The sequence below is a fragment of the Lotus japonicus genome, chromosome 2 (genome assembly GCF_012489685.1).
Source record: "Lotus japonicus ecotype B-129 chromosome 2, LjGifu_v1.2".
Taxonomy (NCBI): Eukaryota; Viridiplantae; Streptophyta; class Magnoliopsida; order Fabales; family Fabaceae; genus Lotus; species Lotus japonicus.
The window spans coordinates 24,397,238-24,469,326 of record NC_080042.1 but is presented as its reverse complement, the minus strand read 5'-3'; the positions used below and the strand labels follow the sequence as shown (position 1 = coordinate 24,469,326).

The window sequence follows — 72,089 nt, the reverse complement described above, 5'->3', positions numbered from 1 at the left end:
TGTTTATTGATGATATACTGATATACTCGAAGGATGCAACGGAACATGAAGGACATTTGCGCCAAGTTCTACAAGTGTTGAGAGAGAAGAAGCTGTATGCGAACCCTTCTAAGTGTGAATTTTGGCTGGAGAAAGTTAATTTCTTAGGCCACGTTATCTCAAAGGAAGGCATAGCTGTGGATCCGGCGAAAGTGGAGACTGTTTTGGCTTGGGAGCAACCGAAGACAGTGACAGAAATCAGAAGTTTTGTGGGTTTGGCTGGATACTATAGACGCTTCATTGAGGGATTTGCCAAGATCGTTGGACCTTTGACTCAACTAACGAGGAAGGATCAACCTTTTGCATGGACTGAGGCGTGTGAATCAAGTTTTCAGACTCTGAAGGAACGTTTGACGACGTCACCTGTGCTTATTTTGCCGCAACCAGAAGAACCTTATGAAGTTTATTGTGATGCTTCGTATCAAGGCTTGGGATGTGTGCTGATGCAACATCGAAAAGTGGTGGCGTATGCTTCGAGACAGTTGAAGACGCATGAGAGGAACTATCCGACTCATGATTTGGAGTTAGCTGCCATTGTGTTTGCGCTGAAGATCTGGAGACATTACCTCTATGGTTGTACTTTCACGATATTTAGCGATCACAAGAGTCTTAAATACTTGTTTGATCAGAAGGAGTTGAACATGAGGCAACGAAGATGGATGGAGTTCATCAAAGACTATGAGTTTACGTTGCAATATCACCCTGGGAAGGCGAATGTAGTTGCTGATGCTTTGAGCAGAAAGATGCATGTCTCGTCAATGATGGTTAAAGAGTTGGAGTTACTGGAACAATTTCGAGATATGAGTTTAGGTGTGACACCGTCTGAGGGAAAGTTGAAGTTCGGTATGATCAGAATTGCCAGTGGACTGATGGAAGAGATTAGAGAGCAACAACTACAAGATGAGTTTCTGCTGGAGAAGAGGAACTTAGTGATTCAAGGGAAAGACCCGGAATTCAAGATCGGAACTGACGATATCTTAAGGTGCAAGGACAGAGTGTGTGTACCCAATAATCCAGAATTGAGAAGGCTGATCATGGATGAAGGGCACAAGAGCAAATGGAGTATTCATCCGGGAATGACCAAGATGTATCAAGATTTGAAGCTGAATTTCTGGTGGCCAGGAATGAAGAAACAAGTGGCCGAGTATGTAGCTGCATGTTTGACTTGTCAGAAGGCAAAGGTAGAGCATCAAAGACCTGCTGGTATGCTACAGAGTTTAGACGTGCCAGAATGGAAATGGGATAGTATATCCATGGATTTTGTGGTGGCTTTGCCAAGAACACAGAAGAGACACGATTCGATTTGGGTGATTGTGGATCGTTTGACCAAGTCAGCGCATTTTCTACCAGTGAGAACTACCTACAATGTGGAGAAGTTGGCTGAGATCTATGTGGCGGAGATTGTGAGACTACATGGAGTTCCGACAAGTATTGTGTCTGATCGGGATCCAAAGTTTACTTCGCACTTTTGGGGAGCTCTTCATGATGCGTTAGGAACCAAGCTGAGGTTGAGTTCGGCGTATCATCCACCAACGGACGGGCAAACAGAGAGAACTATTCAGTCGCTAGAGGATCTACTACGAGCTTGTGTGCTAGATAACAGAGGAAGCTGGGATGATCTTCTGCCATTGGTTGAATTCACCTACAACAATAGTTTCCATGCGAGCATTGGGATGGCACCGTATGAAGCTTTGTATGGTCGGAAGTGTAGGACACCTTTGTGTTGGTATCAAGATGGGGAGAGTTTGTTGATTGGGCCAGAAATGCTGCAACAGACGACTGAGAAGGTTAAGCAGATCAGAGAACAGATGAGAGCTTCACAGAGCAGACAGAAGAGCTATGCTGATCAGAGACGTAGAACCCTAGAGTTTGAGGAAGGTGACCATGTGTTTCTACGAGTTACTCAGACTACGGGGGTTGGACGAGCTATTAAGTCAAGGAAGCTTGCGCCAAAGTTTATTGGGCCTTATCAAATCACTCGACGTGTTGGACCAGTTGCATATCAGATTGCACTACCACCATTTCTTTCCAACATTCATGATGTATTTCATGTGTCGCAGTTGAGGAAGTACATTCCAGACCCGACTCATGTGATCGTGCCAGACAACGTTGAACTGAAGGATGATTTGACCTTTGAGGCACCGCCAGTGAGTATTGGGGATAGGAGAGTGAAACAGCTGAGGGGAAAGCAGATTTCGTTGGTAAAAGTGATATGGAACAAGGATACGGGAGATGCTACATGGGAATTGGAAGATAAGATTAAGGAATTGTACCCCGGACTTTTTGCTGAACTCTGAGTTTCGAGGACGAAACTTTCTTTTTGGAGGGGAGTATTGTAAGACCTGGATTTTCAGAACAAGCTAGTTTCCGACTCACGCGTAGAATCAGTGTAAGCGTGACAGGAGGTTGATATTTGAGGAAGATTAATGAAGAAGAAAGTTCAGGTATTGCTTGAGGAATGTTGCGTAGTTGTTTTCGGAGTTAGTGCGAGTCGTCTGCACACCTGCCTTATGGCGAGCGTGTCCAGAATAGGCTATTTCGCTCTTAAAGCAACGTTTTGAGTGAGATTTCGAACTCTCGGAAAATTTAAAGATTCTCTTTATTTTTCCATCGATCAGCGTTTCATTTCGGAACTCTGGACTGTACGCACGATAGGTTTCACTTTTCGGATGTCCGCCGACGCTAATTTCTTTGCTTCGAAACCCTATTTTCGAGCAATGGATGAAGACTTTTTCTATTCGGGACTTCTAACGAAGATTCCGTCCGCGTTGCCAGACTTGTTTCGACATTTCCAATCTTTCTTCTGTTGGAAGTTTTGTCGTTTGAGCATCACAGCAAAAAGTAGTTTTTCGGGGCAGATTAACCGACACCGCTTTTGAGTTTTTCGATATCGTTTTTCCCAAATCCTAGATATTTGTTTTGAGTTCTGGATTTATGACGCCAGAATCTCTCTTAGAATTCCTTGGTGATCGTGCTGCAAAAATCGGAATCGCGAAATTTTCATTTTCCCGCGATTTCGCCCGCCTATAAATAGGCGAAAAAGCTAATATCCTCTTCATTTTCACCATTTTGGCCGAGATTGTGGAGAGCTTGGGGGGAGAAGGAGATTTCGCGAAACCTTGACCAATCTTCGTGCAGTTCGTCCCTACTTATAGGTATCGAGGTAACTATCATGAATCCTGCCTCTGATTGTTGTTTCTGTTGCGTTTCTGAAGCCGTTTCTGTGCTCTAAGTTTTGAGCTTTTTCTAAAATTGTCCGATTTCTCTGATTTCTCGCTTGGGTTATGTTCCTTATGTTTCCCTGAGTCTAAAACCTCTGTCAGTAAACTCTGATTTCGATTCATTTGTCCAGGATCTGAAAAATTGACTCAAAACTCTTTTTGTCTCACATTTCGAAACTTTATTGTCGTAAAGACTTAATCTGACTTCGTGCCTTTAGGATTTGTTGTCACGGATGTCATGAGGATCGTTGCTGTCAAATTTGTTTTCAGAACTGATGACTTTGAAGTTTTGAGCCTTTATTTTGGACCAAAATGCCCCTGCGTAGTCGTATTTCGGCCCGATTGTCCGAAAATTGTTCTGACAGTTTCTTTGCCTTAGTTTTACCCTAAAACTACCTTGTAAACTGATTTGATCGAAGAAAAAGAGCCGAAGCCCTTTTCTCCTTATGGCCGTGGGTTTTCCTAAGGGGAGGGGAGTTTTTCGTTTTCGAAAACTTGTCCTTTCGTACCCGTTTGTCGTATTCTGAAGCTTTGATGCTTTGTCTATCGTTTATGTATTGTTTTACGATCGAACTAATCGATTTTGTTTGAATTCTGCTTTGTTTTTCTCCGAGGTTCAGTTGAAGGAACTTTGGAATATTCAGAGCAACTGTTTGAGGACAACCTTGATTTCGAAGCTGGAACAGCTCGAGGTTAGGGCAACTTACATATATATTAGCTATGAATGCATGATAGGCGTCGATCAATTCGACTTATGCTTTACTTTGATGTTGATTATGTTGATGAACTGATGTTGTGATGTTGTGCTTTGTTGGATTGTGCGTTTTGACGCGACTTCGGAGTGGAGATTCATTGATCTGGTGATCTTTGATATTTCGGGTTGGATGAACAACCCTAGGCAAGTCCAAATGTGGGGTTTGAGACTTAGCCATATGTTGGAATTCTTAGACTTTCCCCGGGAAATGTATTTTGGGTGGTTGATCTTTGAAAACTTAGAATGATAGAGCTTTGAAAAACTAAAGACTTGGGAAACCTAGATTTTGAGAAATAAACTCATAACCTGACTAATCTGAACTGAAATCATTTTTTTATTAACGTTTAAGTATAGGAAAATTGAAGGGGAAAATATTTACGAAAGACGGGGAAAAGTCGACCTTTGTTGTGAGTTATTGGAATTGGGGAAAGCCACCAAGGTGAGCTATGGTGATGACTGAAAGTCACCGAGTACTTTACGTACTCTTGTTGATGGGGTTGTGTTGTATTGACCGACATTAATCCCTTGGGTTCTCTTGTTGTTGGAGCGGTGTTGTATTGACCGACACTTACTCCGAGTTGTGTTGTATTGACCGACACTAACTCATTGGGTTTGGTTGAGATTGGGTTGTGAGCTAGACACTTTCGTGGTAAGGGCGATTCGTTGTTTGGCTAACCACGTTGCATTCAATCGGGTGAATAACGGGAATGGTTCACCTGTGCATATCATGGTGAATAACGGGAATGGTTCACCTTGCATTAATGATGAATAACGGGAATGGTTCATCATTCGGTGAATAACGGGAATGGTTCACCAAGGATGAATAACGGGAATGGTTCATCCAGGATGGATTTCATCCAGGATGGATAACGGGAATGGTCCATCCATAGTGAAAATGCTTCACTTGTGGCGAACGGGAACGCGTCACAAATCCGGATTCATATTGTGCATTTCACGCATACATTCATGCTGACTGAGACTGTGTGCTGTTTGTTTATTGAAGTAATGTTAGAGCCATAACATGCTAGGATTATTTATATGCTTATATAACAACTTATATATATACCCTGTCACATGTTGTGTGTATATGTACTTATTGCTGTGAGTTGACCCTAGCGCCTTGGCTTTGTTTGTATGTTTGTCTTTGGGCGGTCGGCCTGCTGCCAGATGTCGATGGCCGACTGGTTCTCGACGGTCTCTCCCTCGGGGGGGATCAGATATGAGTTGCTGGATAGGGATGCCCCCACCGCTTGGGTGATCGATGTGGCTGGTCACCGGGCGACGTATAGGGGAAGGGTCATGGAGGACCGGACGGATGAGCGAGGACGCCTGACGAGCGGAGTGCTACGGCGTATGGAGCTGAGTTTTGACTTGCCGCCCTCAGTTCATTGTGGACCAGGCACTGGACATGCACCACCTGCACCACCTCCGACTTCACCTACTGTTGAGGAGGACCCAGAGGAGATCGAGCCTGCTGCTGCTTCTACACCTGTTGTGCCACCTCCGGCTACTGCCATCGCTTCTACCGACGTGGCGTCGTCCTCTAGGCTCGTACAGCCGAGGAGGGAGTCTGTTGTCCCATCTGTCTCACGTCTCTTATCTTTCTCTTCACCGCACGGCTACCGTGTGGACCCCTTGATGAGGGTGGAGGAGGAGGATGTTCTCACAGGAGAGGTGGATGTGGAGACCGGCTCGACTAGGGCGGTGCGCAGGACAGTGAGGAGGGAGGTTATGGACTTGGACACCGAGATGATTACGGTGGATTCCGACTCTGACTCCGAGAGCAGTGGGGAGAGCTACTCGCCGAGCAGCGATGAGGAGGAGGATGATTGGTGAGCTGAGCTGGGAGGGTAGGTTAGGATTAGCGACATTTTTGTGTAGAGCTCTGATCGTCAGTTTCTTGTTGGGACAGGGTAGGTTCCGATGTGTGGCTTTTTATGTGGTTCTTTTGAGGAGGATCACAGAGAGTCTGTCGGAGTATAGGGGTCTTCCTTTCAGGCCATTTTTGAGTGCCGACTTTCTCTTGGATAACTGTATTTTGATACTTTTACTCACAGTTCTGGTTTGTATATTTGCCTGCGGGCGTACTACTTTGGAGTCACTGCGGCTTCGCGTGACATGGAGTGCAGCCGAGGCTGTACAGATGTATATATATTTGTATATCGGTTAGTTTAGTTGTTGGGTGTTGTCTCTACTTCTTTATCGCTTTGATTTAAAGGAAAGAAACGAAAAAAATTTACCTGTTTTCCGCGTAAAGTTTATTTTTGGTTACTAAAGTGACACCTGGAAGTCGGGGTGTTACAGTGTAGACTCTCGCCTTTGCAGCAGGACGCTTTCCTTGAGCAGTGTTGACGGTTGGCTCCGCCTTTGGTGCCCTGCACTGAGCAGCAGTATGCCCCAACTTGTTGCAATTGAAGCATTGAGGCCTCGTGTCGGGACAAGCACGAGCAAAGTGCCCCGGCTTCCCACACTTGAAGCACGTCAGTTCTCTGTTCTGAGTCTGACCCCCAGAACCACCAGCAGCACCCACCATGGGCTTGTAAGATCCTGATGCAAACCCTCTACCAGCAGGACGCTGATATGGCCTCCTGTTTTGAAACCTTCCCCTGTTCTGAATATTCTGAGAGCCCGACCTCATCGGCCCTCCAGTTCCAGCCCGGTTCAACCTCCGGTTCTTCATCAGCTCCACTTCCGTGGCTTTCTCCACCAATGATTGGAATCGCATGATTCCCAGCGGCCTCACTGAGTCCTCAATATCGGGTCTCAGTCCATTCACGAAGCGCTTGCACATGTAGCGCTCGTCAACATGATCATTAAAGAATTGGAAATGCTTTGCCAAAGACTCCAGCTTCGAAGCAAATTCCGGTACAGACATACCTCCCTAACGGAGTGTCAAAAACTGCGCCTCCCTCTCATCCCGGGCACTTGTCGGAAAATACTTTTCCAAGAACGCGGTCCGGAACGAGTTCCAGTTGATCTCTTCATGGTTGGCTTCCATGATTCCCCTGGTGCCCTTCCACCAGTATTCAGCATCTCCTAGCAGAAGATAAGTCGCCATGCCCACCTTGGCACCCTCAACAGTTTGCAGAACACCGAAAATCTTCTCGATTTCCTGGATCCAGAGATCCGCTGCGTCTGGATCAGTACCACCAGAGAACTTTGGTGGGTTTTGCCTCCTGAAGTCATTGAGGCCTTTGTTCTGGTCCAGAGTTATTTCCCTCTGGCGCTGATGTTGTTCACGTGCTTCTTCAGCAGCACGCCTCATGGCGTTATCATTCGCCTGTGCGGTAACGGCTTGGGCCATAGTGGCCATCATCTCAGCTAGCTGGTTGGTATTCTGTTAAAGGAAGCAAACAGTCAGTACTCATCATAAGATAACATCTAGCATCACTATACAATATGAGTAAGCAATAACTTCAATCAATTTTTAAGCGAAAAATCGCTTGCAGACAATCAATTCTCACTCTTTGCAGAGTCACACAACCTAGCACAGAAGACCTATTCCCCAACAACTCCCGAAAGACTCGACCGTGCTCTGATACCACAATGTAACACCCCGATTTCGGTGGCGTCACTTTAGTAACCAAAAGTAAACTTAATGCGGAAAAACGTGAATATATTTTTTTTTTTTCGATTATAACTAAGACAAGACTGAAATAAATAAAACCCAAGTGCGAAAAGTAATAAAACTAATATACAATATATAAACAGCCCCCGCTGTAAGTAGCAACCTCGTCACGAGTGAACCTCCAGTGACGGGTAATAAAAGAGTAGCGCCCGTAGGCAAAAGTACAAACCAAAAGAAAAGGTTAAGTGTCCGCAACACTATCCCTCAAAATGAGAATAAGCTGGCCCATCGGCCTGAAACAAGACTTCCTAAGTCCAACCAACTCTCTGTGATTCCCGTAACGAAACCACACAAAAAGCTATAGGTGGGAAACTACCCTGTCCCGAATGAAACAAATGATGTTCAGAGCTAAGACTCTACTCCTACACTAATCCCATCTCGAGGAGCTCACACTAACACTCAATCCTACATGCTAGCGTGATCGTCGTCCGAATCTGAATCCAGAACGACTAAGTCTAGGTACATCCTCCGTCCTCCGCTCGCTATCGCGATGCGCTCCTGTTCCAGCATCCCAACTCTAGTTTCCCCCGAAGGGTGAACCGTCGTGAACTAGTCCGCCAAAGACATCTGACAAAGGGCGTTTGTTCGCCAAAGCACACACAGAAGACGCGAGGGTCAACTCCAAAGAATTATGTAAATAATAGCAAGGATAGATACAGATAATAGGATAGCCACTTAGGCTTTTAGCTAGGGATAACATCCTAGGGTTGCATATCTCATGATGAATATAAACGATGATAAATCACAGTTAACATGCCTCAAATAGAATTAACAAGTATCAAACACACTCATCACTAAGTCAGTATGCATGTTGCAAGAAATGATATGCAGGTTAACCCAGTTAACCACATGCATTCCGGAAAGGGATGGACATCAAACGGATCAGTCCTAACACCAGCCACGGTGGAACCATTTCGGCCCGCGTGCCTCTTACACCACACAAAGGTAGCCAGATCAGTAGTAAACCCGTAGGTCTGCCATTTCGGTCTGCTACAAGAGACGTCTATAAACGCTCTTTCACGGCATTCCGGGTCTTATGACCATTTTGGAAACCGACGAGGTCCAGAGTACGTCCTGTGTTAATACCCCATTAATGTTGCATGTATGCAAAATGATTAGTCAAACAACGTCTCCGTCCTCACTCGACACGTCGCCACGTGTTCTAGGGAAGTTAAAGTCTCTAAAAGCTTACCCTAAGGTAAAGTCGATTCTGCGACCAAAAGACACACTTCATAACGACACATAGCTGCTCCAACAGCACCACAACAAACGCTGCTCCAACAGCACAATAACAAACGCTGCTCCAACAGCACAACAATAAACGCTGCTCCAACAGCACAACAACAAACGCTGCTCCAACAGCACAACAAACAAACGCTGCTCCAACAGCACAACAACAAACGCTGCTCCAACAGCACGACAACAAACGCTACACTTGGATCCGACGACACTCCTCGTTTTTCCAAAACTATGATTTGACTTCCAATGCCTTCCTTCGAGGTTGTTATCATTACTTAAAGATTTTGAGGTTATTTAAGGTCTTATGAATTTTCTTTATAAAATAGATTCCATTTTGTCTTATCGCAAGTCTTATACATTTTCAGGATCTCCCAATCCCAAGTCGCTTCCAGAGGATGTCTCGATCCACTAAACAAAATTAAGGCCCGAACCTCGTTCGTCCTATCAAACTTTCTCAAAACTCTCAAAATAAAATCGGCATGACTTGCCCGCTATTCTCACCATTCAGAATCTCAGATTCCAGTACAGAGCATATTTAAATCATCACAATCAACAACATGTCATATATCAATAAATCGCATCATAAACACTTAGCACTTAGCATATAAAGCATGCACCACACATCCTAGATTACCCACATAGCACATAGCATGTAAGACAATCTCAAAAACATTCAGTAGATGAATCATCTACATTGTCAGCCGAAGCCTCAGAAAACATTTTCCAATCACACACAATTCAAGTGCATAAACAGTAAACAATGTCGAAACATCGACCCTAAGCATTAACTAGAGATTCAGTGAGAAGCCCTCACCTGTAGATTCTCCAGGACGATCTCCTAACACTTGTTCACAATCAAAGGCTTGCTCCTCTGGGAATTCCTCAAAATCACCTTTAGAGCAAAACCACAGAAATACTATCAGAATCTATCGAAAACTAAGCTATCGATACTTACTAAGGTTACTCGAAGTAATCTATACTCTAAGGTACGATAATCTAGCGCGAAAAGACAAGTTTTCGGAAAAGGAAATTTCCTCCTCCCCCTTTAATAGGTTCGGCCACTTTAGGTAATTAGGAGACTCGATTTTTCTTCGATCAAACTTGGTTCCTATGCTTTCATAAGCCGTAACTAAGGGTATTCTGAACTCGGAAAAATTATCGGATCAAAAACTGTCGCAGGGGTATTTTGGTCATGATTTTTAACTTGTGATTTTTCAAAACTGAAATCCCAAAAATAAAATTTTGCAGGGACGTCACCAACGACGTTTATGACAACTAATCCTACTATCACTAAGCTAAGGCGATAGTTTTCAGCCTAAAGGTTGAAGCTTTACTCCAAAAACTCCAAAAATGGGTATTTTAGACTCAAATTGATTCCGACGGAATTCCGGCGACATAACGGAAAATCTAATCCGGCAGAAGTGATCTTGGGCGCATAAGGAAGAGGTTTAGAATCAGAAATGAAAGATTCAGGATAGTTTGGCAAAAACCCATAAACTATCCACTCAGAAAACTCTACAGAAAAGCTATGGAAAAAGCGATCGGAGGTAAGGATTAGCGACTATACCTCGAAGCCTTGAAGTAGCCACTGATTGATCGACGATCAAGCAAACGATGAAGAAAATTCTTCTTCCTTCTTCCTTGTTCTTGGCCGCGGGTTTGAAGAGAGAAAATGGAGGAGAATTTGAGTTTTTCTTCCTTTCTTTGCTATATATAAAGGTTGGAAATTCACGGGAAAATGAAAGTTTCGCGAATCTGATTTTTCCGGCGTCATTCTTCGTGAATTAATAGATATGTTTTGGCAAAAGAATTCCAAAACTATAAAGAGGTCTCCTTGTATTTTTGGCAACTAATGCATAGTCGGTATAAAACTATTTTACCCGATAAGTTGCTTTTTGCATCGAATGTCGGAATAGGAAACTTCCTTCGGAAGAAAGATTGAAATCATCAAGAGAAATGGGTGTACGCGTGTAGAATATTCATTTGAAGCTCTGAATAGATAAAGTCTTCATTGTCGAGAAATTCTAGGGTTTTGAAATACCAGGGATTCGGTTTCGGCAAACTTCCGATGATTGGAATCGGACGTTCGTAGATCCTAGAGTTTCGCCTCGAAACGATTGTGATATATGGAAAAAGAGAAGTTCTAACATTTCTCTGAAGATTTTTGGAATTAACTTCCAGCGTGCCTAAAAGTGAAAATTAGCTATATACCAGGGTTTCTGACATAGGTTTAAGCGTAACACGTTCGTGCTATAACTTTTATCGATCATAATGCAATCCTTGAACTTTTCCTGAACTTTCTCCTTCATAAATATATTTCATTTAATAAACTTTCGTTCAGGTTTCCCTTCACATTACATCAACCCTAATCGTGAATAAGAAGTTTATTCACTTAGCATAAACTTAAAAACTCGGGCCTTACACAATTCTTCAACAACCATGTGAACGAGCGCTACATGTGCAAGAGGTTCGTTAATGCGCTGCGAGCAGATATTGAGGATTCTGTTAGACCGTTGGGGATTTTTCAGTTTCAAGCACAGATAGAGAAGGCAACAGAGGTGGAGCTTATGCAGAACAAAAGGATAAACCGAGCAAGAACTGGCGGGTCGGTGAGGTGGAGCCCCCAAGGCAACCAAGGAAAGGGAAAATTCCGGCAGAGGAAGTTGTACAGCCTCCGGAGGGGAGAGGTTTTACCCCAAGATCTTACAAGCCTTTGATTGCTGCCACTCCAGGCACAAGAAGCCAATCAGCAAACCCAAAGGTGACCTGTTTCAGGTGTGGAACGACTAGACAATATGCTAACGCATGTCTGAACCAAGGGCCCCGATGTTTCAATTGCAACCAGCCGGGACATGTGACCATCGATTGTAGGGCACCTAAGGCGGAGCCAACTGTTAATACTTTGAAAGCAAAACGTACTATGAGGGGAAGAGTTTATGTCATTAAAGGCGAGGAAGCAGATGGAGACGATGGACTGATCGGGGAAGAGTGCGAGATTGGCGGTAACCTTATCCTTGTCATGATCTTAAGGATACTACACCTATTAAGACTTTTTGTTGTTGTTGACTGCGGCACTAATTGCTTACCTTTTGACTTGGTAGTTACTAGACCTACCAAGGCCTTTGTTTCTATTACTGTTTGCCTTTATTGCCTTGTTTTGATAGTAAGAGGGTTATGCATGAGGCACATGTAAGATCAAGTTTTGATCGAGAAGTACAACTCTATGTTTTGATGATTACAAGTTAACATTTTAGTATGAACAATTGTGGTACTCTAACGTGTTTTCTGAGTGTGCTCTTAATAGGTTCTGACCTTAACACAATCTCACACGAATCAGAAGCACTGTGTTCAAAGAGTGACCCAAGCAACGCTTTCGCAAACTCTATGTTCAGTCTGAACAGTAGAAAAGCTTCAGAAGGTCTGAAGTTAATCAAGCTCTGACGTGGACTTAACTCACTTGAAGTTCTGAAGATCCAGACGTTCTGGCAACCCAGACACTCTGAAGGTTCAGATGTTCTGATGGTGTAGAAGACTCTGAAGATCCAGAAGCTGAAAAGTGGAGACTCTGAAGTCTAGAAGTGTAAGACCTGGATTTGCAGAACAAGTTAATTTCCAACTCACGCGTAGAATCAGTGCACGCGTGACAGGAGTTTGAGGTTTGAGAAAGATTAATGAAGAAGAAAGTTCATGAATTGCTTGAGGAATGTTGCGTAGTAGCTATAGGAATTAGTGTGAGTCGTCTGCACACCTGCCTTATGGCGAGCGTGTCCAGAATAGGCAATTTCGCTTTTAGAGCAACGTATTAAGTGAGATTTCAAACCCTTGGAAAATTTAAAGGTTCTCTTTATTTTTCCTTCGACCAGCGTTTCATTTCGGAACCCTGGACTGTATGCACGATAGTATTCACTTTTCGGAAGTCCGACGACGCTAATTTCTTTTCTTCGAAACCCTAGATTCAAGCGCTGGATGAAAACTTTTTCTATTCAGGACTTCTAACAAAGTTTCCGTCCGCGTAGCCAGATTTGTTTCGACATTTCCAATCTTTCTTCAGAAGGAAGTTTTGTCGTCTGACCATCACAGCAAAAAGTAGTTTTTCGGGACAGATTAACTTACACCGCTTTTGGGATTTTAGATATCGTTTTTCCCAAAAGTTAGAGATTTGTTTTGAGTTCTGGAATTCTGACGCCAGAATCTCTCTTAGAATTCATCGGTGAACGTGCTGCAAAAATCGGAATCGCGAAATTTTCATTTTCCCGCGATTTCACCTGCATATAAATAGTCGAAAAAGCAAAATATCTTCCATTTCTTCCCATTGTTGGCCGTGGATTGAGGAGAGAGAGGGAGAGGAGATTTTTTGCCGAAACTCGACCGATCTTCGCGCAGTTCGTTCCTACTTCAAGGTATCGAGGTAACTAGCTTGATTCTTACCTCTGATTACTGTTTCTACTGCGTTTCTGTAGTCGTTTCTGTGCTCAAAGTTTTGAGCTTTTTGTAAAACTGTCTGTTTTTCCTGATTTCTCGCTTGGGTTATCTTCCCTACGTGCTCAAGAGTCTAAAACCTCCGTCAGTATTCGCCGATTGTGATCGAGTTGTCCAAGATCTGAAAAACTGATTCAAAAGTCTTTTGTCGCACATTTCGAAACTTTATTGTCGAAAAGTCGTAATCTGACTTCGTGCCTTTAGGATTAGTTGTCACGGATGTCGTTAGGATCATTGCTGTCAAATTTGTTATCCGAACTGATAAATTTTGAGGTTTTGAGCTTTTATTTTGGACCAAAACACCCCTGAATAGCCGTATTTCGATCCGATGGTCCGAAAATTGTTCCGACAGTTTCTTTGCCTTAGTTTTACCCTAAAACTACCTTGTAAACAGATTTGATCGAAGAAAAAGAGCCGGAGCCCTTTTTCTCTTAGGGCCGTGAGCTATGTAGTGAAGGGGGAGTTTTCGTTTTCGAAAACTTGTCTTTTCGTACCCGAATGTCGTATTCTGAAGCTTTAATGCTTTGTCTATTGTTTATGTGTTGTATTGCGATCGAACTAATCGATTTTGTTTGGATTCTGCTTTGTTTTTCTCCGAGGTTCAGTTGAAGGAACTTTGGGAGGTTCAAAGCATTCCTGTGAAGGAGATTTTGATTGCGAGGCTGGAGCAGCTCGAGGTTAGGGCAACTTACTAATAGCTATGATTGCATGATAGGCGTTGATAAACTCGACTTATGCTTTGCTTTGATGTTGATTATGTTGATGAACTGATGTCATGATGTTTTACATAACTTGTGATGTTGAGATGATTGTTGGATTGTGCGTTTTGACGCGACTTCGGAGTGGGGATTCATTGATCTGGTGATCTTTGATATTTCGGGTTGGATGTACAACCCTAGGCAAGTTCAAACTTGAGTTTTGAGACTTAGCCCTTTGTTCGTATTCTTAGACTTTCCCCGGGAAACTTCTTTTGGAGGGTTTTTGGAAAAAAAATTAGAACGATTAGAATTTCGAAAGCTAGAGACTTTGGGAGACTTAGACTTTGAAAATAAACTCATAACTTGACTAATTCAATTCGAAACATTTTTATTAACGAATAAGCATAGGAGCACGAAAGGGGGGAAACATTGCGAAAGACGGGGAAAAGTCGACTTTTGTTGTGGGTTTTGGAATTGGGGAAAGCCACTGAGGTGAGCTACGGTGATGATTGAAAGTCACCGAGTACTCTAGTACTCTTGTTATTCGAGTTGTGTTGTATTGACCGACACTAACTCTGGGTTTTGACTTTGGGTTTTGTTGTTGGAGTTGTGTTGTATTGACCGACACTAAACTCCCGAGTACTTTAGTACTCTTGATGTTGGGGTTGTGTTGTATTGACAGACACTACCTCTGGGTTTTATTGTTCGAGTTGTGTTGTATTGACCGACACTAACTCTGGGTTTTGGGTGTTCGGGTTGTGTTGTATTGACCGACACTAACTCCGAGTTGTGTTGTATTGACCGACACTAACTCTTGGGTTTTTGATATTGTGTTTGAGCTAAACACTTAAGTGGTGAGGACGATTCGATGTTTGGCTAACCATATTGCATCAATCGGGTGAATAACGGGAATGGTTCACCTGTGCATCTTTTGGTGAATAACGGGAATGGTTCACCAATGCATTAATGATGAATAACGGGAATGGTTCATCATACAGTGAATAACGGGAATGGTTCACCAAGGATGAATAACGAGAATGGTTCATCCATAGTGAAGAACGTGAATGCTTCACTTGTGGCGAATGGGAACGCGTCACTATCCGGATCACATTCATTGCATTTCACGCATACATTCATTCTGACTGGAATTGTGTGCTGTTTGATTTATTGAAGCATTGTTAGAGCCAATAACATGCTAGGATTGCTTATATAACAACATATATATCTATACCCCTTGTCACATGTTGAGTGTATATCTACTTATTTCCGTGAGTTGACCCTAGCGCCTTGGCTTTGGTTTCATGTTTGTGTTTGGGCGTTCGGCCTGCTGTCAGATGTCGGCGGTGGACTGGGTTTCGATGGTCTCTCCCTCGGGGGGGATCAGGTTTGAGCTGGTTGCCTGACATGCCCCCACCGCTTGGGTGATCGATCTTGTGGGTCATCGAGCGATGTACCGGGGAAGGGTCATGGAGGACCGGACTGACGAGCGTGGACGTCTGACGAAGGGAGTTTTACGACGCATGGAGCTGAGCTTCAACTTGCCAACTTCAGTTCGCTGTGGACTCGGTACTGGAAGGGTAGGTTTAGGCAGGCGTCATATTTTGTGTAGAGCTCTGATTCGTTTTGCTTTTGGGACAGGGTAGGTTCCCGACGCATGACTTTTTGTGTGGTTCTCTTACTGAGGAATCACAGTGAGTCAGTCGGACCATAGGGGTCTTTGCTTAGGCCATTTTGAGGCCGACTTTCTCCTAGTGGGTTGTAATTATAAACTTTCTCACTCACACTTATGGATCTGTAAATATTTGCCTACGGGCACACTACTTTGGAGTCACTGCGAGTGCGCGTGACAGGAGAGTGCAGCTGAGGCTGTACTTGTGTATATATTTGTATATTGGTTAGTTAGTGTTGGGTTATGTCTTTACTTTCTATCGCTTTATTTAAAAGGATTCAAACGAGAAAAAAAAAATTACCTGTTTTTCCACGTAAAGTTTATTTTTGGTTACTAAAGTGACACCTGGAAATCGGGGTGTTACAAGAAGCAAAATGGCTCTGAAGACCAAGTACTTCGCTCTGAGTTCAGAATCAGAAGACACAACGGTCAGAGGATCCATGCTTCCCTCTGACTCTGATCAACGAGCTTCACAAGTTCCAACACGAAGCTTTCCTCTGATCAGAAGTCTACTAGGTTAAAGGTCAAGTCACTATCCAAAGTACAAAAGCAGATGTACTATCCTGACAACCTAACCTAATATTCTCAGCCACAGCAGAAGCTGGAAATTTCAAATCTGCCCTCCAACGGTAGCATTCCCTTTCAGCGTTCAAACCCTAATCCTTGGAGTATATATAGAGGCTGAAGATTGAAAGATGCGGTTGGAAGAATCTCACACGCGCAAGCTATATTCAAACCTTCTAAGCATTCTTTCATCTTTGAATTCATTGTGTTTACTATAAGCTTTTTAGAAGCCATCTCTTTGTAAACAATCTTTCTTAAACAGTTGTTTAGTTTACCTTTAGGAGATCAAGGTTGATCGGATCCTAGGGAAGACTAAGAGAGTGAATCTTAGTGTGAGCTAAGTCAGTGTATTGTTAGTCACTTGTAGATTTCAAGTGCAGTTGTAACAATTACCTGATTAGTGGATTGCCTTCATTCTAAGAAGGAAGAAATCCCCTAACGGGGACTGGACTAGCTTGAGTGATTCATCAAGTGAACCAGGCTAAAATCCTTGTGTGCTTTTCTATCTCTTATCTTAAGCACTTTATTTGTTCTCGAAAGATTTGCTAAAATCTTTAAGGTGGAAGTTTTACTCTGAAAACGTTATTCAACCTCCCCCCCCCTTTCTACCGTTTTTCATACCTTCAACACAACCCCTTGACTCTTGCTTGTGTTTTAACTATAGTTGTTAGATGTAGTTTAGGGAAGGTTACTATGCCTATAATTTTATTTAATACGGATGTGTTGGTAAGGCAAGCTAGGTTAAGGAATGAATTCTAGTGGGATGTATTATGAGGTTAGAAGTGAGATGTTAAGGTTATGTAATTTTTGAGGTGGAATTGATTAGAGAGCGAATAGATTGGATTTAATTTCAGATTATATGTTTGGTGATAGCAAGATTGAGAAGAATCAGCTTTGATCTAGATTGTTGTTAGTCAAGTTTGAGGAATGAGTTTGCTAAGCGCTTGATTTTCTTGTGAAGAAGTTGTTAAGAGATGGTTTTTTTTAACTTGAAAAGTGTTGAAGAGTTAAAGGATATTATAGGTCCAAACTTGGTAAAGTTTAGATTTTAAGCCTATGAATTTTGTCATGAATATGTAAGACTTGAAGTCTAGTCAGGTTTTAATCGAGAGACTAAGTATTGGACTGATTGGAGGATGATCTAGTTACAGAAATAAAGTGTTAGTATTAAGATGAATACTTGTTATATGAGGACAAGTTGCTTAGAGTCTAAGAGTGAATGAACTTTGGATATGGATTCCAGTGAAGCGTACTAAGGTTAGCAAGTGAAATTTACTAAGTTGAATTGGAATCTTAAGGTTAAGATTAACCTGGTGAGTTGAGAATCATGTACAAGTAAGAGATCTTCTGACTATAACTATGACAATAGAAGTTGAATCTTTGAAGATTGAAGATCTGAAGATGAGATTTTGGTTAAGTCCCTTTAGGTATAGTATATGGTTTGATTTTGAAGGAAATACTTCTGAGTTGTATAGAGCGTTCAGACTTGAGGTAAGTGTGATTTGAGTTGTGACTAAGAGGAAAGGTTGGTTTTATGGTTAGGATGAAGATAGTTTCGAAAAAGAAGATGACGTTAATGAGATTGTTGGCGGAAGAATCCATGTGATGAGATTTAATTAGTTTTAGCATGACTATTTATGGATGTGTTTACTATGGTTGAGTTATTAGTGTGAGAGCATGAGGACACATGTGAGGTTGTAAGACCCGTGAAAGTTTAAGAGAAATAAACTCGGTTTAGTTCTTTAATGCTCGGTTAATGTGAACTTTATGGGTGTGACCTTGTGTGATGAATTTTATCAAATGAAAGTAATATATTGATTATTAATATCCAAGTGTTTCATTCTTCGTTCGTCGTATAATTCGGCTACACATCGGAAAACGGCCACACCGATGCGTTTTCTCCTAGAGCACCTTTTTGTCATCGAATTATTATGCAAGTATGAAGTAAATATTTTCCTTATCGTTACGATGATCTACGCGTAATTTCGAGAATTAAGACTGTAATATTGATATAGGGTGGAGAAACTCACCAGGTAGTGTTTTCGGCTCGAAAACGAGTCGAGTTCGACTCGTAAACGAGCCAGTAACGAAATTGGCCAGCTAATATCTGATTGTGGGGTTGCGTGTTCAGACTTGGAGTGTTGGAGGAAAAGGCTAGTAGGATACGCTCATGAACCAAGGCTAAAAAGGCTAGTATCATGATGATTTTGCCAAAAGTAGTGTGCTTGGGAAAACGGACCAAGACCACAAGTACAACCCATCCTTTCACCATGGGAGCCGTCTATCACCTTGTCATAAGAGCTTTCACTCATATTTCAGAATCATAAGAGAAGAAAGGTGAGGGTTATAGAGAGAAGAGTAGGAGAGAAGTTAGAGGGAGAGAGAGAGTGAACATCATCTTCATCTTTTCTTACCAAAAACTGAACTTGATCTTCATCATCTCGAAACACCACCAAGAAATCATCTTTTGTATTTCATTCCTTCACAACAGAGTTAGCATTCAAGGTAAGCTTCATGGTGATGGTTTCTTTTTCCTAAAATGAGTAATCTTTCCCTTCTTAGTTGTTCAAAAGGTTATGTTGGTTTTTTTAATGTTGTTGAGCTTCATCTTGACTATATGAAAATGAAAATAGTTTTGGAAAATGTTGAGATTTTGATGTTAGTACATTTTGAATTGAGCTTTGAAGATAGTGCTTTTGTATAAGTTGTAGCCCATGAAAAGAGCTTTCAAACCATGTATTTAGTTTTCAAAAATGTTAAGTCTTGATTTTGAAGAGTTAACAAAGTTTGGGTTTTGATGTTAAGCTTTGATAATGTTGTTGTTGGGCTAATGAACTCTCTTAAAGTGTGTTTAATGTTAAGAAAAAGCTAAGTTTGAAATGAGGTTTAAAGAGTAGAAGAGATGGTAGAAGAGTTTTATGAAAAGTTATTTCCACTAAAAGAACTTAAGGAAAATGGAAGAGGTTTAAAGTGAGGGTTTTACTCCATTAAGAGTTTTAAAGATTTGGTTTTGGGTTAGTGTTTTCAAAAAAGTTGTTGTCTTGAGTTTAGACTTTCTAATCTTGAAGTTTGCCATTCTTAGAATTAAGAACTTGAGACCAACCATCGACCTAAGGTCTTATTGTTGCTAGAAATCTTGTGTAGTTTACTAAGTATGGCTAAAAATATGGTGGTCGTCCAAGGGAAGAAGGGGGCATGGTGTTGGTGGCCTCTTGGTGATGGTTCACGTGGTGGGAAGTGGCTGAGCACGTTGGTCATCAGAGAACAAGTAGCGGTGGTGCTGGATCATTAATGGTCGCGGTGATTATGGCTTGACCAGCGGTGGTGGCTTGCGTTGCATTTGAGAGCAAGGACGGTGGTGCGTTTCTTCTTGGAGGGAGGAGTGGTGGCGACTTTGTCATGGAAAGAAGGAGAAGCTTTGTGGTGAGTAAATGGTGGTGTGGGTGCTGCAACGTTGAAGTAGATGTGCAGCAGCAAGGAAAGAAAGGAGAAAGAAAAAGAAAGAATTGGTTGCTGCCCAGAGGAGGTCGTGGTGGTGAGATGACCAGCGGTGGTGGTGGTCGTCCTCTTGGTTGTAGGAGACAGAGGACGGTGATGTTGGTCATGAGGAAAGAAAATGATGGTGAGATTTTGTGCTGCTCAGGGTGATGAAGAGAACGAAGGCTACGTAAAGTAGGAATGGAATTGAGAATTGAGTGTTTTTTTTTTGGGTTAATGGTCAAATTAGTCCCTGTCTTTGTAGCGAGTTTTGAATTTAGTCCCTCCCTGAAAAATATTAAGCGATATCTCCCTATGATTGCATGCATTTTGACATTAGTCCTCGCCGGAGGGCGGAGCTCTGGCGAGATTGTCCAGTTGCAGATCAACGCTTATGATGCATAATCCACATTATTTTTAATTAAATTTAATTTCCATATATTCAATTAATAATTTAATTTAATTTAATATTAAAGTCACAAAAATAAAATTACAAAAACAACCACTAAATTAAATCACCTAATAACCTATTCACTAAATTAAATTAAACCGTTCATCATCCATGTTCATCCACCTGAAACCCAAAATCTAATCAGACACATCTTTACCCAAATAGAACCACGTTTCCCCTTTCACTCTCCATAAATCAATCAATCAGCTTCTAAGAAGATATTGGCTGCATTGTCACAAAACATTTATTCCCAGATGAATTACATAAGAAAAAGATCTATTCCCATTTATTCCTCTGAGATAGTTTTCTCCTCTAACATTTTCAATTAATTTCAAAGTCGTGTTCTATCAAAATTCATCTTCTTTTCTTCTACCATGAACAAAACCCACCAAATCTTCTCTCAAACAAAACCCACTAGTCTCCGTCTCTCAAAACCACCAAAATCTCTTCCCTCAAACCCCAATAACAAAACCCAGTTTCTGAAACTCACCCTATTCCACTCCTTTTTCTTCACATCACTCAAAACCCAATAACAAAATCCCTCCAGATCTGCGAAAGGTAGAGATCGACCCAACCTTCACACAACCTGGTAACCGCGCAACTGAAGTGGCTCCGACCCAGCCCCAAATCGTAGAGCAAAGCCACACTTAAGTTTCAGATCTGGGTTGGAAAGGGGCTAGGGTTTGGAGATAAATAAGATGGAGTGAGAGGATGTGGGTGAGGGTTGCTGTTGTTGCTGTTTTGTTGTTTGATTATTTCTGGTTTTTTTTTTTTTGAATTGTTGGTTGAAGGCTGAGTGATGAGGGTGATTAGTTTTTTGGGTTTGAGTTGTTGTTTGAGTATATGAGTTTATTTATGAGAAGCACTTTTCTATATTTTTCGCCTTTAAATTTTTGTGATTATTTCACGATGAAGGAAAAGAATTGGATGATATATGCGTGAATTGGATTATCATGGTGAATTTTTTTGGTCAATGTATAAATTTTGGATTGATTCAAGGAGGAAGAGAAGAGAAGAGGAAGAAGATGAAGAAGGTTTCACTTCTTAATTTTAATGATTTAAAGCCTTTCTTTTTTATTATTAATTACACACGTGGAATTAGAATTTTTATTAAAAATTACTCATGGCAGGTCACATAAGCATTGACCTGCCCCACTAGGCAATTGCAGGAAGATATCACTTATTTTTCGAAAAGGGACTAAAATTAAAACTCGTTACAAAATAGGGACTGATTTAACCATTAATCTTTTTTTCTGCGCCTTCTCTGATGGTGCAATGAAGAACAATGCGTGATTAATTTTTTTGTAAATATGTGGTGGAGAAGGATTGGAGTGACGTGGATGTGAATCCGGATAATGGATATGTGGTGAGGCTTGGATGGATCCATAGACATCAGACGTGGAGCAAGCATAGCCATGGAAAATAAATATTTGTGGGTATGAGTTGGTTTAGGTAGTGTAGGATTTAAAACATAAAGTTAAGAGAAAAATATAAAGTTGATATATTACTAGACTAAAAATTATGTGGAAGTTCATGAAATAGTAAAATATAAAGTAGGATCACTTTAAGCAAATTAAAATGATTTATGGACCCCGCCCCCTCTTAATAAAAAAAAATGATTTATGGACAAAGAAATGAATATGAATAAGCTAAAGAATAATTGTGAGACAATTATAACAAATAAGACGTTGTCATATTATGCGTCTAAGCTAGAATAAATTATAAGAAAATGACAATAATTATTATTACCATTTGAGAGAAAAGACAAACGTTAGATAGATAGCTCACGAAGCGTTGAATTGAGCTTATCCAATAAAACAAAGCGTGTTATGACTTATTAAAAATAAAAATAAGAACTGTAATATTTATATTTTCAAAGAAGCTCTAGAAAATAAAGTATCTTGAATTTAATTATCTTTTGAATAAATTTCCATGAGTCACAATTAAATTCGAGTCAGAAAAAATAATATAAAAATAGTAAAATAGTAAAATATCAAAAACTCAATTAATTAATATAAGGAAAATATTCCTTTAAGTAATTCTCGTCATCGTGACGCGAATAATATATCAATCACAAATAATTAATAAAATAGAACACGTTACTATAATTAATGGAAATTAAATAAATAAATAAATAGTCTATTTAATTATGGGTCTTACAATACTACCCCTCTAAAAGGGAGTTTCGCCCTCGAAACTCGGAGTCAAAGAAAGTTCGGGAATGTCATTCCCTATTATTTCCTTTTAACTCACAAGTAGCGCCAGCCCGCATCCCAAAACCTGGGAGACATCACAAGAAATTCACCTTTAAATTAACATACAAGACAAAAGCATACTTAGATATCTAACATTGTCGGATTGTACTTCTCTTTTGATTTTGAATAAATCATTTTTGCTCTAAAAAAAAATTGTCGGAATCAAGCGTTAGGGTCAAGTCCCACATTAGACATGTAAAGGTAAGAGGGCGAGTTTATAAGGAGATGGACCCATAAACCTAATGTCTTAAGGTTTTGGGTTAAGATGTGATGTCAAAGATCTCCTTAGTGTTTCCCCTCGACCTTGCCCCATGGGTCCTCACCGTGACTCTCCCTAACAAGTGGTATCAGAGCCGATGGTTCGTGAGACCATGACGGCTCCTTGTGTCGAAAGTCTTCCTAGAAGTGTGGCTGGGTGGCGGGTTCCGTTGGCAGCGAACGACGGTTCAAGGTGGATAGCTTCCGTAGACGCGAGGACCATGCGTGATGTGGTTGAGAGACTCACACTTGAGAGAGATTGTTGAAATCAAGTGTTAGAGTCAAGTTTCACATTGAAGTCAAGGTAAGAGGGAGAGTTTATAAGGAGATGGACCCATAAACCTAATGCCTTAAGGTTTTGGGTTAAGATGTGGTGTCTAAGATATCTTTAGTGTTTCCCCTCGATCTTTCCCCATGGGTACTTGTTGTGTTTCTCCCCAACAAAAATTGATTGCTATATTCCTTGAGCATATTTAATTATTTATAAATGTAACCAATACCTGAAGAATATCATTATCTAAAGCCACATAGGGACAAGGATCCTCACCTGGTGTGCATCTCTTTTCCTATAAAATCAAAACGCTCCATTTTTTTAATGGCTCATATTATTTTAATTTTTAAGACAAATAGTTAAAACTTAAAAGCATGAAGATGTAAAGAAAACAAAAAATTTTAAAACATGTAATTCATGCGATATCTCATTTCTTTGAAATAAGTGGTTAAAAGTTTGATTTTCAACTTCAATGAGGAAATTGAAAACTTTGATTACCCAATTATTTAAGGATTAACCAGTCACGAGTATCAATGTGGATTATAATACTCACTCCGTTTCAATATAAGTGTCAACTTAAAGAAGATGTACACATATATATATTAAGAAATGCAATTAATTTTGTTAACTTTTTAAAATATATCATTTATTTCCCTATTTTACCATTTACAATGTACTTTTATCTCCTCATTTATTATTTTCATAAGGACATTATATGTAAAAACATCAATTAATACTCCATTGGAATTCTAAGTGGACAGTTATTGTAAAACAAACTTTTTCTCTCTAAGTGGACAATTATTATGAAACGGAAAGAGTATTACTTTAAGATTAAAAAAACACGGGGACTTGATTTGGAACCTCATCTATTAAATTTGTCACCCCACTTTAAAGTGGGGAAATGCAGAAATTTTCCTACGCGTTTAACTTCGAAAAATGAATTTCTAAAGATCTCTAAAAGTTAAAGTTCTGAAGCAAACTAGTATTAAACAGTACACAGAGATTTAAACCTTTCGAAGTACTTTAAAACTTAAAGTTCTTAAAGGTAATTATGAGATTTAAAAAAAAAACTCTGGGGGTGCTAGAATCTAGTACCTGAGATGTCAAATCCAACTCAAAAACAGCTGCAACCATAAACTATAAAGCTGGCTTCTGCTGTACTGATCGTTTATGATTTGTGGGCATTGTTAGTATAGATTCCTCGTATTCTCTTTCTTGTTTCTGCTGTATTAATAAGACTTCGGTCTTTCTTATATGAATAAAATTTTGCTTGGTAAAATAAAAAAATTAAACCTGGCTCGGATCTCAGGAACCTTTGCAGATGAAGGCATTTTTTTTGAAAAAACGACTTAAACGAGACTACCTATGTTAATTTTAACTCTAAGATCCGTAACCCATGCCATCAATGTTCATATGGTTATCAGCTTTCTAATCTTTTTTTTTTTACATATTACATACTTTCTAATTTAGTAGGAGTTATTTTTACTTTTGTTTTTAAAAAAATACTTTTGAGTTTTGATTTTTGAATGATTAAGGATATTCACCTATTTAATAACTAGTAATTATTATGTTTAAAAAAAATTAAGAGTTTAATTATTGTGCACCGTCCGTGAAAAATATTTTTACACAGACGTATGAGCAATAAGTCCAGCACACAAAGACGTATGAGCAATAAGTTCAGTAGGTACAATTCTAGGTTTCCATTCACTCTTGACTTTAACCTGCCCCTTGATTTCCTCAGTCTAGGTTTGATCATTTGCCTTAGGATATCCATATAGCTTGAAGCAATAAGGCTTAATATGACCAAATCTACCACAGTGATGACACCTCCAGGTTGAGTTTTGATAGTTCCTGACTTGTGGATACTGATGTCGCACCCATTGTTGAGAATTCTGGTTAGACACCTGGTAGCCAGATTGTTTGCTCACAGCTTCATGTTCATTTGACATATTCTTGCTTCCTTTATTCAATGAAGCATAATTGAATCCTATGCCTGTTTTATCCGCATCACTCCTTCAAGCAAAAAGAATCTCATCAAGAACATCTGAACTTGTGTTCATCTCTCGAATGGACTTTGTCATGTTTTCCATCTTAGAAGTTAAAACTCCAACTTCACCAGCTAGCTTATTTCTTTCAGATTGGAGTTCAGACACAAGCCTCTTTTGCTGCTGATCATAGATGCAAGCCTCTTTCCATTTGATGTGTAATAATTTGTACGCTTTAGCCAACTCCTCATCTGTGATCTCTTCATCACTGACACCATCATCCGATTCACATTTCCCTAGGAATGACATCACAACATTATAGGTTTCATTCTCATTCTCACTTTTAGAATCTTCATCTGACCATGCGGTGATCATTCCCTTCTTCTGCTTCTTCAGAAAGGTAGGATATTCAGTCTTGATATGCCCAAAACCTTCACACTCATGACACTGTATCCCTTTGCTTTTGACACCTCTATCTTCTTCCTTTCCCTTACGCTGAAATCCAGTGTTTTTGACATTGTCGGACCGGGTGTCCTGGACATTGAATTTAGGTCGCCTATCCTGTCTTCTCTGAACCTTGTTGAATTTTCAGGCAAGAAGACCTATGGCTTCTAAATAGTTTCACCATTTTCACCTTCATCCTGATCATCTTCTTCTTCAGCGCTGGAAACAAAACCAATGCTCTTGTTCTTCTTTTCAGGTCTGTCATTCAACGTCATCTCATAAGCCATAAGTGATCCAAGGAGTTCATCAACTTTGACAATGCTTCTATCTTGAGCATCTTCAATTGATGTGACTTTCATGTTAAACTTCTCAGGGAGAGATACGAGTATCTTTCTTACACGCTTTTCTTCTGACATTTGCTCACCCAACGCAAAAGAATTATTAGATAAATCACGAAACCTCATATGAAACTTATTAATGGTCTCATCCTCCTTCATCCTCAGATTTTCAAACGGAGTGGTTAAGATTTGAAGCCTTGACATGTGTACTCATGAGGGGAATGGGGGGTTTTCTTTGGTTTTTATTTCCTTTAATTAGTGATTGGACTGGGCAAGATCCCAGGGTCCCTCGCCCAAGAGACCTGACCTTGGGCGTAGGACACGCCATGACCTTGGGCCTCCCTTCCCGAAGCCCAACTGACCCATTTAGACAGACTAAAGGTGCCAAAGCCCAACTCTACCTCTATAAATAGGAGGGGAATACCAATTGCAAGGGACTCTTAGCTCATTTGAGAAATAATAGCATTGAAATTCAGTTATAATTTCTCTCTCTAAGCGGTTAGAGTTTCTCTCTCTAAGCATTCACATCACTTTCCTCACACTTTGGGTACTACCTTTCCTCTTTATGTTCTAGCACAGAACATTTGGCGCCGTCTGTGGGGATCGGTAGATTTCTATTCCCAGACTATGTGGATTGTGATTCAGTGGAGTGAAGCTTGCTTTTCTATACGATTTTCCTCATCCGGACTTGGTTCTCGGTTTATTGCGATTTGATTTTGAAAAGTTCGATCCTCTAAGAGATTCTCCGTAATTCGAAGGTTTTTGGCGGGATTTTCGTTTTCATTAGCGAAGTTTGATCAAGACGCCTTGCCAACGACGTGGCAACGATGTCTCTTCCCCGCGCAAATTGAAATCGAAATCGCTGTGCAGAAGCACGTCGAGCGCTAAGTGGCGACTTGAAGATGCAAAATGAGTGTTTACAGGAGCAGTTGAGGTACTATCACCTCCGACGGTTGAATCAAGAGGAGGAGGAAGCTGCGGCTACGGCCGGAGCCAAGCCTTTCTCGGCGGCAGTACGAGAGGTGACTGCACCGGACGGCATGACGAACCTCGTGTTGGAGGCGTACGACGGACAAACCAGTCCAAAGGATCATCTGTCTCGTTTTGATGCGAAGATGGCGAAGTACGCGATTTCCGATGCTGTGAAATGCAGGATGCTTCCATCAACGTTTCGAGGCGCGACAAAGGAATGGTTCACGAATCTGCCTCCAGGATCCATAGCTAAGTTCCGCGATTTCTCATCAAAATTCCTTGACCATTTCTCTGCGAGGACGATCGAGGATCTGTTTGATATTCGGCATGAGGAACGTGAAACCTTGAAACAATATGTGAAACGATACAATGCCATATCCGCGAGGTTCGAGGAATTGCAGCCACGCGCGTGCGTGTGCGGTTTCAAAGGCGGTCTGTCCCGGGGAGAATTTTATTGCGAGCTGAGTAGGCATGCTCAATGGGCGAGCGCAGGACTACAACTTAAAAGAGGAAATTGAAGCGCACAAGAGGAAGGGCGAGCGAGCGGCAAAGGTGTCGCTGGCAAGGAAAAGGATACCAGACAAGGGAGCAAGTCGCGAGCAGAGGTTTGGGGAAGCTGGCCGGTTCATAAAGAAGAATAAAGGACAGCTACTCCGCCCGAAAAGGAGGGATAGAAAGCAGTGGTGCCCTCGCCGAGAAGCACAAGTAAGCCAGCGAATGAGATCGCAGGGATGCTCAAACAAGGAGTTAGCAAAGTTACTTCTCGAGGCGGAAATTGAGAACATGAACAGAGTCGGCGAGCGCAGAAAGGACATTAGAAGCGAGGCGAGGAATCCGCTGAGGTGGTGTGAGTACCACAACTTAGAGGGCCATAACACCACCGATTGTTTCATGCTGAAGCGTTGAATCAAGCAACTGAGCAGGGCGAAACGGTCGCAAGAGGCGTAGGGGAAGGAATTTGAAGAAGCTGATAGCGGCGAGGGCGGAGGAACGGTTGAAGCAACGAACACAATCGCTGGAGGTTTCGAAGTTTGCAACGACGTATCGGCGGCGGGCTGGGAGACAGTGGGGGCGACAGCATCGGTACAGGTGTATCCAGGACCATTTGGGTGCCCACATCCAGACATAGTGATGTCGATCGCGGATTTCAAGGGAATTAAGGTCCATACGGATGATCCGTAAGTAGTAATGGTAAGAATAGAAGGTTTCAATGTACAGAGGGTGCTTTTAGACCAAGGAAGCTCGGCGGATATAATCTATGAGGGCGCATTCAGACAGATGGGGCTGACGGAAAAGGATTTAAAGCCATACACGGGAAGTTTGGTAGGTTTCTCCAGGAAGCAAGTTCAGGTACGTGGCTACGTAGAGTTGGATACAGTTTTCGGAGTGGGCGAGGACGCCGAGCTCTTAAGGATAAAATATCTTGTCCTACAAGTCGCGGCAGCTTATAACGTCATCATAGAGCGAGGTACCTTAAATCGCCTCCATGCAGTGATATCTACAGCCCACCTTGCGGTAAAGTATCCCCTACTTTGCGGAGGGATAGGGAAACTGGCAGTAGACCACAAAGGGGGCGAGGAAGTGCCATAGCCATTGCCTCAACCTGTATGGCAGAAAAGGAGCTGGCGACGGGCACAAATGCCACGAGATTGGGACGTCTGAAGGCGGTGAAGGTGAACAAGAGCGTTTGGGAGCACAGAGCTAGAGCGACGGCGACGAAAGGAAGAGGAGGAATCAGGGCGAAGAATCCCGTAGGTTAGGGGAAGGCAAGCCCTACGCTAAAAAAGATAATGAGTGGTATGACGAGAACTGGGACATGAACGCTACCAGTAGAGGAATACAGGCAATCGAGCCCAGACTCACCAAGGAACAAGAACAACGATTGAGTGAACTAGTAGAAGATAACGTTGACCTCTTCAATTGGGGGAAAAGAGGAACTGTTTGTGGGGAGCCGCCTGCATTTGCTTGGCCCCCTCGGAAGGTAGGAAAGGGAGATACTCATCGTCAGACCGAGAATGAAGGAAAGAAAAGAGCAGAAGGAAGGGGTAACAAGAGGGAGGGCGAGCAACAAAGGGATGGGGACATAGGACCAACGAAGTCAGCTAGGCCCGCCAATCGCGAGGAAGGACAGGGACAGATCCCTCGCCACGACAGAGAAGGCAAAGAAGGCGAGGAAGACAGGATGCTGGGAGTAATACTCTGATTGAAAAGGAGACCAAAAAGTAAGGACCAAAATAAAGATGCACTCTTTTTCTCCGACACAGAAGCTTTTTAACGAGGCATCCCTCGATGTAAAAATTTAAACAAATCAATTACAAAAGGATATTCTTAGCAATACTCCTAACTATCGAACTGAGACGGCAGCCTGGTGGGAAAAATTCCCTGAAGGTGGCGATCCCAGCACGACCTTGATGTTTGGGGATCGCTCCAGAAAGTCCGGCGCTGACCGTAGCCCCTGCAGGCGACGTGTGCGGATGAGCTTCCCGTCGCCACCCGTTGGCCGCGTGCGCGAATAAAGCTTCTTATCCAAAGAACCACCCCGAAATTTGGGCGAGTCAAGTCTTCCTGAAACGCGGGAAGCATTTTTTAACTAGGCCAAAAGTCACGGGTAAACTCATATGGCCATTGGGCCCCGAGCAACTGTAAGTCCCCACCTAATAAGGCTGGAGGGGCCGCACCTGCTCTTACGGGAAATATTGGTGCGAACAAAAGCCTCGGTAAAATACCGAGCGAAAGTCCTAGTTATACGTAGCACACTCTCGAAAATTACTCACGCAAAACTGGGAGACTAGCACTGAAAACATTGTCTAAGCGACGATCAACGAAAGGCGAAGATAAGTAGCGGGCCAGCCGCCTCCCCCGCTTAACTATCCTTCGCTCATTTAATTATTCATTTATTCCTTCATTTATCTGTTTGTGTCGTGACGATTTACTAACTCGGTTATTTGTTTGCTCGTATGATTCATAATGATGCACGTCAAAACAATTCAGGAAACAAAACTTTTATTCAAATATTTGACTTTATACATTCAAAAGGGAGGATCTCTTCTCATTTTCCTACATTCTTTGCGTTGCTCTGTCCTCTCATGCTCCAAACGGTATTGCTTGTACTCTAGGTTGCACAGTCTTCGGCTCAGCTCCAGCTTCTCAGGACCTTCTTCCGCCGTCTCCAGAGCTGTTTTCAATGCTCCTATCTCCTCCAGCAGATCCAGCTCCCGCCGACAGAGCTCTTGAACCTCTTCCACGAAGCAGAGGAAATTTCTGAGGATAGCGTCCATCTTTGGACTCAAATCCATTCCCAGCAGCTTGTTGGTCAGGTCGTAAACGTTGGGATCCTCCGGATGCCTAACGTTGATGAAGAGATCTTCATCAAAAGCTTTCTTTCTGAGCTCTTCCAAACAGGCAATGTAGAATGCCATTTGCTTGAAGTTTTAGAAAGCAGATGAGATGTGAAGTTTGTTGCGTTTTGGTTCTTATTTATAAGCCCGGTTCAGTCTCCGGAAGTTATTGCTGGAGCTGTTTCTCGAGGAGTTTTTCTTAGAAAAGGAGCGACTTGCAATAAAGGCTTGAGCGTTCGTGGCCGGTGGTCAACAGTAAACCGTTGGAACGTGGAAAAGAAGCATTTGGGCAGACGTTTGAAATTCCGTAAGAGGAACGTCCCGAATAGTTTATCTCCCAGCGGGGGCGTACAATTAAGACTCATAGCAAAAGCAGTAAAAACTTGGGGTTCTCATTAAAAAGAAGAAAAAAAAAGGAGACCCTTGGTACAAAGATAACAAAGATAATCTAAGGACTCCTAACATTTTGAGTTTGCTCTACGTGTTCTTCCGTCAGGAAACGCTCGGCGACGAAGCCTGGAGGATCGTCGGGCCCGACCAATCCTGTGGGTGTAACCCTCTTAAATGCCCCCATCTGGATAAGATCAATTAGAGGATGGAGATGTTTGACTTGGGCTTTGGCGAAGAAGAAGCCTCAGCCGCGTTCAGAAACGGCAGCAACAGTAGCATTTGACCTCAATCTTTCTTCTAAGGCCTTCGCGTCAAGATGGGCTTGTGTCTTCGCTGAGGATAGAAGATCATCTTTCTTCGCCAGGTCAGATCGAAGGTTTTCAAGGTCGGCCTCCGTCAAAGCTATTTGGTCTGCTTTCGCGCTCGATTCTAGCTGCGCCTCCTGCCGCAGCTCTGCAAGCGTTTTCTCCAATTCAGAAATTCTCCTATCTCGAAACTCTAAGCTAACTTCAGCACGAGCGGAATGCTCGGCTAGCTCTTTGGAAAAGGAGTTTTCCTTGGCGATCTGTTGAGCGACGAGCACTTCGCGATCCTCAGCAAGTTGAGAATTGAGAGCGCGAAGGCGCGCCACTTCGGATCATAATTCGTCAGCATCCTGGGTGGAACACCTATAGTAGTGGAACGCGTGGAGAACTCCCGCCACAGCCCCTTCAGAGACATTATCCAAACCACGCTGCTTAACAACTTCATCCATTCGCGCCATTTGGGCTGATGTCAAAGTTAAAGAATACAGTAATCCCCGACTCACAGACCCTGAGGAGGGGGTGGAAGTATGAGCAGGTGGAGGAGGGGCGTTGGCGGAAGACGTCAGGTTTGGACCAAGTGGCGACGAGATAGCTGTTGGACGGGAAAGTGAGTCGTCGACAAGACCGTGTTGGGCTGGAATCGTCCCTAAAGGCTTGCTGGAATTCAACCTTTTCGGGGAAGGGAGAAGATCCTCCTCGCCAAGGGGTCGTTTTCCGCTCTCCTGGATTCTCAACAGAGACACCTTGTAACCTTTCAAATTTATTCGAGGGGGAAAGGAGACGTTATTTTTCTTCTCAAAGGCCGCCAGAAGCTCCTCATCGGCACGGTGAGTTTGTCCTAAAAATAAAAAAAAGGAAAAGGTAAGCTGGTAGAAAATAGAAAGAACGAGAGGGGTAGAAGAGGAAGATTTACCAATCACGCGAGAGCAGTCTGAAACGGCGAGACGGGCTAGAAAGTCGATGACAGCCTTGTGTTCAGGAGTGAGGGAGTCCTCAGACGGGTCAATTATTTGGCGCGCGCCCTGAGTCCAGTAGAAAGGAAATCGAGCGGTGCCATCTCTGTGTGTGAAAACCTCAGGATATTCGTGGGACACCACAACTCTGAAGAATTTCCGGGCTAAATCGACCGTGATGCTAGGCCAGATAGGGTTGGAACGCTGACGACCAGGCCTAGCTTCCAGGGAAACCCAGCTGCGCTGCGGGGAGGGCTGGACAAATACGCGATAGAAATAAAAGAAGGTCGAAGGTTCAGGTTCCTGGTGAATCGCGTCGCAGAGAATTTCGAAACACCGGAGGAAGGCCCAACTGTTGGGATGAAGTTGACTAGGAGCCACATTGATATTGTGAAGAACGGAGTAGATAAAAAGGGAAAAAAGAAATTTAATCTTCAAATTTGTGAACATATACCCATACACGTAAAAGAAGTGAGGAGCACCCACGAAGTCGTCTTTCGGACGAAGCCAAGGGCGTTCAAGGGGTGAGCAGGCACTGACATACGTAAGCTTGCCAAGAGGTTTCTCATGACAAAATCCGCCGGATTCTATGGAAATCTCCCAAATGGACGATTCTTTTTTCAAACTTGACCGTTGGTTAGGAATTTTCCCGGCGAGCAAAGCCCTTGCGGCAGGAGCACTTAAAGATTTCCAAGTCCTCGTTCGGAAGGCAATGACGTCTTTTTCTTCAAGAGGAACGCCTCCTGGAGGGGGCGGGAGAACAGGAGGAACGTACCGGAGAGGGGTGGCAGCGACGACATTACGTTTGGAAATTTTGGTCTGGCGCTTTGGAGTCATTGCAGAGGGATTGCAAGGAATAAAGGTAATTTTGACATTGGACAAGTTCGCGTAAGGGTGAAGAAGCAAAGGTTCATAATCGTAAAGGAACGAAAGGGGTTAGTGAGATAATGCTGTTATAAGCGGGGAGTGACGTGCAGAAGGGAACGTGTAGGAAGAAGTTGTGGACGGTTACCGAGAGATGTGGAGAAACAAGAGAGGTTGTGCCCCATGACGTCAGGAAATGACATGATTGCAGTTGCGAAATTTTGGAGAGTGAGAAAGACGCATTAAATGATAAGCTGCAGCGATTGCTGCCGATTGGTTAAAACTCAAATTGTCAAAGTTGTGACATGACTGGAAGGGACATGTCAAAGGTAGCGGTTGAGATTCTGTGGATTTACTGACCCTGGCGTCACTTCAAGGCTCGACGCGTGGGATGGACACAACACGCGACAGAGTGTCACGATTCAAGGCACATGCATAACTATGTTGAGGCGGGTGGACTAAAAGTCGCCGCCACAAGCCTGCTTGTGGACTGGGGTTGCCAGGAAGAAGAGGGCGCAGTTGAAGGTCGCTAAAGTGTCGATTGCAAAAGGCTTTATTTATCAGGCCATGTTGGCCATCGTTTTTCACTTCTAGATTTTATGTTTTTAAGTTTTGGTCGGCATCCTTAGGGCTATCGCCTTGTTTCTTGCTTAAAGACACACTTAGCTCTCATGCTTCGAGCTCGATGTCTTGTGGACTTGTGGACTGGGCGAGACCCCAGGGTCCCTCGCCCAGGAGACCTGACCTTGGGCGTAGGAAACGCCATGACCTTGGGCCTCCCTTCCCGAAGCCCAACTGACCCATTTAGACATACTAAAGGCGCCAAAGCCTAACTCCACCTCTATAAATAGAAGGGGAATACCAATTGTAAGGTACTCTTAGCTCATTTGAGAAATAATAGCATTGAAATTCAGTTATATTTTCTCTCTCTAAGCGGTTAGAGTTTCTCTCTCTAAGCATTCACATCACTTTCCTCACACTTTGGGTACTACCTTTCCTCTCTATGTTCTAGCACGGAACAGTGATTAAGAGTAATAATTGATTGGGTTTGGGCTTGGGTAAGAAATAGAGAGAAAGAAGAAAAAAAAACCCTAATCTTAGACTAAGGGAGCCGCCGGTTTTTGGTTAAGGTGTTGAGGGGGGATTTTCTTTTCTGTTTATCACAAAAACTTAGTGCAAAGGAAAACCTACTACTGTTCACGTGAGAAACACTCCAGCACAGAGAGAAGAGAGAAATTCTTTGAGAAAGAGAGTGATACGCCCCAAGTTGATGCAAGGGCTGCAATGGATCGTCTAGGATTGATCTTGGATGATGAGAACTCTGAAATGTGAGAAAGAAGAAGAAGAATTTCGTGATGGAAGGGAAATGGACAGAAAAGAGGGGAAGTTTTAGTGAAATGGAAGATGAAGACTTCACACAAAGGTGGTGACAAACCCTTGATAAGCCTAATTCTTGAATCACTCAAGAACTATGAGAATCACTCTCACAAATCTGAATCACTCAGAAAAGAAAATACTAATTCATTCATAATCTGTCTATTACATTGAAGGAGTGGTCCTTATAAAGAAGAAGGAAATTCAGCCTAGTTACAAAAAAATGATGAGGTGTAATTTCTCTAGAAGAATCCTAGGCTAGGAGTTACAAATTAAAAGAGGAAGATAGTGATATGCTTCAGCCCTGAACGTGTTTTTAGTGGCTGATTGCTTCATGTAACTCCCTTTCTTGATTGTTATTCTGACCAGGGAATATAGCATTCAATGCTCTTTATGAACTTAATTTCCCTTTCTTTGTAACTCCATTCTTGGCTTTGAAAGCTCTTCAATCCTTTGACTTTGCTGATGTAACTCCTCCATTCAGAACTTATTGAAATTCAAACACATTCAAAGAGTTTTAAGAAAGGAATGGATCCCTCCCTTTAAGCCCTTCATGCGCCACATGCAAACACACACCACTTGAAGTGGATTAAACACACTAAAATAAAATTCAGCAACATAATGCATTTGGATCCAACTTATTCAATTGGTCCTTTGCATTTTTATTGAAATAAAATAAAACAGAACATCACATGGCAGCCCCTATGCGTGGGCTGGCTCTTCTTCTTGGGCCTGAATGATCATCATGATTTTTGGTTCCATCTCTTCTACCACTTTGTCTTCAAGAATGGTTGCCACTACTTGCTGAAGAGTCTCTTTGGCCTTTTTAGCTCTAGCCCTTGTCATTGGTCCTCCAAGTCCTTTTAGGGCTCCATGACCCTTGTCCTTGTCCTTGTCCTCATCAGAGAGCAAGGGGAAGAAGAGAAAGTTTGTGAAGGAGATCAAGAGGAGGAAGGTGGACTCGAGCAAGGAGGAAGCAAGGACCAACCTCTTCATCTTTTCATGTTCTTTTCATATTCCTAAGGCTAAGGTGAGGGCTGATCTAGTAAGGGTAGAGTCTAGGAGAAAACATGTTGAAATTGCATGATTTTATGTGAAAATTTTATGAGAAAAGTTATGTCTATGGGTGATTCTTAACATGAGGGGTTTGTATGTATGATTGAGTATTCTTTCAAGCATGCTTATTATGTGAAGGGTCTGTTTTGCCATGCCTTGTTGCTTGATGCTTTGATCCATGATGATTACATGACAAAACCTTGCTATTTTCACTATTTTCGCATAGATCTAAATTGTGATGAATAACATGTACTAGATCTGATTATTTGATGATGTTTAATGATGGAAACCTTGCTGGATTTGGCCCATGAGACTTGAGCAAGCATGATCAAATTTTTTGAAAAACCCTAGGCTCAAAGAGGCCACGGCCGAACCCTATTTTGGGGTTTCCGACGACTTTTCTCGTTTTCTTTCAACTACAAGTTGAGTTGATGATTTGTTGCTGATTTTATTATTGAAGTTATGAAAAGCATGGACTTATTGTTATGTTATGTGGTGTGACCGAACCCTAATACCCTCTAGGGTTTGGTCAATGATTGGTTTACATGCGAGAATTGTGTAGAACTAATGTTTAGGGGAAATGGGGTAAAACCCTAATTGACATGATGATTATATTATATATGGAGACTTGTGATGTGATATTAACTTATGATATTTGTAACGCCCCGATTTCTCGAGTGTTACACAGTAACTAATTAACCAATTTTCGTAAAGAGTTTTCGTCGATTCACTTATTAATCTTCAATTAATGACAAACCTTTCATTTTACAAAAACTCTTGAAACATAACCTTTCCAAAAAAAACACGCGGAAGTAACCAACTTCGTAAAACTTTTTAAATAACCAACTGTAAAGAGTACGAAACAAAGGCCTGAATGAAAATAAAGATTACATCAAAACTTGTTCATTCGAATTTAAGCAATAAAATTGTTCGATACCAACACTTCGGAAACTCTCAACCCCAACAGAAAACAAAAGACTCTCAACCCAAACCCTATTCCTTAGCCTCTTCCTCTTCCTCTAAAGTGTAGTCGTCCTCCAGTATTGGCACGTCACGTAGCATCAACTCCCAAGAATGAGTCATCGCCATTATCTTCACGACCATCTACCCCCCCCCAAACAAACACATAGCAAACAAGCAGGGTCAGGTCCAACAAAAGAATGATAATGACAAAATCAACAACAACATATATAATATAAGTACATTATATGTCTTTTATGGGAAAGGGTCAGTTACTAACGGAATCTCACTTCACACAACCCACCAAAACTTCCATGGCCATAATCACGATCATCCGCAGATGAACAAATCTCGGAGGGGACTCACCGTACAACCCTCAATCATGTGGGGGGACTCACCGTCCGCCAGACTCACCGTCCGTCCACAGAATCACAAGGCGACCGCAGTCAGCCAATCACGTGGGGACTCACCGTACAACCCACAAAACACCCTCGCGTGCAAGGTACCATCGTTCTCATGGTCTATAGTCCTCACCAGACCTATGTCCAATTATTCACATTTACTTGCAAGCGAGTTTATTACACTTTTCTCTTTGTTAAGTCTCTAAAATCAATCCTAGAGTCTTATCATACTCTTTATACAACAACCTTCACAACACAACATTCACGGGTTACAAGGGAATTGCGGCTAGGTGAGCGACCCTTGAACCATTAACTCAGAAAATAAATATAATCCACGTAAAGGAACGCAAGAACATTCACTCATGCATAATATATCATCGCAACTTCAACATATTGACAGCAGAAACAACTTTCACAAAAATAGAGCCACAGAATGCATCTTTCAACCAAAAATCACGTATGATATCTTTCTAGAAAGCTATTTTAAATATCTACAACTCTCTAGTTACACACTTGTTCATTTGAGTCCCAGAATTAGGTGATATTAGGCCTTAAAGCTAACTGTCCGGAACAGGAAGACAGCAGGTGTGACAGTTACTAAACACGACCCCCAGATCACATTACTAAACCAAAAATTATGTTTTTTATATGTCTGGGAAGATATTTCGAAAATCTACAACTTTCATTTTAATCACTTTTTCATTTGATGACCATAAACAGGTAAAAAGGGGCTCTGAAGTCCGCTGTCCAGTACAGGAAACTGGCAGCGAAACTCCCACCTCTAGTTTAAGCTATAAACCATCTCAGCCCAAGGCTTTAAGCTATGTTCCAGCAATAAAATCAAATCACATAGGTCTCATATGATAATAGTACAGCAAGCAAACCTTCAACCCAAACCCTCATGCAAACCCTCAACAATCAAGATTCTTCACAAACAAACATAGCAACAAGTCCCTAATAAACTACCCAAGTCCTAGGACCAGCCCTTACCTTGATTCTTGATCTGAAAAGAGAAGAGAATAAGTTTGGAAGAACAATCTCTTGCTGTCCAAGTCTCCTTCACCTTCCTTCTCCTTCGCGAAACTCTCTCTATTCGCGCTCTCTCCCTTGCTCGCGCGCGTGACCGGCGACAATGGTGGTGGCTTGGGCGGCGGCTCCCTTCTCTTCTCTCACACGTTCTCTCTTTGTTTTTCACGTGAAGGTGCTGTAGTGTATCTCTGTTTTCTGATTGTGGAAGAATAGGGTTTCCCCCCTTGGCTAAAATCACATGCAACCCACAAGTGGGCTAGGGTTTTGTTTTTCCACAAGCCCGACCCAAGTCCAACCTTAACCCACCAGTCTAATTACCTAATCAGACCTGAAACTTACTAAAACCTAAGCCCTCAAAGGTAAATTCATAATTAAATTCGGACTTAGAAGAAAAACAATGTAATAATCCCGCTGGCACTGTACAGCCGGAACTACGTTCACTAAAACGGGGATATCTGGAGCTACAGATATCGGATCGACACGAAACCACTTGGAGAATTTTCTAGACTTGAAGGTCTACAGCTCTCATGAAGGAAGTTTTCCCAAATGAAGTCTTTAAGACCCTCTAAAAATTCACACAAGTTGACAGTTCTAATCTGCCAGTTATCAAACATTAGCTAAAACTTCAATTTTATTCAAACTTCCATAAAATTGTTCCAAATTGAACTTAGGGCCTTACAATACCACCCCCCTTAAAATAGTTTCGCCCTCGAAACTTAAGGGTTTACAAATAAATCGGGATGTGACTTCCGCATCTTATCCTCTAACTCCCAGGTCGCATCACCAGTCTCTTGGTTCCACACGACCTTCACTAAAGGCACCTCCTTGCTTCTTAAGCGCTTTATGCTTCGGTCGACGATCTTGATGGGTGGCACCTCCATTGTCAGATCATCTCTCAGTTGTAAATCTTCTGGCGTAATCACATGCGAATCATCTGCCATGTACTTCCGCAACTGCGACACATGAAGAACGTCATGGATGTTGGATAGGAACGGTGGTAGGGCGATCCTGTACGCCACCGGTCCAACTCGCTCCGTGATCTGGTATAACCCAATAAACTTCGGAGTAAGCTTCTTGGACTTGATTGCCCTTCCGACACCTGTCATCGGGGTAACCCGCAAGAAGACATGGTCTCCGGCCTGAAATTCCAACTCCTTTCGTCGGTTGTCGGCGTAACTCTTTTGGCGACTCTGCGCGGTCCTCATCTTTTCCTGAATTCTCCTGACTTCCTCGGTGGTCTGTTGCACCGATTCCGGGCCAATCACCAAATTTTCTCCATCTTGATGCCAGCATAAGGGCGTACGACACCTCCGACCGTACAAAGCTTCGTAAGGTGCCATGCCGATGCTCGCATGGAAACTATTGTTGTAAGTGAATTCGATCAATGGCAGCATCTCATCCCAACTGCCCTTGTGATCCAACACACATGCCCGTAGCAAATCTTCCAGCGACTGGATTGTCCTCTCTGTCTGCCCATCGGTTTGCGGATGATAGGCAGAGCTCAATCTCAACGTAGTTCTGAGGGCCTGCTGCAAGGCTCCCCAAAAGTGAGAGGTAAACCTCGGATCTCTGTCTGACACGATGCTGGTCGGTACACCATGTAGACGCACAACCTCAGCCACATAAATCTCCGCCAATTTCTCCACCTTGTACTTCAGGTTGATAGGGATAAAATGAGCGGTCTTTGTCAAACGATCAACAACAACCCAAATTGCATCGAACTTCCTCCGAGTTAAAGGTAACGCCGTCGCGAAGTCCATAGAAATACTGTCCCACTTCCACTCTGGGACATCTACTGGTTGCAGCTTCCCTGCGGGCTTCTGATGCTCTACCTTCGCTTTCTGACATGTCAAGCAAGTAGAAACATACTCTGCAACCTGCTTCTTCATCCCAGGCCACCAGAAGTGAAGTTTCAAGTCCTGATACATCTTGTTCATTACGGGATGGATACTCAGTCTACTCTTGTGTCCTTCATCCAGGATCAATCTTCTCATCTCTACATCGTCAGGCACACATATCCGTCCCTTGCGTCGCAGAATATTGTCATTCCCAATAGAGAACTCTGGTGCCTTTCCCTGAGTCACACGGTCTCGCCACTCAGCTATCCCTTCATCAGTCTCTTGTCTAGACTTGATCTCTTCCAAAAGTCCACTTGACACCGTCACCATTCCGAAACTCAGTCTTCCTGGTGCGAGCTTAACGTTCAAGCTCAGATCTCGGAAAGCCTCCAACAGTTCTAACTCCTTGACCATCATTGAGGACACATGTATAGCCTTCCGGCTGAGAGCGTCGGCTACGACATTGCTTTTCCCCGGATGGTACTGTAGAGTGAACTAATAGTCCTGCAGGAATTCCATCCACCTCCGCTGCCTCATGTTCAGATCCTTCTGATCAAATAAGTACTTTAAACTCTTATGATCGCTGTAGATCGTGAACGTACTGCCATAGAGGTAGTGTCTCCAAATCTTGAGAGCATAAACTATAGCAGCCAACTCCAAGTCATGCGTAGGATAATTCTTCTCATGAATCTTCAGCTGTCGCGAGGCATAAGCAATCACTTTCTTCTCCTGCATCATTACACAACCCAACCCATTGTGTGAAGCGTCACAATAAACGTCATATGGTTCTCCTTCCTTAGGTAAAGCTAGTATGGGTGCGGTGGTCATCTGCTTCTTCAAATCCTGGAAACTAGCCTCACACTTCTCCGTCCACGCAAACGGTTGATTCTTCTTTGTCAACTGGGTCAACGGCGAAGTCAACTTTGCATAATCTTTGACGAATCGTCTATAATAGCCAGCAAGCCCAACAAAGCTTCTGATGTCGCTTGCTGTCTTTGGTTGCTCCCATGACAGAATCGTCTCGATCTTGCTAGGATCCACTGCCACACCCTGACTTGATATGACATGACCCAAAAATTTCACCTCCTCCATCCAAAACTCACACTTTGAGCCGTTCGCATATAGCTCCTTCTCCCGCAATACTCCTAGCACTTGACGCAAATGCTCTTCGGGTTCTTCCTTACTCTTCGAGTAAATCAAAATATCATCAATAAACACCACCATGAACTTGTCCAGGAATGGCCTGAACACTCTGTTCATGTAGTCCATAAACACTGCGGGTGCATTAGTAACCCCAAACGGCATCACAAGATATTCATAATGCCCATATCGGGTCCTGAATGCGGTCTTCTAGATGTCCGATTCCTTGACTCGGATCTGATGGTATCCTGACTTAAGATCTATCTTCGAGAAGATCACCGCTCCTCTAAGTTGATCCATTAGGTCGTCTATCCGAGGCATCGGATAACGGTTCTTCACTGTCACCTTATTCAGCTGTCGGTAATCCACACACAATCTGGACCTCCCGTCCTTCTTCTTCACCAATAGCACAGGTGCACATAAACGCACACAGGCGTACACCTTGGGGCGCAAAAGGGATTCCAAAGCTCACTCTTCCTTCGATTGACATTCCATCAAACGATCTCATAGTTCAAACATCTTAATATAATCAAACAGTTAGTCTCAAGTATCAAGGCAATGATACTAATCAGACAATCTCACAGTCAAGCAAACATCTTAGCACACAAGTCTACCCAATCTCACCGCGAAGTTTTGAAAACACCTTTATCAAAAACAAAACACCACAAGTTCGGAAACTCGTAAGCCCAAAACCCTTAGTGCTCTGGTTTCTCAACCGGGGCTCTGATACCACAATGTAACGCCCCGATTTCTCGAGTGTTACACAGTAACTAATTAACCAATTTTCGTAAAGAGTTTTCGTCGATTCACTTATTAATCTTCAATTAATGACAAACCTTTCATTTTACAAAAACTCTTGAAACATAACCTTTCCAAAAAAAACACGCGGAAGTAACCAACTTCGTAAAACTTTTTAAATAACCAACTGTAAAGAGTACGAAACAAAGGCCTGAATGAAAATAAAGATTACATCAAAACTTGTTCATTCGAATTTAAGCAATAAAATTTTTCGATACCAACACTTCGGAAACTCTCAACCCCAACAGAAAACAAAAGACTCTCAACCCAAACCCTATTCCTTAGCCTCTTCCTCTTCCTCTAAAGTGTAGTCGTCCTCCAGTATTGGCACGTCACGTAGCATCAACTCCCAAGAATGAGTCATCGCCATTATCTTCACGACCATCTACCCCCCCCAAACAAACACATAGCAAACAAGCAGGGTCAGGTCCAACAAAAGAATGATAATGACAAAATCAACAACAACATATATAATATAAGTACATTATATGTCTTTTATGGGAAAGGGTCAGTTACTAACGGAATCTCACTTCACACAACCCACCAAAACTTCCATGGCCATAATCACGATCATCCGCAGATGAACAAATCTCGGAGGGGACTCACCGAACAACCCTCAATCATGTGGGGGGACTCACCGTCCGCCAGACTCACCGTCCGTCCACAGAATCACAAGGCGACCGCAGTCAGCCAATCACGTGGGGACTCACCGTACAACCCACAAAACACCCTCGCGTGCAAGGTACCATCGTTCTCATGGTCCATAGTCCTCACCAGACCTATGTCCAATTATTCACATTTACTTGCAAGCGAGTTTATTACACTTTTCTCTTTGTTAAGTCTCTAAAATCAATCCTAGAGTCTTATCATACTCTTTATACAACAACCTTCACAACACAACATTCACGGGTTACAAGGGAATTACGGCTAGGTGAGCGACCCTTGAACCATTAACTCAGAAAATAAATATAATCCACGTAAAGGAACGCAAGAACATTCACTCATGCATAATATATCATCGCACCTTCAACATATTGACAGCAGAAACAACTTTCACAAAAATAGAGCCACAGAATGCATCTTTCAACCAAAAATCACGTATGATACCTTTCTAGAAAGCTATTTTAAATATCTACAACTCTCTAGTTACACACTTGTTCATTTGAGTCCCAGAATTAGGTGATATTAGGCCTTAAAGCTAACTGTCCGGAACAGGAAGACAGCAGGTGTGACAGTTACTAAACACGACCCCCAGATCACATTACTAAACCAAAAATTATGATTTTTATATGTCTGGGAAGATATTTCGAAAATCTACAACTTTCATTTTAATCACTTTTTCATTTGATGACCATAAACAGGTAAAAAGGGGCTCTGAAGTCCGCTGTCCAGTACCGGAAACTGGCAGCGAAACTCCCACCTCTAGTTTAAGCTATAAACCATCTCAGCCCAAGGCTTTAAGCTATGTTCCAGCAATAAAATCAAATCACATAGGTCTCATATGATAATAGTACAGCAAGCAAACCTTCAACCCAAACCCTCATGCAAACCCTCAACAATCAAGATTCTTCACAAACAAACATAGCAACAAGTCCCTAATAAACTACCCAAGTCCTAGGACCAGCCCTTACCTTGATTCTTGATCTGAAAAGAGAAGAGAATGAAGTTTGGAAGAACAATCTCTTGCTGTCCAAGTCTCCTTCACCTTCCTTCTCCTTCGCGAAACTCTCTCTATTCGCGCTCTCTCCCTTGCTCGCGCGCGTGACCAGCGACAATGGTGGTGGCTTGGGCGGCGGCTCCCTTCTCTTCTCTCACACGTTCTCTCTTTGTTTTTCACGTGAAGGTGCTGTAGTGTATCTCTGTTTTCTGATTGTGGAAGAATAGGGTTTCCCCCCTTGGCTAAAATCACATGCAACCCACAAGTGGGCTAGGGTTTTGTTTTTCCACAAGCCCGACCCAAGTCCAACCTTAACCCACCAGTCTAATTACCTAATCAGACCTGAAACTTACTAAAACCTAAGCCCTCAAAGGTAAATTCATAATTAAATTCGGACTTAGAAGAAAAACAATGTAATAATCCCGCTGGCACTGTACAGCCGGAACTACGTTCACTAAAACGGGGATATCTGGAGCTACAGATATCGGATCGACACGAAACCACTTGGAGAATTTTCTAGACTTGAAGGTCTACAACTCTCATGAAGGAAGTTTTCCCAAATGAAGTCTTTAAGACCCTCTAAAAATTCACACAAGTTGACAGTTCTAATCTGCCAGTTATCAAACATTAGCTAAAACTTCAATTTTATTCAAACTTCCATAAAATTGTTCCAAATTGAACTTAGGGCCTTACAATATTGGTATTGTACCTTGAGAAAGAGAATTGGCTTGTAAGTAGTAATTGCATGGCTATAGTGCTAGTCATAGGCTATGGACCATGATAACGATGGTGCCGTTAGAGACAAACAGTTACTTGCACGCGAGGGAGAACTGTATTGATTGACTGTGTGGTGTCCATGTGGTAACCATGAATGAGTTATGGGATAGGGATTAATTGTGTGGTCTCCCTGAGAATTGTGGGTTGACTGTGTGGTCTCCTCGTGATTGTTCGTCTGCGGATGATTAAGATTGGCCAAGGTGTTGTGGTGGTTTTGTGAATGGTGAGGTCGTTAGTCTAACCAAAACTGTAGGTTGCTAACTGAGATGTGAAACTATTTTACTATATTAATCGTATGATTTATGTGAACTATGACTACTTGTGCATTTTGCATGAGATCTGACCCTCTCTATGTGTTTTACTTGTTATTTAGGGGGGGGGGGGCAGATGGTGGTGTTGACCACGAGCACGATTCATTCATGGACACTAACACTCCATGATGAAGAGAATGACGAGGCTTGGGTGCCCGACTCACATCAGGCACGTCGCATCTATGTCGGCGGCGCCACATTTTCGGGTCGCTACAAGGAGGGAGAGGTCCTCGAGGTCCAACAGCTTGAGAACGGGAGGGTGAAATTGCCTTTTGCACCTCCTCGTTTCTATTTCCCTATGGACTTAGAGTCTAGGACGTCATCTGTACGAGAGTCTGAGGGGGGCTGGATCCTTCCGAAGATATGACGGTTGATCAGGAGAAGCTACCAGTGGAGCCTGAAGCACCACCGATGCCAGACTTGGAGATCGACCTTGACGAGCAGGTGGCTATGGATCAGAGTGATCATGCTGAGGATCCCGAGCAGATGCCACAAAAGCCTGTAGCGGAAGAAGAAGAGAATCTGAAGTTTGAAGGCGAAGAATGCAAGATTGAGCGGATGATTCAGCGGTTCTTCTGTTTGTAGGGACATGGGTTGAGTGACTTCCATTTTTCTTTGGGTTGAGAGTCCGAGTGGCACCGAACTATCTGTTTTACTTTTCAGTTGGATATTTTCTTTCAGTTGATGTAATTTACATTGAGATTTCTCACGGATGATTACTTATTACTTACCGTCGATTATTTAGTTTTGAGGTTACTGTTGGTATTTATTTCCGCAAGTTAAAATGGTTCATTTTCAAGATTTTTGTAAAATTGAACCTTTGTAATTAATTCAAGAGTAATCAATTAAACGACGAAAATTCTTTACGAAAATTGTATTATTTGGTTACTGTGTGACACTCGAGAAATCGGGCGTTACATTGTGGTATCAGAGCTCCGGTTGAGGAACTAGAGCACTAAGGGTTTTGGGCACACGAGTTTATGAACTCGTTGATGTTTTGTTTTGGGTAGAAGTGATCTCTAGGTTTCTGCGGTGAGATTTGGGTAGACTTGTTTGCTAAGATGGTTGTTTGGCTGTGAGATTGTCTGCAATTAGTATCATTGCCGTGATACTTGAGATAAATTGTTTATTTATACATTAAGATATTTACTTTATTTGGGGCACTGACATTGAGTTGTGGTTCTATTTCTAAGCAGGATTACATCATGCCTTCGAGACAGGACCCAACCAATGCTCAGCTCGTTTAAGCCATGGCTCAGCTGGCCTAGGTGAAGGCCTAGCAGGTTACCACGGCTGCTGCTCAGACCGCTGCACAGGCGCAGCGGGAAGCTGAAGAAAATGCTAGGAGAGCACAGAGAGCTGAACAGGATCATGCACAAGACCAGATCCGAATGAGAACTGATTTTAACCGCCATGGTCCACCCAAGTTCCAAGTTGAGGTGGAGCCAGAGAAAGCAGATTTGTGGGTCCAGGAGAGGGAAAAGATTTTCGAGGCTCTCCATACTCCGGATGGGGAAAAAATGAATATGTCTACCTTCATGCTGAAGGGCGATGTCGAGTACTGGTGGAGTGCCAAACAATTGATGACTGCTAGCCATGTGGCTATCACTTGGGACTCTTTCAAAGGAGCTTTCATGGAGAAGTACTTCCCTGAGACTGCTAGGGAAGATATGGAATACCAATTCCTTGGTTTGAGACAGGGAGCGATGACAGTGGGAGAATATACTGCTAGATTGGAGACGATGTCAATGCACTTTCGCTTCTTCCAAGCGCAAGTGGATGAACTGTACCTGTGCAATCGGTTCATGAGAGGACTGAGGAACGACATAGAAGAGTCTGTGAGACTGTTGGGGATCAGATTTTTCCAACAGCTGGTTGAGAAAGCTCGTGAAGTGGAGACAACGAAGAATCGCCAGAGGGGCCGACCTCAAAGTGGAGGACCTATCCATTCTGGGCAGGGACAAGCAGGAAAGTTTGATAAGGGCAAAGCACCACAGAGAAAGCCTTACCAACGCCCTGCTGACAAAGTGCCTTTCGCTGGAAAAGGTGGGACAGCTATACCTAAGGAGGAGGTTGCCTGTTTCAAGCGCAATCAGAAGGGGCACTGCCCAAAAGAGTGTGGGAAAGAAATCATGTGCTAGAAATGCCAAAAGCTAGGGCTTATTGAGAGAAACTGTCCTAATGCCGCCAAGGTTGAGCCAGTGCTGAATACTGCTAGAGGAATGCGACCTTCTGCTCCTGGACGTGTGTTCGCAATATCTGGGGAACAGGCTGCAGTTACTGATGATCTTATCAAGAGTACATACACTATCGCTGGAAACTCCTTAGTGGTTTTGTTTGATTCTGGTGCTACGCACTCGTTTATTTCTGAGGAGTGCACGAAGAGATTAGGGTTATTAACTGTAGCGTTACCCTTCGATTTGGTGGTGACGACCCCTGTCGTCGATCGTCTAGGCGCACGACATGCTTACAATGCCCGTTGATCTACGAGGATCAGAAGTTTCTTGCGAACCTCGTCTGCTCAGGGCTTAAAGAATTCGATGTGATTCTAGTAATGGATTGGTTGGCACAATATCATGTCCTCTTGGATTGTGCAAACAAGGTCGTAGTGTTTCCAGATTCAGGCGTTAGAGATTACTTGAATTCGTACATCTTGAGGAAGGGTTCACCAACATTTGTGAACTCCATTGTAGTTGAGGCGAAGAATGACGGTGACGTGCGCAACATTTTGATAGTACATGATTATGTGGACGTGTTTCAGTAAGATGTGCCTAGATTACCACCAGTGAGGGAGACGGAGTTTACCATTGATGTGATGCCCGACACGGGGCAAATATCAATGACGCCTTATCGGATGGCACCAGCGGAGATGGCGGAGTTAGCCAAGCAGTTGGAGGATCTCTCTTCGAAGGGATTTATCCGACCAAGTGTGTCGCCTTGGGGTGCACCAGTGTTGTTGGTGATGAAGAAAGATGGAAGATCCAGACTATGTGTGGATTACCGATAACTTAACAAGGTGACGATGAAGAATCGTTATCCGATGCCACAGATAGAGGACTTGATGGATCAACTTCGAGGAGCTGTTGTTTTCTCGAAGATAGATCTGAAGTCAGGATAGCACCAGATCTGTGTCAAGGAGGCTGATATTAAGAAGACTGCATTCAGAACTCGTTATGGGCATTATGAATATCTTGTGATGCCGTTTGGAGTTACAAATGCACCCACAGTGTTTATGGACTACATGAACCGAGTGTTCAGGCCATTCCTGGACAAGTTCGTGGCGGTGTTCACCGACGATATTCTGATTTACTAGAAGAGTAAAGAGGAACACGAAGAGCATTATCAAGTGCTGGAAGTTCTGCAGGAGAAGGAACTCTATGCCAATGGGTCGAAGTGTGAGTTCTGGATGGAAGAAGTGAAGTTCCTAGGTCATGTCATATCGAGCAAGGGTGTGGCAGTGGACCCTAGCAAGATTGAATCAATTTTTTCGTGGGAACAACCTAAAACGGCAAGCGACATTAGAAGTTTTGTGGGACTTGCTGGATACTATCGATGTTTTGTAAAGGATTATGCAAAGTTGACCTCTCCGTTAACGCAGTTGACGAAGAAGAATCAACCTTTGCATGGACAGAAAAGTGTCAGGCTAGCTTTCATGAGATGAAAAAGCGACTGACTACTGCACCCATACTAGCCTTACCCATAGAGGGAGAACCCTAAGACGTATACTATGACGCTTCGCATAATGGTTTGGGTTGCGTGATGATGCAGGAGAAAAGGGTGATCGCTTATGCTTCGAGGCAGCTGAAGATCCACGAGAAGAATTACCCTATGCATGATTTGGAGTTGGCTGCTATAGTTTATGCTCTCAAGATTTGGAGGCATTATCTATACGGCAGTACGTTCACGATCTATAGTGATCACAAGAGTCTGAAGTACTTGTTTGATCAGAAGGATCTGAACATGAGGAAGCGAAGCTGGATGGAGTTCTTGAAAGATTACGAGTTCACCTTACAGTATCATCCGGGGAAGGCCAATGTTGTAGCCGACGCTCTCAGTCGAAAGACAATACATATATCCTCGTTGATGATTAAGGAGTTAGAATTATTGGAAGCGTTCCGAGATTTAAGCTTGGATGTAAAGTTAGCACTTAGAAAGCTGAGTTTCGGAAGGGTGGCATTGTCGAGTGGACTCTTGGAGGAGATAAAGTTGAGGCAAGACACCGATGAAGAGTTGGTGGAGAGGCACAAACTTGTGACACAAGGAAAGGCGCCAGAGTTCGCTATCGGAAATGATGGTTTACTGCGTTGAAAAGGGCGGGTTTGCGTACCCAACGACGCGACAATGAGGAAACTGATCTTGGATGAAGGACACAAGAGTCGATTGAGCATTCATCCGGGAATGACGAAGATGTATCTGGACTTGAAGCTTCATTTCTGGTGGCCTGGAATGAAGAGGCAAGTCGCTGAATACATATCAACGTGCTTGACATGTCAAAAGGTGAAGGTGGAACACCAAAAGCCTGCGGGGAAACTGCAATCGTTGGATGTCCCAGAGTGGAAGTGGGACAACATATCAATGGACTTCGTGACAACATTACTCCTAACACGAAAGAAGTTCAATGCGATATGGGTGGTGGTTGATCGGTTGACAAAGACTGCTCACTTTGTACCAATCAATCTAAGCTACAAGGTGGAGAAGCTGGCAGAGATTTATATAGCCGAGATTGTACGTCTGCATGGTGTACCCTCCAGTATTGTGTCGGACATAGATCCGAGGTTTACCGCACGTTCCTGGGGAGCTTTGCAACAAGCATTGGGAACAAAGCTGAGGTTGAGTTCCGCTTATCATCCACAGACGGATGGACATACAGAAAGAACCATCCAATCATTGGAGGATTTGTTGAGAGCATGTGTGTTGGATCACCAGAGAAGTTTGGATGAGTTGTTGCCATTGATCTAGTTCACATACAACAACAGCTTCCATGCGAGCATAGGGATGGCGCCTTACGAAGCTCTTTATGGCCGGAGGTGCCGTACACCCTTATGTTGGCATCAAGATGGGGAGAACTTGGTTATTGGGCTTTAATTGGTTCAACAGACCATAGAAGAGGTGAAGCGGATCCAGGAAAGGATGCGGATTTCGCAGAGTCGTCAAAAGAGTTATGCCGACAATCGAAGAAAGGAGTTGGAATTTCATGCGGGAGATCATGTCTTCTTGCGGGTTACCCCGATGACAGGTGTCGGAAGAGCAATCAAGTCAAAGATGCTGACTCCAAAGTTTATTGGACCGTACCTGATTACGGAGCGTGTCGGACCAGTGGCATATAGGATTGCGTTACCACCATTCCTATCCAACACTCATGATGTGCTTCATGTGTCGCAACTTTGAAAGTACATGGCTGACGATTCTCATGTGATTGAACCTGACGATATTCCGCTGAGGGACGATCTAACGATGGAGATGCCGCCCATCAAGATCGTCGACAAGAGCACCAAACGCTTGAGAAACAAGGAGGTGTCCTTGGTGAAGGTCGTTTGGAATCAAGTGACAGGCGACGCTACGTGGGGTCTAGAGGATAAGATGCGAGAGTCACATCCCGATTTGTCTGTAGAACCCTAAGTTTCGAGGATGAAACTGTTTTAAGGGGGGTGGTATTGTAAGACCCAGATTGTATTAGTATTATTATTATGAATAATAAGTGTGAAATTCAAGTGAAGAATGAATTTATTTGTTTGATGATGTATGTGAAATTTACTATTTTGAGATATATGAGGTTGGGTGTTTGAAAGTGATTATTTTGTGGGGTTGTGAACCTCAAAAAAAAGATTTGTGTGTTACTTGGACGCCCAGGGTTATACCTTTTATTTAAATCATTATTTCAGTTATCTTTATTTAATAAAGGCTGAATATTTATTTGAAATTCAAATAATTAGGATATAGGAGGTTTTTTGAAAAACCCTAGCTTTGGGTTGTGTTGTGGCCGCCGGCCACTTAAAGGGGAATGGGGGGGTCTTCTTTGGTTTTTATTTCCTTTAATTAGTGATTAAGAGAAATAATTGATTGGGTTTGGGCTTGGGTAAGAAATTGAGAGAAAGAAGAAAAACAAACCCTAATCCTAGACTAAGGGAGCCGCCGGTTTTTGGTTAAGGTGTTGAGGGGGGATTTTCATTTCTGTTTATCACCAAAACTGAGTGCAAAGGAAAACCTACTATTGTTCACAAGAGAAACACTCCAGCAAAGAGAGAAGAGAGAAATTCTTTGAGAGAAAAGAGAAAGTGAGAGGGAACGTGAAGGAGAAAGAGAGCAAGGGGAAGAAGAGAAAGTTTGTGAAGGAGATCAAGAGGAAGAAGGAGGACTCGAGCAAGGAGGAAGCAAGGACCAACCTCTTCATCGTGTCATGTTCTTTTCATATTCCTAAGGCTAAGTTGAGGGCTGATCTAGTAAGGGTAGAGTCTAGGAGAAAACATGTTGAAATTGCATGATTTTATGTGAAAATTTTATGAGAAAAGTTATGTCTTTGGGTGATTCTTAACATGAGGGGTTTGTATGTATGATTGGGAATTCTTTCAAGCATTGTTATTATGTGAAGGGTTTGTTTTGCCATGCCTTGTTGCTTGATGCTTTGATCCATGATGATTACATGACAAAACCTTGCTATTTTCACTATTTTCGCATAGATCTGAATTGTGATGAATAACATGTACTAGATCTGATTATTTGATGATGTTTAATGATGGAAACCTTGCTGGATTTGGCCCATGAGACTTGAGCAAGCATGATCAAATTTTTCGAAAAATCCTAGGCTCGAAGAGGCCACGGCCGAACCCTATTTTGGGGGTTCCAACGACTTTTCTCGTTTTCTTTCAACTACATGTTGAGTTGATGATTTGTTGCTGATTTTATTATTGAAGTTATGAAAAGCATGGATTTATTGTTATGTTATGTGGTGTGGCCGAACCCTAATACCCTCTAGGTTTTGGTCAATGATTGTTTACTTGCGAGAATTGTGTAGAACTAATGTTTGTGGGAAATGGGGTAAAACCCTAATTGACATGATGATTATATTATATATGGAGACTTGTGAACTTATATTAACTTATGATATTGGTATTGAACCTTGAGAAAGAGAATTCGCTTGCAAGTAGTAATTGCATGGCTATAGTGCTAGTCGTAGGCTATGGACCATGATAACGATGGTGACGTTAGAGACAAACAGTTACTTGCACGCGAGGGAGAATTGTATGGATTGACTGTGTGGTCTCCATGTGATAACCATGAATGAGTCATGGGATAGGGATTGATTGTGTGGTCTCCCTGAGAATTGTGGGTTGACTGTGTGGTCCCCTCGTGATTGTTCATCTGCGGATGATCGAGATTGGCCAAGGTGTTGTGGTGGTTGTGTGAATGGTGAGGTCGTTAGTCTAACCAAAACTGTAGGTTGCTAACTGAGATGTGAAACTATTTTACTATATTCATCGTATGATTTATGTGAACTATGACTACTTGTGCATTTTGCATGAGATCTGACCCTCTCTATGTGTTTTACTTGTTATTTGGGGGGGGGGGGCAGATGGTGGTGTTGACCACGAGCACAATTCATTCATGGACACTGAGACTCCATGATGAGGATAATGATGAGGCCTGGGTGCCCGACTCACACCAGGTACGTCACATCTATGTCGGCGGTGCCACACTTTCGGGTCGCGACAAGGAGGAAGAGGTCCTCGAGGTCCAACAGCTTGAGAACGGGAGGGTGAAGTTTCCTTTTGCACCTCCTCGTTTCTATTTCCCTATGGACTTAGAGTCTAGGACGTCATTTGTACGAGAGTCTGAGGGGGTGTTGGATACTTCCAAAGATATGACGGTTGATCAGGAGAAGCTACCAGTGGAGCCTGAAGCACCACTGATGCCAGACTCGGAGATCGACCTTGACGAGCAGGTGGCTATGGATCAGAGTGATCATGCTGAGGATCCCATGCAGATGCCACAAAAGCCTATGGCGGAAGAAGAAGAGAATCTGAAGTTTGAAGGCGAAGAATGCAAGAGTGAGCGGATGATTTAGTGGTTCTTCTGTTTGTAGGGACATGGGTTGAGTGACTTCCACTTTTCTTTGGGTTGAGAGTCCGAGTGGAACCGAACTATCTGTTTTACTTTTCAGTTGGATATTTTCTTTCAGTTGATGTAATTTACATTGAGATTTCTCACGGATGATTACTTATTATTTACCGTCGATTATTTAATTTTGAGGTTTATGTTGGTATTTATTTCCGCGAGTTAAAATTGTTAAGTTTCAAGATTTTCGTAAAATTGAACCTTTGTCATTAATTCAAGAGTAATTAATTAAACGACGAAAATTCTTTACGAAAATTGTATTATTTGTTTACTGTGTGACACGCGAGAAATCGGGGCGTTACAGCGAGGGTATAGACCTAGGTACTTGGGGTCACTGACACCACGACAGTCTCGATGACCTTGGCACGGTCGAGGATTGAGAGTTTTGCGAAGAAACTAATGATAATCTTGTCGGTATCAGTTAGGGAGTCCTCCGGCGGGTCGAGGGTGCTATTGGGCTCCTCCGTCCAGTAAAAGGGAAAACTGGCAGTCCCGCCTCTCAGTGTGAAGAACTCGGGGTATTCATGAGTTACCCCAATTTTAAAATACATTCGGGCGAAGTTGAATTTGGCGTTGGACTTGAAGGGGTTGAAGCGTTTGATTGAAGTTGATTGCTAGATATCTAAGTGTTGCTTTTGTCTTGTATGTCACCTTTGTAGTGAAATTGCTTGACGTTTCCCAGGTTTTGGGGTGCGTGCTGACCCTACTTGTGAGTTGGAAGGAAGTGTGAGGGAATGACATTCCTGAACCTTCTCTGACTCCGAGTTTCGAGGGCGAAACTCCCTTTTAGAGGGGTAGCATTGTAAGACCCAGAATTAGATAGATCGTTTATTTATTTAATTTCCATTAAATTATAGTAACACATATTATTTCTAATTATTTGTGATTGAATATTACTCGCGCCACGACGACGAAAAATACCTTATGGAATATTTTCCTTATAGTTACTTAATCACGTATTTATATTTTAGTATTTTTATATTTTTTTCCTGACTCGAATCTAATCGCGATTCGTGAAAATTAATCAAGTAATAATTAATTTCAATATTTAATTTTATAGAGTTTTATTTAATTACAAGAATAAAATTATAATTATTTTTGTGTGTATTATTTCATTTGAATTTTAGGAATTTCTCCTCTTTAATTATCTCTTTCTTCCATGAAGAGATGACCTGCTATAACAGGTACCTGCTATAACAGGCCACTTTTCTTAGTTACCTTTGATCGCCTATCACCAATGAATATTCTTTATTCTTTTTCCCTCAACCACTCATTTAATTAATCCTTATCTCTCCACATCACCTTCTCCATTCTCCAACACTCATTCAAATATCTCCTTCACGTGGGCCCCACTTTCACCAATCACATTCAGCTTTTCTCTCTTTCTCCCTCTTACCCATTCACTTCCTCTCTCCCTCTCACACTCGACAATTCTCTCTTTCTCACCACACTCATGCTTCTTCTCCATTCAAATGGCAGCAACAAGCCACCATGCTTCTTCTTCCCTTCATGGCTGAGCAAACCGCCAAAACGCCACCACCACGCGTTTTTCTCCTCTGGTTCCTAACGAACAACCACGACCAGCACCGGTACCACCGTGAGTCCCTCTCCTCCATGGCTGCAACCACCACGAGCTCCAACCACTATGGACGCGAAAAATAGAGGAAAAATAAACCCTAGCCATCGTACCTTCAAGCTCCGATCTCCGACGAACCGCTCGTCATCTCGACAAATCAACAACACCATTGAACTCCGCTCACCGTCCGCAACAAAACCCGTAAAGAAATTTCTGATTCTGACAACCTCCGCCGGGAACCGTCGCCGGTCACGGTGAACCACCGTCTTCTCCAGCCAACCTTCGCCGAGTAGTCACTGAACTCAGAACAAGGAAGCTCTTTCTCTCCTTTGTTCGAATTGATGATCAATTCATGGTAAGGAACAAACCTTTCTTCCAATATTTGATGTCCCCATTTCAAACCCTAATCTTCTTTATTCATCCTCTAATCTCCACATTCTTGGTTATGTGTGATTGCTGTCAGCTCTGTTGGTCACTAGGGGAGAAGGATAATCACGTCCAGAAAAGAGAAAGGAGAGGAGCACCATCCACAACCTTGGGAAATTGAGGTAGAAGGAGAAATAACACAATGTACTATGTTTTTGTCAAATGATGGTCTTAGGTTATATATTTTCTGATTTGGGGAAAATAAAAATTGGGTTTCATGTTTAGCAAATGTGTCAAGGTGCTGCTGTAATTGTTATATTAATTCTGTCTGTTAGCCCCTATTTGTGATTAATGAATGGGCATGAACTACAGTACAATAGCTAGGTTGTTAGAATGGAAAAAACTTGGCAGGATTTCGAACTCTTGAACTCTTTCTTAGATTGTGTTATCGAATTTGAGGACGTAGTCTTCATAAAGGTTATAGCCCTTATGTTAGGAAACTTTTGCCGCTAATTTCATGTCATTCTGACGTCTGTAGCTCAAGTTATACGCATTTTATGTACGTTGTTTATTCGTTTATGAAAATAGAGAACGTTTGAGTTTTACGCGCATTTATTCGTTATAAACGATTGCGAAAGGTTTTGAAAGTCGAACAAGTTTTTGGAGTGTTAGCGAATAAGAGTTTTGATATTATCTCCTTAGTTGATGGATATGTTAGGAATAACCTAATTGGCTAGAGATAGAGAAGTTAGGTTTGGATTTCCTGAGTAAGGAATTAGACTTTGAAAGGTATTAGTTCGAATTGATTAAGTGGTGATGGAAGTATTGACGTTGAAGACATGACTTAGGATTGAATCTTGAATTTTAAGAAGTTTATTTGTTTTACTATAAGTACTTGATTTTAGAAGGGGGTGTGAATCTTTAGAAGTTCCAGGACTCCTATAATTAAGTGATTTGTCGGAAACTAATATTTCATTCTTGAAAGTTTGGGATCCTTTAACCAATAGGATATGAGTTTTGGACTATTTATAAAGTTAAATCGTTGGGTAATGGGTTAAGCTACTTATACAGTCTTTGGACATGCACATGATCATTAGATGAGAAGGTTATTCGTTTTGGAGTTTAACTATAGTTTATGGATTCTGTGATAAGAGTTAGTGAGTGTGATCTATGAGACGTAAGATTTGTGGTATTAGGTTTGGGTAGTTGTACCACTTGGTTGAAGGTACACGAGACTCGAGATTATGTTTCACTTGTGATTGAGGATAAGTGTATAAGAAAGGATGATGATAAGATAATGTTATTTTGAGATGATGTGTGTTAATTGTTTTAATGAAGAGTTTGGTGTGTGTAGTATTGCCAAAATACCTCAATGAGTAACCTAATAGAGACGAGGAACTCTAAGGAAGACGAGAGGAATAAGTGTTCTTTATTTGCTCTTTCTATTTTAATAAAGATATGAGTATTTGCTTTTAAAGCTGATTTACCGAGTCAAAAGCTTTTGAAGCATTGTTATTGATTTGTTGTCATTATGACGACTTATTTTAATTTCTGAAGTTGATCCTAATGGTTTATAACCATTACGGAGATTGAGTTTAACTTGTGCTTTCTTTGAATCAATTTCCTGAAGTCATAGCCTTAGACTTGGAAAGTAGGTAGCTCAATTAGTAATTACGTTATGTGTATTTATGAAGGGTACGAATAACGGAAGCGCTTGGCGACAAAGCCAAAGGACAAAAGGAGGCGAGTTAACACAGGAAAGCAAAGATGTGATTGGATTGGAGTTGTAGCTTAGTAAGGAAATTGGCTAAGGTGAGGGCAACTTACTTGCGAGTTAATGACTTAGGCGTCGATAACTTCGACTTGCCTATTTGATTGTTTTGATATTGATTGAGCGGAATTGGAAAATGTTTTCTGAGGCTGCGGCCGTCATTCAAACTTGAGACTTGTGTCTCCGATTTCTGGGGCTTTAGTCGACATATGTGTTTACTCTTTGATTGTTCTATGATTGATGTTGACTGAATCACATGCTTTATGTGCTAAGTGGCTAATTGTAGGATGTGTTGATATATGTGAATATGCCTCATTGGATTGTACTAACTGAGTGTGCAATTATTTATATATATACAATGTGGAATCGTCGGAGTGTGGGTAACGAGAGTGTATGCCATGCTAGTGACAGAAACGTTTAAGGGAATGATTACTAGGTCGGTCCAAGGTCTGAACCTTTGTTGTTTTAGGAGATCGAGATCTTCTCAGGGAGTTACACGGGTTTAGGGGAAACCTTAGAACTTATAGAGTTTGAGATAAAAAGCATTAGAAATCGTTTTATAAATGAAATTCATAATACGCTAAACAACATTCGAACTCTTTAAAGTATTGATAACTTAATGAAGAAGGCTTAGAGCTTGAATAAGAGTTTGGGTATATGAGAAGTGTCGATGATCCTAGTTTAGGGGAAGCCCTGAGTGCCCTTGCACATCTGTCCAACCGATAGTTAATATTTAGACTACCTAAGGGATAAGTCCGGGAAACGAATAAGTTTCTAAGTACGATGTACTATTTTGCTCTCAGGGCAGTTCGAGCATCTAAGGATGAGTTGGATGACTCAAATAGTCATCAAGGGTGTTTGCACTCTTCGTTATGGGAATCCGAGGTCGTTAGTTCGACAATTACCTTAGGGTATTTTCAAAGACAATAGTCTTAGCTAGACACTTTGCGTTGTGAGGACGATACGATGTTTGGCTAACCATATGACATCATTCATTCATGTTTGAGGTTAATTGTCACGCCCCACTTCCATAAGTGACGAGTTTGCCCTACTCCATCACTTAGGAGTGAGCACGCGACGTGAAATAGTGAACGTTTTTTTTTCTACTTACGGTTGTCTTGTAAGATCGGGATCGCAAGAGTAAAGTGTACTCGAGCATTCCCTTTTCGTCCCCAGGTAATCGACCTCTTAACCTAAGAATGCAAAGAATAACGATGCAAACCACACGGAATATACGTAACATGCATAGTTGGCGGACAGATCCACCGCATAAGTCTACAGACAAATAGACAACACATAAGGAGGACATAGAGCCCTCAAGCACATAGTCTGGTACAGATAATCAAAATACATAAGTAGAAATATAAAGTATCATCATCAAAAACTCGGACCATACAGCTTCATCCCCTCGGATCTTCCTCCTCTGGATCCTCCTCACTGACTCCCCCACCGGCTGTTGGTACTGACACTGGCTCTAACATAGGACCCTGCTCTGACTCTCTGTCTCCGGACGCCTCGCCTCTCTAGAATCTGTGACGGTAAACTCTGGCATCTCGGGAGAATCTAGGGGATCTCACCCGCTTGCGGGCCGTGACCCGAAAGCAAGACAAGTTCCTCTGGGGTGGAGGAGATCCCATAGACTCGTGGGTTTGCGGAACCCTCTGATTAGGAGATCCCTGTGGACTCACCACGGTGACTGGTACGGCTCGGACAGGCTCTTCGGTCTCCATAGGCTCGCCTTCCTGTGGGGGCGGCACCTGTGGACTGCCTGGACTCTGTATAGGCCAACATTCTGAGCATGGGTCGGCAGGAAGAATAAGAACACCATAGGGAGCGTCACGGGAAAATCGATATGCCCTGCTCCTAGATCCTTACACCACAAAATTGTGAGTCCCTGATAAAAGCAGTATCCTGTGACTGGGTCAACATGCCAGCCAGCACGGGACGGGAAATCAGCGTGGATCGCGAGGACTGGAGGAAAGCTCATTGTTGCACCTGTTATCTGCTTTTATAAAATAAGTGCAAGGGTGAGTCATACGCAACTTTGCACAATAATACACGTTAGATAAGATAAGCGTTAAAACTCAAGCCAATATACCATTAATTACACACATGTTAGCAAACACAAGTATTAATGCAATATGGTTAAGTTCACCTTATATCTCCGTCCTTCGAACTGACTTCTCTCACTACTTCATAGGAAATGGTGAGTTCATCGCCAACCTTTTTATTTATTTTCCTTATCATGTGATGAGTATGATTTAAGGGCCCAAAGCTATCGCTTTGTTATCTTCGGAAAGTCGTCTCGGGAACATGGACACTCCTTACAGTCCACTCTTTACCGGACAATGATCGCTCAGTAGCTCACAGATAGAAGTACACGACTATGTGGTTCCTGTCACATCACATCAGGCCGGCCTTTCCGGCACCCTGCCAGTAGCTGATGGAGAGGTGGGGCCATCGCGTAAATCCCGGGTCAATTCATCTCTGACATGACCACCTTTGGCGTCTCTGTACTCCCACTCTTTTAGTGGTAGTGACAGTACTTTCCTACTCCTTATTGCTCCTTAAGTGTATTTTCAAGTATCAATCGTCTCCCCCTTATACTTCCGTTAAGTTTCTAATAAATTAGAAACAAGTATCTGCTGCCTTACTTTTGAGTAAGTACACCATAATTATTATAGAGGTGGGATCTTTAATAAGATCAGGTAGCTTTAGGAATACAAGCGGGAACTTTAATCCGCCATTTAATGGTTATGTACTTTATAATTGCTTAGAGAAAAGGGCTCACTTGCCTATCCCATTATTATTATTTATTTATTTACTCAATCTATCCTATGGGTAACCCTAAGGTGTTATAGGTAGGTCAATTTTCAAACGCAAGTACCAATAACTCAGATCCTTCCCCTCTTCCCACTACCTCAGATGCTTCAATGTATCAGAGACAATCCTGATACCATGCCATTTAGGCTCATTAATCCTAAGTACCACTATATCCCATAGTGTACTGTCATCCCCTTCTAATGTGCATCACTTCAAGCATGAATCACAATCATAGCAATTCAGCACAACAATTCATCTAACTTTCACTCTTCAAGCACAACATTCAATCATGCATCCATTAACACATAAGCAAATAATGATATGCTTTCTATCGTAATAATGATTAACTTATGAGTTGTGTACCGAGACAAGGTCTTGTATAACCCCCCTTACCTTTAACATTTACCAACTGAGGATCTTGTAGGTCTGAGATTGCTCCCTCTGAATCATTGATTATGCTAGGGTTATGATGGGCTAATCAAATTATTAAATTATTTATTATTATTACCATTATTAGTATTATTAGTATTATTGTTATTATTATTATTATTATTATTATTATTATTCCCTAAATCACTAAACTATTAAACTAATGTAATTCTAACCTAATATTGACCTTGACCAATTGAAGATATTATCTTGTATTTTCAGGTTCACTAATCTGTCCTTATTATTCTTAAGCCATTTGTCCACTAATTTTAATTCAAAACATTATCATTTTAATTATTTTAGTTGTCTAAGTCACATTATGAAAACTAAATCTACTATTAAGCTACAACTTCTAAGTCCTACCTATTATTCCAATGGTCTCAGGTTCTGTTAGTCACAAGTTTCCATTCTCGGCTTATAATCAGGTTCAGAATCACTTATTTTAAGCACTTAATTCAAAGTCTACTTGCAAATCAAGAAATCTATAAACTGAGTCTAAAACTAACATCTAAGGGTCCATTCCTATAGTTTTCTACCTCCTGAGTTCAATGGGGCCATCAATTTCAGCTTCTGAGCACTGTAATAGCTCCGATTAGCCATTTCAGAAGCTGGTCGAGAGGTGAGATTGGGGCTTTTCACCTTAGAGCTCAAACACTACAATTAGCTATCCTAGAAGGTTCTATCATCTTTCAGAAGCTCAAACCAATCAGTTTTGCATGTCAATTCGCCCTCAGGAGCTCAACCCGATAGCTCCCTTGAGCTTCAAAATTTGAATCTTGGTTCTCTCGATCCCTAGCGATTCATGGCTCTAAACTAGTCTAAAGCTTTCTAACTATGTCCTAACATGCTTAAGGGTTCAATTTGGAGCGAAATCGAGCTAAAACGAGCGAGTTGCAGAAGCTAACTCGCTGGAGAAGACGAAGACCGCCGTAGAAGACGATCGGAGGGTCTCAAAACGTCACCACCGAGCTGCTTCGGGCACTGGTTCTTGATCTACGTTTGATGGGGAGTTGAATGATGGCTATGGGTGCTGCTGTCGAGGTCTAGAACGAGAGAAAGGGTGAGTTACAGGTTGGGTGTGTCGCCGGAGCTTTGCCGGAGATGGTGAAGTTCTGGTTTCTCGACCAAAGCTTCGCCAAAATGACTCGATTCTCTTCCTCTCCTCTCCAAGAACTCAATGGGACAGAAATAAGGACCTCACTCTCTCTGGTTTGAGAGATTCGAAGAGGAGAAGTTTCAGAACTTCCTCTCGGTCTCACTATCTTTCTCGGCTATCTGGGCACTCTCTGAAGGTTCTAAGGCACTCAGTAGCTAGCTAGGGTCGCGTGGAGTTGAATGGTAAGCCTTATATAGGTTGTAGGGTGATTAAATCACTAAACCAAGCTTAAACCTAATTCAAGTTGCACCACCAATGAGTTTTCATGCATGGGGCTTATCCTAGGCTTGGAGATGATCAGAAGCAATCAGAAGGGTTCATGGGGTGCATCATGGCTGAGTTGTGGCTTATGTCATTGGCACACAAATCCTAGGGCTCCGATTGGTCGATTTCTTTATTATTTCTTCATGTCGGGACAAAACTGATGCAATATTATACTGATTCAGATCTGCTAGTGCTGAATTAGAGTGTATTTCTCTTCCCAAGGTTCATTGTCATCTCTTTTGAGTGATTAAGGTATCACTCTTTTAGTTTGATTCGGGTTTCGATCACTCTAAGACAATGTATCTATCATTGTCAAGAGATGTCATCAGATCATCTATTTAGCCCTATCCTACCTCTATCTCGAGTTCATCCTCTTACTGGGGTTATTACGACCACGTCTTTGGTACTTCTATTGTCGGGTCGCTTTAAAGTCGATTGACCGACATCTTGATTTACGTGCAAACAAGTACTACAATAAAATATCACAAATACACGCATGCACACACACCACACACATATTAACCTATTACAACTCTCTAGGGTTTCGCGTCGCCTATGAGGTCTCTACCTGGTTGGTGGGATGTGACATTATTGCGGTGGGACGCCGGACCTCGGTGGAACCACAATGATCGAAAGATCAAGTTTCCACATAATGTCTCCAAGAGTGTATCTTTAGTAGCAGACATAGAGGCTAACCTATGGGTTAAGGATGATCTGATTACAATTAGGTTATAAGTGACACCGAGTCTTATGGTTAACACAAAGGTCGGTGAAAAGACCGACTCGATACGTGCCCAGCCTGTCCGAAGCATAATTTTAGCATAACATTGCATTCATACCATGCACTTAATGATCTGATGTTGATAAACATCATTGTGAGTTTGATGATTTGATGTTGATAAACAACGTTATGTGTTTTGCTAGTTTGATGATTTATGCATGCTGATATAGCAACCTGAGGATATGACATCATATGCCATGATAAGATTTATCGACTTATATATATCTATCCATATGCTTTACTTGTTGTCTGTATTATCTAGCTTATTCTGTGAGTTGACCCTCGCGCCTTGGCTTTGTGTCTATGTTTGTGTTTGGGCGATCGGCCTGCTGCCAGACGTCCAGCAGCTGATTCAAGATGTTTCGTCGCTTGGTTGCGATGTGAGGAGATGCTACTCCACGTGGAAAAATTTTAAAAGACTCGAAGAATAGAGTCGGGTGTAAGGCTAGAGCCTTTTGGGTAAAGAGCTTACCATTGTGGGTTAAAGATTCCATGATTATTGTATAAGTATTGTTTGAGGTTTTGGGTAGGTTCCGGTGCATTGCTTTCTTGCGATTCTCCAATGTGGATATCATAGGGAGTATATCGGATTTATGATTGTAAGATCAAGTTTTGATCTAGTAGTACAACTCTATGTTTTGATGATTACAAGTTAACCTTTTGATATGAACAATTGTGGTACTCTAACGTGTTTTTCTGAGTGTGCTATTTACAGGCTCTGACCTCAACTCAATCTCACACAAATCAGAAGCACTGTGTATAAAGGGTAACCCAAGCAACGCTTTCGCATTCACCATGTTCAGTATGAACAGTGGAAAAGCTTCAGAAGTTCTGAAGCTATACAAACTCTGATGTGGACTCAGTCGTTAGAAGCTCTGAAGATCCAGAAGTTCTGATAACCAAGAAACACTGAAGGTTCAGATGTTCTGATGGTGTAGAAGACTCTGAAGATCCAGAAGCTGAATAGTGGAAACTCTGAAGTCCAGAAGCAAGAAACTCTGAAGGCCATGTTCTTCCCTCTGAGTTCAGAATCAGAAGATACAATGGTCAGAGGATCTGTGCTTTCCCTCTGACTCTGATCAACCGGCTTCACAAGTTCCAATATGAAGTATTCCCCTGATCAGAAGTCTCCTAGGTTAAAAGGTCAAGTCGCTATCCAAGTACAAAAGCAAGTGTACCTTCCTGACGACCTACCTAACGTTCTCAGCCACAGCAGAAGCTGGATTTTCCAGAACTGCCCTCCAACGGTAGCATTTCCCATGCAACGCTCAACCCTAATCCTTGGAGTATATATAGAGGCTGAAGATTGAAAGAAGCGGCTAGAAAAAAACACATATACGCGCAAGACATATTCAAAATATTCTAAGCTTTCTTTCATCTGAAATTCATTGTGTTTACTATTAGCTTTTTAGAAGCAAATCTCTTGTAAACAATTCTTTGATAAACAGTTTGTTTAGTTCCTTTAGGAGATCAAGGTTGATCGGATCCTAGAGAAGACTAAGAGAGTGAATCTTAGTGTGAGCTAAGTCAGTGTAATTGTTAGTCACTTGTAGGTTTCAAGTGCAGTTGTAACTCTTACCTGATTAGTGGATTGCCTTCATTCTAAGAAGGAAGAAATCACCTTAACGGGTGGACTGGAGTAGCTTGAGTGATTTATCAAGTGAACCAGGATAAAATCCTTGTGTGCTTTTCTATCTCTTATCTTTAGCACTTAAGTTCTCGAAAGATTTGTCAAAATCTTTAAGGTGGAAGTTTTGTTCTGAAAGCGTTATTCAAACCCCCCCTTTCTACCGTTTTTCATACCTTCAATTGGTATCAGAGCGCAAGTTCTGATTACCACACCTAACAGTGTTCAGTGATCCGGGCCGGTGTGAAAAACAATGGCTGCCACCACCAGTGAAACTCAAAGAGATGGTTACAACGCAAAGCCTCCTATGTTCGATGGTCAAAGGTTCGAATATTGGAAAGATAGACTGGAAAGTTTCTTTCTGGGTTTCGATGCAGATCTCTGGGATATTATTGTGGATGGCTATGAGCGTCCAGTTGATGCAGATGGCAAGAAGATCCCAAGGTCAGAGATGACTGCAGATCAAAAGAAGCTGTACTCACAACATCACAAAGCAAGAGCAATTCTTCTAAGTGCTATTTCCTATGAGGAGTACCAGAAGATTACAGATCGTGAGTTTGCTAAAGGCATTTTTGAATCTCTGAAGATGTCTCATGAAGGAAACAAGAAAGTCAAAGAATCAAAGGCATTGTCTTTGATCCAAAAGTATGAATCCTTCATCATGGAGCCAAATGAGTCCATTGAAGAAGTGTTCTCCAGATTTCAATTGCTTGTAGCTGGCATACGACCTCTCAACAAGAGCTACACAACAAAAGATCATGTCATAAGGGTCATCAGATGTCTTCCTGAAAGTTGGATGCCTTTGGTGACTTCAATAGAGCTCACGAGAGACGTTGAGAATATGAGTTTAGAAGAACTCATCAGCATTTTGAAATGCCATGAGCTGAAACGCTCCGAGATGCAAGATCTGAGGAAAAAGTCCATAGCCTTGAAATCCAAATCTGAAAAGGCTAAGGTTGAGAAGTCAAAGGCTCTTCAAGCTGAAGAAGAAGAATCTGAAGAAGCATCAGAAGATTCTGATGAAGATGAGCTGACTCTGATCTCCAAGAGACTCAACCGCATCTGGAAGCACAGGCAGAGCAAGTTCAAAGGCTCTGGAAAGGCAAAAGGAAAGTATGAGTCCTCAGGCCAGAAGAAGTCTTCAATCAAGGAAGTCACATGTTTTGAGTGCAAAGAATCTGGGCACTACAAAAGTGATTGTCCAAAGTTGAAGAAAGACAAGAAGCCAAAGAAGCACTTCAAGACGAAGAAGAATCTGATGGTGACATTTGATGAATCAGAGTTAGAGGATGTTGACTCTGATGGTGAAGTCCAAGGACTCATGGCAATTGTCAAAGACAAGGAAGCAGAGTCAAAGGAAGCTGTTGACTCTGACTCAGAATCAGAAGGAGATCCTAACTCAGACGATGAAAATGAGGTATTTGCTTCTTTCTCTACCTCTGAACTGAAACATGCTTTGTCTGATATCATGGATAAGTATAACTCTTTATTGTCTAAGCATAAAAAGTTGAAAAAGAACTTATCTGCTGTCTCCAAGACTCCTTCTGAACATGAGAAAATTATTTCTGATTTGAAAAATGAAAATCATGCTTTGGTAAATTCTAACTCTGTGCTTAAGAACCAGATTGCTAAGTTAGAAGAAATTGTTGCCTGTGATGCCTCTGATTGTAGAAATGAATCTAAGTATGAAAAGTCTTTTCAAAGATTCCTAGCTAAAAGCGTGGAAAGAAGCTTAATGGCTTCAATGATCTATGGCGTAAGCAGAAATGGAATGCATGGCATTGGCTATTCTAAACCAATTAGAAATGAGCCTTCTGTGTCTAAAGCTAAATCCTTGTATGAATGCTTTGTTCCCTCTGGTACCATATTGCCTGATCCTGTACCTGCTAAAATTGCTAAAAACCCTCTTAAAAAGGGATCTTTCTCTATGACTAAATATCATGCAAATATTCCTTTAAAATATTATGTTGAGACACCCAAGGTGATCAGAACCTCTGGGGTAACTAACAAAAGAGGACCCAGAAAGTGGGTACCTAAGGACAAGATTATCTATGTTGCAGATATCCTTGATAGCTCCACTGAAACACCAATCATGGTATCTGGACAGTGGATGCTCGCGTCACATGACGGGAGAAAAGCGTATGTTCCGAGAGCTGAAACTTAAGCCTGGAGGCGAAGTTGGCTTCGGAGGAAATGAAAAGGGTAAAATTGTTGGTACTGGTACTATTTGTGTAGATAGTAGTCCATGCATTGATAATGTTTTATTGGTAGACGGCTTAACACATAACTTATTGTCTATAAGTCAATTAGCTGACAAGGGTTATGATGTTATATTCAATCAAAAGTCCTGCCGGGCTGTAAGTCAGATCGATGGCTCTGTTCTGTTTAACAGCAAGAGGAAGAACAACATTTATAAGATCAGATTATCTGAGTTGGAGGCTCAGAATGTGAAGTGCCTTCTGTCTGTTGATGAAGAGCAGTGGGTATGGCATAGACGGTTAGGGCATGCCAGTATGAGAAAGATTTCTCAGCTGAGCAAGCTAAATCTTGTCAGGGGCTTACCCAATCTGAAGTTCGCTTCAGACGCTCTTTGTGAAGCATGTCAGAAAGGCAAATTCACAAAAGTCCCTTTCAAGGCAAAGAATGTTGTCTCAACCTCAAGGCCGTTGGAACTTCTGCATATAGACCTTTTTGGACCAGTGAAAACTGAGTCTATAGGTGGCAAGAGATATGGGATGGTTATCGTTGATGACTATAGCCGCTGGACATGGGTAAAGTTTCTAACCCGCAAGGATGAGTCTCATGCTGTGTTCTCTACCTTCATTGCTCAAGTGCAAAACGAGAAGGCTTGTAGGATTGTGCGTGTCAGAAGTGACCATGGTGGAGAGTTTGAGAATGACAAGTTTGAGAGTCTGTTTAATTCCTATGGAATTGCACATGATTTCTCTTGTCCCAGAACTCCTCAACAAAATGGTGTAGTTGAGAGGAAGAACAGAACTCTTCAGGAGATGGCTAGAACCATGCTCCAAGAAACTGGCATGGCTAAGCACTTTTGGGCAGAGGCAGTAAATACAGCATGTTACATTCAGAACAGAATCTCTGTGAGACCAATTCTGAATAAGACTCCTTATGAATTGTGGAAGAACATAAAACCCAACATTTCTTATTTTCATCCTTTTGGCTGTGTTTGTTATGTTCTCAATACTAAGGATAGATTGCATAAATTTGATGCTAAGTCTTCTAAGTGTCTATTACTTGGTTATTCTGATAGATCTAAAGGTTTTAGATTTTATAATACTGATGCTAAGACTATTGAAGAATCTATTCATGTTAGATTTGATGATAAGCTTGACTCTGACCAGTCAAAGCTAGTTGAAAAGTTTGCAGATTTAAGCATTAATGTTTCTGACAAAGGCAAAGCTCCAGAGGAAGTTGAGCCAGAGGAAGATGAACCAGAGGAAGAAGCTGGTCCCTCTAACTCACAAACTCTGAAGAAGAGCAGAATCACTGCAGCTCACCCTAAGGAATTGATTCTGGGCAACAAAGATGAACCAGTCAGAACCAGATCTGCCTTCAGACCCTCTGAAGAGACCTTGCTGAGTCTGAAAGGATTGGTGTCCTTAATTGAACCCAAGTCCATAGATGAAGCTCTTCAGGACAAGGATTGGATTCTGGCCATGGAAGAAGAATTAAATCAATTCTCCAAGAACGATGTTTGGAGCTTAGTGAAGAAGCCTGAGAATGTCCATGTTATTGGAACGAAATGGGTATTCAGAAACAAGCTAAATGAGAAAGGAGATGTAGTCAGAAACAAGGCAAGGCTAGTTGCTCAAGGCTACAGCCAGTAGGAAGGAATAGACTACACTGAAACATTTGCTCCGGTAGCAAGACTGGAGGCAATCAGACTGTTGATCTCCTTCTCAGTAAATCACAACATAGTTCTACATCAGATGGACGTAAAGAGTGCCTTCCTAAATGGTTATATCTCAGAGGAAGTCTATGTTCATCAACCCCCAGGTTTTGAAGATGAAAAGAAACCAGACCATGTGTTCAAATTGAAGAAATCACTCTACGGTCTGAAGCAAGCTCCCAGAGCATGGTATGAGAGACTTAGCTCATTCCTTCTGGAGAATGAGTTTGTAAGGGGTAAAGTAGATACAACTCTTTTTTGCAAGACTTATAAAGATGATATCTTAATTGTGCAAATTTATGTTGATGATATTATATTTGGTTCTGCTAATCAATCTCTATGCAAAGAATTTTCTGAGATGATGCAGGCTGAATTTGAGATGAGTATGATGGGAGAATTAAAGTACTTTCTGGGAATACAAGTTGATCAAACACCAGAAGGAACATATATCCATCAGAGCAAGTACACTAAAGAACTTCTGAAGAAGTTCAATATGCTGGAATGTACAGTGGCCAAGACTCCAATGCATCCTACATGCATTTTGGAGAAAGAAGATAAAAGTGGTAAAGTATGTCAGAAGCTCTATCGTGGAATGATAAGTTCACTTCTATACTTAACTGCATCTAGGCCAGACATATTATTTAGTGTTCACTTATGTGCTCGTTTCCAATCAGATCCAAGGGAAACCCACTTAACTGCTGTTAAGAGGATCCTAAGGTATCTGAAAGGCACCACTAACCTTGGCTTGATGTATAAGAAAACATCAGAGTATAAGCTTTCAGGTTATTGTGATGCTGATTATGCTGGAGATAGAACAGAGAGAAAAAGTACTTCTGGAAATTGTCAATTTCTGGGAAGCAATCTAGTCTCATGGGCAAGCAAGAGGCAATCAACCATTGCACTATCAACTGCAGAGGCAGAATATATCTCAGCAGCAATATGCAGCACTCAGATGCTCTGGATGAAACATCAGCTGGAGGATTATCAGATCCTTGAGAGCAATATCCCAATCTATTGTGATAACACTGCTGCAATCTCACTGAGTAAGAATCCTATCTTGCATTCAAGGGCAAAGCACATTGAGGTAAAGTATCACTTTATTAGAGATTATGTACAGAAGGGCGTACTTCTTCTGAAGTTTGTTGATACTGACCATCAATGGGCAGATATCTTTACAAAGCCCTTAGCAGAGGATAGATTTAATTTTATTCTGAAAAATCTAAACATGGACTTTTGTCCAGAGTGAAGATGGATCAGAACCTCTGACTATGATACTTCTTGATCAGAAGATGTCTAGTCCAGAAGGTAACTCAATCAGAGTGTGTGTGCCCACTGGTACTGACTCTGAAGCTGAGACAACAACACGTGTGTCAGAATTTCTGATGCATAATTCCTTGTGCCCGTGTGACAGTCTGTTATGATTGCGTGTAGATATGCTTATCTCCTGTGTGTGATTGTGTATTTTACTGTTACTATCTATCTTTAATTTTCAACCGTTGATCTTAAAGTGCTTTTTGAATCAACAACGGTTATTTGATAAAACCCACTATACACACACGTTCTCGTTCACTTCCGGTTTTCACTCTCGCACTCTCTGCTTTTCAAAACCGCCTCTTTCTTGATTTCTCTCTCGATCTCTCTTCATCCTTCAAACTTCATCTTCTACCTCAAACCTTCAACCTCTTCAAAATGGTGAGACAAACCAGAAGATCTACTGCAGATGCACCTCAGTTCCCTCACATGGTAGTTGGTTTGGCAACGGGTCAAAGGGGCTCTGAGAACCCGGCACAAGAACAAGTTCAAGCTCAAGAGCAGATTGTTCCAATTGCAGAACGGGGCTGTGCCGTTCACTGCGTATTTGCTCCTGAGGAACTCCAAGTCCTGGCAGAATGGAGATTCGACCTCGACAACCTGGCTGCAAATGGGTTTGATCTTCGTCCTGAAGTCCAAGCTCAAGGTTGGGGAAACTACTTCAACCGACTTCGAGGACCGGTGTATGAGAAGTTGGTCAAGGAATTCTGGAAGCACGCCGACTGCGATGATACTCAAGTGGTATCTCATATTCTTGGCAGGAAGATCATCATCACGGAGAAGTCATTCGTGAATCTGCTAGGTGCAGACACTGCTTATGGGTTTCGATTCCAATTCACTGAGTCGAAGCTGAAACCCAGCACCAAAGACAAAACCAACCAGGCCCTGTACACCACTTTCAAACCGGGCAAGACAAGTTACAAGGTGATGGACCTTCACCCCAAACTCAGGATCTGGCACAAGATCCTGCTCAACTGCATCAATCAGAGACCGAAGGGCAGTTCCCCATATTACATCAACTTCAACCAGAAGGCGATGCTGTTTTTCATTCAAGACAAGAGGAAGATCTGCCTTCCCTACTTCCTGTTCTCCTACTTGAAGGAGTGTATCCGGAAGTCTAGGACTACTGCCTCAATCAAGTCAGCAATCAAGTATATCCCCTTTGGGAGACTGCTGTCTGATCTCTTCATTGAGAGTGGCCTCATTCAAGACCTGATCAATGCTGGTTGCACAGAGGACTTGAGCACAATTGTCAGCGATGTCTTCACTGCCAACTCTCTGAAGAAGATGGGTTTGGTCCAGAAGAAGATTGCTCCTTCTCATGAAGACACATCTTCTGAGCTCAGAGGAAGAAGGATGCCTCTGAATGACTACCCACTGTGGACTCAAGCAGACAATCCTGAAGCCATCAGATGCTATGTTGAAGACCTCAGGGCTCAAGGATTCGAGATTGATCTTGATGATTTCTTCAGCAGACTGCCGCCAGCTCCAGAGTTTCCTTCTCCTCCCAAGAAGAAAGCTCAGAGGAAGATGGTTCTGGAAGAATCCTCTGAAGAATCTGATGTCCCTCTGGTCAAGAAGACAAAGAGAAAGCCTGATGATGGTGATGATAGTGATAGTGAGGATGGTCCTCCAAAGAAGAAGCAGAAGAAGGTCAGAATCGTGGTGAAGCCTACTCGGGTGGAACCAGCTGCTGCAGTGGTCAGAAGGACTGAACCTCCTGCCAGAGTGACTCGATCATCAGCACATTCAAGTAAGCCTGCACTTGCTTCTGATGATGATTTGAATTTATTTGATGCACTTCCTATTTCTGCCTTGCTTCAACACTCCTCAAATCCCCTCACTCCTATTCCTGAATCCCAACCAGCCGCACAAACCACCTCTCCACCACATTCCCCACGATCCTCCTTCTTTCAACCTTCTCCTACCGAAGCACCTCTCTGGAATTTGCTTCAGAACCCAACCTCTAGGTCAGAAGATCCAACCTCTCTCCTTACCATTCCGTACGACCCATTATCTTCTGAACCCATCATCCATGACCAACCAGAGCCCAACCAAACAGAACCACAACCCAGAACGTCTGATCACTCTGCTCCCAGAGCATCAGCACGTCCTGCTGCCAGAACCACGGATACAGACTCTTCAACAGCCTTTACACCTGTATCCTTCCCAATCAATGTTGTTGATTCTTCTCCCTCCAATAACTCTGAATCAATTAGAAAATTCATGGAGGTTAGAAAAGAGAAGGTGTCTGCCTTGGAAGAGTATTACCTTACCTGTCCAAGCCCTAGGAGATATCCTGGCCCTAGACCTGAACGTCTAGTTGACCCAGATGAACCTATCTTGGCCAATCCTATCCAAGAGGCAGACCCCTTAGTTCAACAAGCTCACCCTGTCCCTGACCAACAAGAGCCCATTCAACCAGACCCTGAACCCGAACAATCAGTGTCTAACCAATCCTCGGTTAGATCACCTCACCCTCTGGTTGAAACTTCAGACCCTCACCTTGGAACCTCTGAACCCAATGCTCCCATGATTAACATTGGTTCTCCACAAGGTGCCTCTGAAGCTCATAGCAGCAATCACCCAGCCTCTCCTGCACCCAACCTCTCCATAATTCCCTATACTCACCTTCAACCCACATCTCTCTCTGAGTGCATCAATATCTTCTATCATGAAGCCTCCTTGAGGCTCTGCAATGTGCACGGTCAGACTGATCTCAGTGAGAATGCTGAAAATGTGGCTGATGAGTGGAACAATCTGAGCACTTGGCTAGTGGCTCAAGTTCCGATTATGATGCAGCTCCTGCATGCAGAGGGCAGTCAGAGCATTGAGGCTGCAAAGCAAAGGTTTGCTAGAAGGGTGGCTCTTCATGAACTAGAACAGAGAAATAAGCTTCTTGAAGCTATTGAAGAAGCCAAGAGAAAGAAAGAACAAGCAGAAGAAGCTGCACGTCAAGCAGCAGCTCAAGCTGAACAAGCCAGACTTGAGGCAGAGCGACTTGAAGCTGAGGCTGAAGCTCTTAGATGCCAAGCACTTGCACCAGTTGTGTTTACTCCTGCTGCTTCTGCTTCCATTCCAGATCCTCAAGCTGCTCAGAATGTTCCTTCCAGTTCTACTCAGACAAGCTCATCCAGACTCGACATCATGGAACAACGTCTTGACACTCATGAATCCATGCTGATTGAGATGAAGCACATGATGATGGAACTTCTGCGACGTACTGACAAACCTTAGTTTTAGGATCTCTTCTTTTTCTTCTTTTTCGTTACCTTTGTTTTCCTTTGTCCAACTCTGTTTCTTTTTATTTATTTATTCTCTTTTGTTCGTTTGTGATTATATATGCATAACTATATACTTATGTCACATATGTTTGCTAAACTCGTTTTATTCATAATTGTTTTGTGTTTACATCATATTTCTTTCCATCATATACTCTAGAATGGAGGATCTCTCCTCATTCTTCTGCACTCCTGGCGCTGCTCTGACCTATCCTTCTCCAGACGCTCCAGTACATGCTGGATGTTGCTGAGCCTGATCTTTAGCTCATCCCTCTCCAGAATCTCTTCTGAAGTCTTGAGCTTCTCTTCCCAACTCACTTTCTCTTCCAGCAGCTTGAGTTCAAGCCGGCTGAGTTCTTGCACCTCCTCCACGAAGGCAAGAAATTCCTTCAGGTCTCTCTCCAACTCTGGACGCAGGTCCTCTTCCAGCAGTGTCCGTGTCAGCTCCGCGATGGTTGTTGCACCCTCTGGATGCCTGATGTTCAGGAACAAGTCCTCTTCAAAGGCCTTCTTCCTCAGCTCTTCTAGTGCTACGTTGTATGATGCCATTTTTTTTACTGAAAATTATTCGAGGTGTGAAGCTTACCTTTCTCTCCAACGCTTTTTATAGGCTTCACTTTCTCTCTGAAAGTTAATGCTCTTACAGTTTCTCGAGGTTAAGTTCTTGGTAACTGACCCTTCTATTTACTCACTTGACCGGTGGTAAACGTTCATCCCTTGCATTAACTCTTCTATTTATTTTCGCCTAA

General features: G+C 42.3%; 1 protein-coding gene and 1 long non-coding RNA gene across 2 annotated transcripts; both read left to right on the top strand.

Moving 5' to 3' along the window:
- The first annotated feature begins 44,296 nt into the window (after positions 1-44,296).
- Positions 44,297-46,074, top strand: LOC130736265 (uncharacterized). The gene is made up of 3 exons (XM_057588106.1): positions 44,297-44,510; positions 44,615-44,619; positions 45,217-46,074. Exons 1-3 carry the CDS (start codon positions 44,297-44,299, stop codon positions 46,072-46,074), a joined length of 1,077 nt encoding a protein of 358 aa, XP_057444089.1.
- A 7,400-nt stretch (positions 46,075-53,474) lies between these two features.
- LOC130735316 (uncharacterized) lies at positions 53,475-61,743 on the top strand. Its single transcript, XR_009018384.1, has 4 exons — positions 53,475-53,976; positions 54,085-54,169; positions 55,682-55,799; positions 61,548-61,743. It is a non-coding gene; the product is annotated as an uncharacterized LOC130735316 (long non-coding RNA).
- Positions 61,744-72,089: the final 10,346 nt, after the last annotated feature.

Bases quoted from the DNA above. Each gene is read 5' to 3' on its own strand.
- LOC130736265 (XM_057588106.1), top strand. From the start codon at position 44,297: ATGACGGTTGATCAGGAGAAGCTACCAGTGGAGCCTGAAGCACCACCG.